Source organism: Medicago sativa, chromosome 6, assembly GCF_051527215.1.
Source record: "Medicago sativa cultivar Bolivia chromosome 6, Bolivia_mono, whole genome shotgun sequence".
NCBI classification, from domain to species: Eukaryota; Viridiplantae; Streptophyta; class Magnoliopsida; order Fabales; family Fabaceae; genus Medicago; species Medicago sativa.
This window is the reverse complement of record NC_140754.1, coordinates 64,701,025-64,772,620: the sequence shown is the minus strand read 5'-3', so window position 1 is coordinate 64,772,620 and position 71,596 is coordinate 64,701,025. Positions and strand designations below refer to the sequence as shown.

Sequence of the window (71,596 nt, the reverse complement as noted above, 5' to 3'; positions counted from 1 at the left end):
CAGTGGATAAGCATCCAACACCTTCAAATTCCTTTGAATTAGCCGTTATTCCATGCTTCTATTCCTTCTGCAATGACGTCAGCTTCTGGTGATCTTCAAAACCTCTTTTCTTCATATGCTTTCTTGCAACTCAAGCTTCCATTTTGTAGATTCACTTTCTCTCATTTTCTTCAGTACCTATGCTTTATTTAAAGACACTCAAAAATTTTGTCTATGGACATGCACACTTGAACAAATATTAGCATATCCAATTGATATTTTTAATACCTTGTTATCATCAAAAGTCAAAGGGTAATGTTAAACACATTTTGTTCCAACAATCCCCCCCCCCCCCCCCCCGTTTTGATGATGACAAACACTAGTATTAAAATGTTCAATTGTTGTTAATTTAATTGACAAGTTGGCTTTTAGGGTCTGATGTTTGTAAGCTCCCCCTAAGTCCAATAGTCCTATAAGGTGAGGTTTGTAAGCTGACCCTAAGTCCTATACAAGTTAATTAAATTTAGTTTTAAAAGCGTAATAGCACTCAGAATAATCTCACATGAAATTAAAGACTAACAGATGAGAAGCAGGTTCTCCTATTTTAATTTTAAGTTAAAATTAAAATTAGTGGGCCTCAGTGCCTTTAATACTATATCTACTCCCCGTTTTGTCATCAATAAAAAATATATAAAACAATAAAGACAAATTAAGAGACTTGAGAAAAACATCATGAGATAATTCTAGTGAAAATGACGAAGTAATTAGAGCAAACACCAAAAAAAATTGTCAGAATGACATGGAATATCAAAGCAACACAAGGTAGAAACAGTTATCAGAAGCTAAACATCATACAATAGAAATTATAAAAACAAGATAAATTGTGTGCAATCTATGGTTTGACTTGTTTCTTCATCATCTCCATCATCTCAGTCATCATATTAGTCATGGTTTCTGACTGTTTCTGCATGGCTTCTTTAAGCTCATTATATCCCGTATCTTGAGCTTCTTCTCTGGCTTGAAATTCTTCCTTCTGAAGAGCCATGTTCCTCTTGAGTTCTTCATACATGAGCTTCTGTTCAAATAGTTCTTTCTCTAGCTTCTTGATCTTTTGCTCTTGTTCAGAATCACTTTGCAACTTGGCAAGAATTGGAGCATTAGTATGAACTTTGAGCTTTGTTAACCAATTAAGGCTTAAGTCTTCATGAACATTGGCAGTGATTATTGATGAAGCATCCAGATAGAAAGGAGAGTCTGAGATGTAAAGCTTTTGCTTCTCTTGTTCTCTGTTGATTTCTACTTCCTTCATGCTAGATACAACATTCTTGAGCCATATGCTGAGAATGTTGATAGACTCCTTATGAGCTTCTAGATAGAGCTTCTGATGTTCACACATAACAATATCAACTCTTTCTCTTAAGGCAGTTCACTTCTCTTCATAATTCTCAGCATGAACAAAGTTGTTTCTGGTCTTCACCAGCTTGTTCAGGTCTTCAAAGACGTTCTCACATACCTCTTTTAATATAATAGAGTCTAGTAAAAGGGTAGGTGGGGGTGAGACATTTGTATTTATGATTTGAGGACAAATTTGGTTTGAAGAGCTAGGTATATTTGTGGATATGGTTTCAGTAACAACAATTTGGTTTGCTAGATATGGTGGATCATGAAAAGACTCTAAGACAAAAGGAGAAGATGAATTTAAGGGTTGATTGATTTGAACGGATTGCTCATCTTCAACATCAGAATCTGATGTGATCATATATTCAGGTCCAGTAGAGTTATCATGGGTAGGTTGAGGAGTAAGAGTAGCTTCTGAAGGTAAGGCTACACTTATGGGTTGCACAACAAATGTTGATTCTTCTAATAAGGAAGGATTATTATCAGAATCAGATTGTTCAGTAAAGAATGATATTTTGTTGGATATGTTTCTAAATGCAATGCTAAAGGAAATGTTAGAGTGTGTTGCATTGAGGTGGTATGGTTTGTGTTCAGGGTGAAAGATGAGTTCAGAACATGTATTGAAGGCCATTTCTGAGTTTGGTTGATATTGTTGGGGGCTGTCTGAAATAGATATATCATGAACTGTTTCAGAGGCTTTTTCTAAGTTTGGCTTAAATCCTGGTAATTCACCTTTGTAGTGATTTGCCAGTTCCTCAAGAACATATGGGTCACTTGTTTGGGATGTTGGTTTAGATTGAGATGATGTAGTTGTTACAGGGATGTCAGAATCTGGCCCTGGTTGCTCACTTTCAAACTTTGCATCAGCAAGAATAGTTTGAAGTGGCTGAATGAATGGTGGTTGAAAAAGATGATTACCAGGAAGTCTTTGACATACATCAATTCTCATTTGAGCCATCTCACCTATACTCCTTAAGATAGAGGGATATACAAGTACAACAGTAGGCTTTATCTGGTTCTTGGTAGTTGGTGATGGGGGTGAGGTTTTATCTGAGCTAGAAGAGGGTGGGGAAGTATCTAAATCTGTTATATCATTAGAGATAATGTGAGAAGAAATGTTACCTCTAGTAGCTTATGAAGCTTAAGCATCTGAAGTGCCAACTTCTTCCCTCTGAACTTCTTTAAGCAGTTCACCTGATTGCTCAGTCACCAAATCTTTTATCTCCTCTGGAAGTTCAACTACCTTCTGAGCATCTTCAGCAGTTGATTCCTTCAGCAATGACTCAGCAGGTACATCAATTTCACTTGCAATGACAAGTTCCTTGTTCAATAGTGATGCATCTGCAGTAGCCTTCTTATTTCTCTCCATCCTTGTAATCAGATCATTACTAGCCTTAATTTCAACATCTTCTTGTAGCACATACTTAGAGACCTTCATCTTCCTGACATTCTTCTTATTCTTCTTCTTCTGAATCTTAGGTTGAGCAGGTATAGCTCCAGAAGATCCAGTTGAAGTTCCTCCTCTGGTTCTTTTGTCTAGAACCATTATTGGCACTAAGTCCTCAACTTCTTCTTGAATAGTTTGAAGATCATGACCAACTATGTTCACTTGGGGAACATCTTTTTCCTTCTTAGCCTTCTTAGGTTTTGGTTCAGAAGCTTCAACTTCAACAGCTTCTGAAGAAGCTTTCTTGGACTTTCTTTTCTTGGTAGCAATTTTCAGAGGAGTGTGATACATAGTATCTTCTATGGAGTTGTAGCTTATGATTTCTCCAGTCTTCTGAAAGTGGTCATAAACATAAGCAGCACGTAGCGCAGGAGGATCTTCATTTGAGATTGGAGGAAAATCAACCATAAGGTCAGATAAGATCATAGACTCCTTCAAATCAGTTGGTAGCTTTGTAACCTCTTCTACCAAATACATGTTCTTCAAAGTGGTTGCATTGATGTATTTGCCAACCACTGTGCCCAAGTGCTCATCAATAATAAGATTAGACAACCTGATAGCTTCTACAATTCCTCCTTGATGGAAGATTTCAAACAACAGCCTTCCATAAGGAACAAATTTTCTTTCCTTCTCCTGGCTTTCTTTTAATGCCCAAAGCATATGATGGAAAATGTACCTTGGTAGGTTTACTTTCTCAAATTTAACAAAGAAGTGTAGGAATACCTTGTGTTCCAGAGACAATTGATTTACCCCTCCACCCTTGGGTAAGAAACATTCTTGAAGCAACTTTTGAAGAACCTTGTGTAACGCCCTATTTATCTATGTAATTATTTTATTGGGTTTAAAGTCCAATTATATGATTTAATTTATTATGTGGTATATGTTGTTATTTTGTTAAATGGCTTTATTTTATTATTTAGTAGAATATGATTAAAAATAGAATAATTAGACTTGAAGGGCTGAATTAGAATTTAGAGGAGTTTAGTGGAATTAAGTACATTTAAGATAATTGGTTAAGGAAATAAGAATACGAAAATTGAGAGTCAGAGAGTTTTTCACGTAAAACAAGTTTTTAGGAGAAAAGTGAGAAACCAAGATAAGAGAAGAGCCAGAGAAGAGAAAGCTTGTAGAACCTTATAATCAACCAATCTAAGGTAAGGGTGAGATTAACTTTCTCTAATTTTAGGTTGTATCATTCTGAAATTGAGTTTAGCATGTTGTTGTTTGTGAATTTGTGAATTTGGGAATTAGGTTTTGAAGTCGTAATTGGTTGTTAATAGAGTAGAAAATCCATTGAATTTGTGTATAATCGATGTTCAGGTTGCAGAATAATCATAGGTTAAGTTTCCTATCAAATTTGGGATTTGGGTAGATGAAATTTGGGTTTTTGGGTGAAAAATGGAGTTTTCCCGAGAGCTACCTCTGACAGCATAGCATGTTTCATGTTTTTGCATCTTTTTGACATGCTTCTGTTTTGAATTGGCTTTTAGTGTAAACATGAAAGTTTTAGATAATTTTGTTCGCTTTCCAGTGGCTTTGGTTTGACGTGAAAATGATTTTTGGTTTTTGAGTTATGATGAAAATACTCCAAGGAGGTCTTAGTGAAATTGCACAGTGACAACATTCTCTGTTTCATGTTTTTGCGTCTTTTTCACACGTTTCTGTTTTGAATTAGCCTTTGGTGTACACATAAAGTTTTAGATAATTCATGTGTTAGCTTTCCAGTGGCTTTGGTTTGACTTGAAAATGAGTTTTGGTTTTTGAGTTATGATAAAAATACTCCAAGGAGGTCTTAGTGAAATTTTATGAAAATTCCGCATAACTATTTCTAAGTCAACCAACACTTATGGTTTGTCTCCAAACTTCAAAGCTTGTGTACTATGAGTTCAATTAAGGTGTTAGGAGTATTTAACCTATGTTGTGATGAATCTAACTTGGTTTGACGTGAATATCTTTGATTGATGAATTATTATATGAATGTATATGTTGATGAATATGATGCTACATGATGTTAATCATAATTGATGAATTATGAAATTATGATGCGAAGTCGTTGTTGTTGTCGTTGTCGCCAATGTCGTTAAAGTTGTAAGTTGTTGTCGATATCGTTGAAGTTGTTGGTTGTTGTTGCATTTGTTGCTGATGTCCATGCATAATCATTCATATAAAGTTGGGGGCTTGTGTTTTATCTTGGTTTTCGGGTGTCAAACATTGATTACGTTTGAACCTTTTAACCTTTGATATCTCATTTTTTCTTGGGAAGGGAAAAAATAAGCAAAACCCTTGAGAATCGAGGTCCGAGAGTTGTTTTCGCTACGGGAAGGTGTTAGGCACCCATAACGACTATAGTATCCTATAGGAACCGTCTTTACTTTCTACGCGCGCACTTTATTTTTAAATGCTATTTTGAAAGTGTTTATTTAAGCCTAAGAGTTTTCTAAGTGAAGAATTGGAGGGAGAAGAATGTGTTTGAATTTTTATTTTAATTGAATTGAAGGAATTTTGATTCCTTGCCTACGTATGAAGGGATTTTAAGAGGGGTTTTTCAAAATATTTTAATCCTCTTTGCGGAAGAAATCCCATTGAAACGGATCTTGATTAAATCATTAATCACAAATCAAACACATACTTAAACAATTTAAGGATTCATGTGTTTACCTCTTGAAGAGCAGAACCTTTGTAGTAGAATTGTTTCTAATCACGAGCAAAGCAAAGCAGCGATGCCTCTAGTTAGTCCACACGAACAGTGCTCCTCCAAAACTCGGTGCTAGCCAAGGAATCAGAAGTGCAGAGAAAAAGGGTTGCTCCAAAAACCTGTGTCCAAAAACTTCAGCACTAGAGTTCTATTTATAGAACTTCTAGTGTGCTCTGCAAGTCATAAGTCACTATTGGGCTTCAGTAAGCCCAACAACGAGTTTAGTAATTTTGCTAACTAATTAGCGCTATTTACTAAATGCACCCCTTATATAAGTCATACTTATATATTTCTCTTTTGACTGTTCTTTGTGTGTGACCCTATATGTTCTAGTCACGTTGGCAATAATATTAAATCTAATATTTAATATTATAAACAATGAGCGGTATCTAGCAACACATCATTGCTACCCAAGTGACAAGAATGTCAAGTGATCTAACGAAACATTTCCATGATAATACTCATGTGTACAATTACTCCTTTGTCTCGATATCTTTATTGATCTCAAGGCATAGATATTGTCACCCTTGTATAGATCAATGTTTATATTTCTTGATTCCGAAATATACTAAATAACGAATAAGTCCAATATCTTATATTGACTTAGTTCGGCATGGCCATGCAGTTTTACAGTCATATTTCATCAAGAGGCCTAAAGATATATCTCCTGTTTATGAGGAGGGACAAATCCCATCTAGGACACTCATGTCCCTCAGCATGCTTCATCAATATAGATTGGCTATTAGGGCTTACCCCAATAATCTCCCACTAGCACTAAAATCCAATCAAATATTAACTCAATATCTATTGGTCAAGTGTTAGCATCAAGCACACTATGGACAAGATACTCTACTAGCAGATAAGGAACTCTTTCCTATGTTGGTAGGTCATACTTCTTTCAATTTCCACTTTCGATCTTCTATCGAAAAGAAATTGAAGTGTCAAAGTATACATTTGGATCATTGGTGAGATCAAGTTTTCATTGCTGACAAGATTTAAACCAATTTTACCTCAGACGAGATCAATGGAATCCGCAACGCAAGAAACACATGCTCTCACTCAATTATGAGCTAAACAATCCAAATCATATATATTTGACATCTGTAATAGAAACAACAACTATCTGAAGCTTGTACTTTTACAAATTTCATAGGTTATATCCTAGCATATACTGTACACTGATATGAAAGTCAACATCATTGTAACTCATTTACAAAGTTTCTTTCATCCGTTTTCAAGAAACAATTCATAGTCCTTTAAGACATCAAAGGATATTCTTGAAGGTATTCTAGTGTCGAACACTATAATCAATTTTGGTACATATTGAAAATAATTTTCTAACCATGTCTTACATGTGTAGATAAATTATTTTGGTGGCTAGTACGTCATCCACATACTCCACTAAACTAATATCAATGCTCCCACTAATCTCCTTATGTGCACAAGATTTCTTTATTAATAAAAGTTTTCATAAAACTTCATCAATAAAATAAAAAATTCAACTTTGAGAAGTTTTTCTCTAATTTTATAATACATCTACCTTTGTAGTATCCTTTGGATTAACGAAATCCTACATATATCAAATACATGTATATGTTATTCCAATTAAGGAATACAACCTCGTTATCCATCTTCTAGAACATGTATTATACAACAATGGGAATTAGGATCGTTAGATTTAAGCATTATGATGATGGAATGGTTTCGTCATGATATGCATCATGAATTGCATGAAATCTTCTACAATCAATCATATCTTAAAGGTATTCATAATATCATCCATGTCAGTTTTCTATAAGAAAACTCACATTCATCTTATGAGTCATACTAATTTGGATGATATAACCAATATCCATATATGGTTTGTGTACATGGATTCTTTATAAGATCCAATGGCATCTAGCCACTTCTCAAAAATCAGGTCATTTGCGACCTTCTAGTAAGTCAGGTGCTCATCTTCCATGAGGATCATATCACCTTGTTGAGTCATGACAAAATCATGTTTCTCATCCTAGTGTTATGACATATCAGACTCATCTAGATCATGTGCTACTCGAACTACCGATTTACCAACAACCCTTTGTTGATTCAGTTCATGTTCCATTCTTAGAGAAACATGTATTTTGTGGCACTTGACTTAATTCAAGTTCTACATCACTCCCACTAGTTCTTGCAGAGCTATACTCCTTGAAAAGGAATACTCCAGTTCTAGCGACAAACAACTTTTGTCAAAAGGAAGAAGATGTAGATATAGTATCCTCTAGTTTCCTAATGGAACCTCCACAAGTATACATTCATTTAATTTGAAGTTTAGTTTATCTAATAAACCTTATAACCCAAATTATCATAAAGTCAAACTAGGTACTTTACCTCCATATCAAATATGGTGTCTTTATGATTACCTCAATTGGAACTTGTTGTGGGTAAAGAATAACTGTAAATAAGGAAATTACAAGAGTCACGGAGTTATAATCTTATTTTATATCGAGTCATGTCAAACATGATGACATATAAATAACCATTATACTCCTTAATTAAGTATTTACCATCACGCTTACTTGTATGGTCTTTATACTTTTTAAACTTATTCCTTTTACTTCATTGTTAAACTCTTTGAACAATTTCAAAGATTTCTTGCATCGTGTCAAATACACTTTGCTCATCTACTATTAATTAGTAATGTTAGATGAAGTAAGAGAAACAAAATATCTAACAAATATGTTTAGTGCTTCATATACATCTGATATGTATATCAACTCAAATAGATTATGTGTCCTTTCACCTTTGTTGGTGATCGGTATACTAATATATTTTGAAAGGTGGGACTCACATCCTTCAAATGATATAAAATCAAATGAGTCCAATAGTTTATATCCACGGATTTTGGAAATGTGAATCACACCTGTTTGTACTAAACAGTAATGCCAATGATATACAAAAGGTTCAAATATCATTTGATCCTTTTCAATATGTTATAGATCAGCTTATCAAGATCATGGAACTCAATTCCATTACTTGATTAACACACTTGTATAGAAAACATTTTTTGGATAATAGGACAACATTTGTCTTTTATTCAACTACACAATCCTTCTCTTATCAATACAAGATTTAGGACATAATGCTTCTATATTATATGGAATTTAATAACAATTATTTGGTTCCATATCAAGTTAAGTTTAAGTCCAATCATAAGCTCTTATAGTCAATGAAACTCTTTGTTCCATTCTAGACGTAGGTGGACTTCACTTATAGTTAATGTTCTACTTCTTTAAAACTCTATATTTCAACAAATATAAGATTAATCATCAAGTATCATATACTTATGATGCAGAAGTAGAAATTTAACTTTATATAACTATATGGGTAAATAAGAAGTCATACTTCTTTCTTATTTTGACTCTTTCAAAACTACGAGCAATGTTTTGTTTTTCAACTTTTGAAATAACTGCTTCCCTATTTAGCAACCATGTTTAACCTTCCAAGGTAGAGAAACAAAGTTTGAATTTTATTCTTATCCGTTTACATCTACTTGATAGGCTAAAACTCTTTATCTTATCTCGCAGTTATAACATTGAGGTTAATGATCATATCACTATCCATTGTCGTTACCACTATGAGATATCTTATATCCACTCAATCGACCTGATGCTTCTGAAAAGCATTCTTTTCGAATTTAGATATAGAAAGTTGCTAGGAAATGGGTGCTCGAAATTATACAATTTTTCTTATTCTTAAGAACAATTCTTAATTTTGTAACAATTCAGAAACTCCTTTCTGAAGATTTTGTTCTTCATAAGAACATTTAACAGTATAATAAAAATGTATATGCCGAAGAAATTCTAAATACAGAAAATAAATAAAATAAATGTATCATGATTGAAAAACATATTTAATTAGGTCTTTAATTAAATATGCTCCCACCATTTTACTCAAAACAAATGACCTTCAACATTTGAATCTGAAAATCTCATTGGAAGATTTTCTAGTGGGTTGAAATCCATATTTCACCTTGCTTTAAGTCAACGGGGGGTGAACTCAAAACTCAGTTATTTAGGTAGGAACTCCTTCCAATTGTATCTCATACAACTTTCAAATCATTTGAGTGAATAACTCCTTATTCTAATCTATCATATAGATGTTCCCAAACATTGCTTCTAAATTTATTTTAATCTCATTAAAATTAATTTAGTTAAGTTAAACCCAACAAGAAGGCATTGATTACACTGAAACGTTTGCTCCAGTTGCAAGATTGGAAGCAATCAGGTTACTTCTTTCCTATGCAGTTAATCATGGCATAATATTATATCAAATGGATGTCAAGAGTGCATTTCTAAATGGTGTCATAGAAGAAGAAGTGTATGTCAAGCAACCTCCTGGATTTGAGGATATTAAATATCCTGACCATGTTTTTAAACTGAAGAAATCACTATATGGCTTGAAACAAGCTCCCAGAGCTTGGTATGATAGACTAAGTAATTTCTTAATCAAAAATGATTTTAAAAGAGGACAGGTTGATACTACACTCTTCAGAAGGACCCTTGAGAAAGATATTCTTGTTGTGCAAATATATGTTGATGATATAATATTTGGTTCTACTAATGCATCTCTTTGCAAGGAATTTTCTGAGTTAATGCAGGATGAATTTGAAATGAGCATGATGGGAGAGCTGAAGTTCTTCCTGGGCATTCAAATCAATCAATGCAAAGATGGAGTCTATGTTCATCAATCAAAGTACACAAAGGAGCTTCTGAAGAAGTTCAAACTTGAAGATTGTAAAGTGATGAACACTCCAATGCACCCTACGTGCACCTTAAGCAAAGAAGATGAAGGAGCTAAAGTAGATCAGAAGCTGTATAGAGGTATGATTGGTTCTTTGTTATACCTCACTGCATCTAGGCCAGATATTTTATTCAGTGTATGCTTGTGTGCAAGATTCCAATCAGATCCTAGAGAATCTCATATGACTGCTGTCAAGAGAATCTTCAGGTATTTGAAAGGAACAACTAATCTTGGACTCCTTTATAGGAAATCCTTAGATTATAAGCTAATTGGATTATGTGATGCTGATTATGCTGGTGATAGGATTGAAAGAAAGTCAACCAGTGGCAATTGTCAATTTCTGGGTGATAATCTTATATCCTGGGCTAGCAAAAGACAAACAACTATTGCTATGTCTACAGCAGAAGCAGAATACATTTCAGCTGCAAGTTGTTGTACACAACTACTTTGGATGAAACATCAGTTGGAAGATTATCAGATAACTGCTAACAGTATTCCCATTTATTGTGATAATACTGCTGCTATTTGTTTGTCTAAAAATCCAATTTTGCATTCAAGAGCTAAGCACATTGAAATCAAACACCATTTTATCAGAGATTATGTTCAAAAAGGAATTTTAGATATACAATTCATTGATACTGAAAATCAATGGGCTGATATATTTACTAAGCCTTTAACTGTTGAAAGATTTGATTTTATAAAGAAAAATTTGAACATGCACTTAGTATCTAATTAAATGCTTGCTTGCTCCTGAATAGGATTTTAGGTTCTGAAGTCAGTTCAGAAGCGGTAGTCCATCAGAAGCTCTTTATTGAGGTTCTGAGGAAAACTCGCTTCTGATGATGACGTCAGCATCTGAAGTCCAGAAGCTGGATTTGTTGCTTCTGAATAGTTGAATTAGTGGAAACGTTGGAAGTTACCTTTTAAAAAGTAACTTCTGGTCCACTAACTTGGTAGTTACTCTGTGAACTTCTTACGTGGCCTGTATGTGTTGGTGTATAACTAAAAGGGCAATGATGATTTAATAGCTTTGAAAGTACTTTTCACGCGCCCCCAATTTTGTCATTAATGTTATGTTTGTTTGTCTCTTTTGAATTGCAATCGTTTTACTTTTAACACTTTGACAATTCACACACTACTCACTCACAACAAACACATTTGCTCTCAAACCTCTTGCGAAGTAAGCGCATTCTCTCAAACTTTAAACCCTAAAATCTTCATCTTCTTCAAATCTTCGTCAATCTTCAAATGGCATCATCAAGCTCAAAAGTTTCAGAATCTACTTCACGGATGGTCCCTGAATTTGACTACAAAGGAAGAAGCATGAAATTGGAAGAATGGGAACTACAGGTTCAAATAGAAAATCCGGTGGATTTTGAATCACTCGCCTTCCATGAGTGTTGGATCAGAAGCTACTATGAAGAGCAGGAACTTATGCATTACTTCAAGATGTTGAATGGACCAACATACGAAGCATTGGTAAGACACTTCTGGGTAAGGGCTAAGGTTTATGACAAAGCTGCGTCTATAACTGAAGAAAGTCAAATGGTGTTGATTTATCCCGAACTGGAAGGGAAGACCAGAGAAGAAATGGGACTTGAGCCATTTACAGGTATTGAAATCAGGTCAAGTATTTGTGGTATTCCAGTGAGAATTGTGGAATGGCAGATAGAAGCTGTACTCTGTAGAGAGGCCTCTGGAAAATACTCTGGAATTGATCTCTCAAATACAGCTGAAGAACGCCTCTGGAAGGAAAAAGTAAACTTGACCCTGTACAACTCAACGCAAGCAGGAAAGTATGCCGATCTAAGCATGGATAAGAAGCTGCTTCTGAAGATTCAGAATGAGGACTTACTTCCATGTGGTGGTAGTGAGAAACCCAATTTGGCACAAAAGGTCTTTCTTCAACACTTCATTAAGAAGGAGAAAGTGAACGTGCCAAAATATATGTTCAAATACTTGATAGAGTGTCTGAAACAGAGTCAGCTGCAGAATAGAACCTGGGTACCTTATGGAAGACTCTTGTCAGAAATATTCTATCAAGGAGGAGTCTTGGACAAGCTAAGCAGTGCTGAAGCCTTCACAGATGAGCTGCTTGATACTAAAACTGGAAAGTTCATTAATGCACAAACCCTCAAGAATATGAAGTTGATCCCTGCTGTCACCAAGCTTCATACAGATTTGAGTGAATCACTTGTTAAGTCTGATCTTATGAAGGACTTTCCACCCATCTGCAAGAAGGATCCCATTGAAGTGCAGATGTACTATATCAAGGAACATTTTGAGGCAACCAATGAGAGAATCAGATTGGAAGATATTCCAGAGGAAATGTATGGTGGTGCTCTGCCACGAGCCAGAGGCAGAAAGTCAAAAAGGAAGATGACTGCAGAGCAATATCTAGAGGTTGAACAATCTGCTAAAAAGGCAAAAGTTGCTACTGACAAGCTCAAAATTGGTAGTTCATCAGTACCTTCTATTGAAGAAGCCATTGAAGACATGGATTCCAGGATGATCATGGATGTTGGCATTACTCTTGATCAACCTGCAATACCAAAGAAGAAAAGGAAGCAAGCAGTAAGGAGGACCAAGAACTTCCCTCATGTTTCTAAGAAGACTGAAGCTGCTACTATTGTGTCAGAAGCTATTGGAAAAGCTATGGAGATTGCTGCTGAGCTACAAGAGTCTGTAGTTTCAGAAGCCAAGCAACTGTTGCTGATGACCAGTGAGTCTGTTAAAGAGGATTCTGTTCCTGAACCAGAGAAGGTAATTAATATATCATCAGATTCCGCATCCACACCATTATCAGATTCTGATGATTCTGATGATGATATACCCTTAGCCCAACTCTTTCAAAAACCAGTAAAAAGCAAGTCAACATCAACCAAAACCAACAAAAAGCCCTCTCAGTCAACTACTTATGAGCCAGTTGGTCACATAATTAATGAGAAGTTGGCTGAAATGGCTGTGCAGAGAGAAAAAGTCATTGAGACTATCTTTCGCCTTAACCCTCAACCCCTTAACATTCAACCTCTCAACATGATTCCTCCAGAAAATGTTGAATCTACTTCAGAAAAGGCCTCTGAAGCAACTCCAGAAGCAGCTGCTTCTGAAAATGTTGTTTCAGAAAACCCCCATCAACAAACACCTGAACCACATAAACCCACAACACCCCCACAATCACCAACAGCTACCATTGACCCCCAACTCAACACTCAAACATCAACTTCACCACAACAACCATCAACTGAAACTGACTTTCAACCTTTACCTGAACACTCCCCAGAACCTACTCCCATGGATGTTGACATCTCTCTATTCAATGTTCAAGCCTCAACCTCTACCACTCACATTGCCTCTGACCAGCCTTCATCTTCAAACACACAAACACACTTTACCATTCCAGTTCCTAACCCTGTTCAAGATTTGGAAATCAGTGATTCTGATCTTGAAATCCTTGAACAACCACCCTCAAACATCCTGGAATCTGGATATATTAATTCTGAGCTTCTCACAATCCTGAGTCAGATGCATAATCTTATGGATCAACGAAGGACAATTGATCTCACAAGTGCATATGAAGACTCCTGGGCATCTCTTCAGAACCGGGCAACTGAGCTAATTGAAAGCATAAGGGCTAAGTGCATCAGAAGCAAGGAAGCTTCTGTCAGGAAGTTAATGGAGCATCTGAATCAGAGTCTCAGAGTAAGAAGTTCTACACTGCTCCTAGCAAACCAGCCTTTCTTCTCAGAAACGGCCTACTTGACCAGAGAAGCAAGGTTGTGTAAGCTTCTGAAGAAACAGATGGCACAGCAGCAGCAAGAAGCTAGAGAAAGGGAACAGGCTCTTCTCCAGAGGCAACAACAGCTTGAAGAACTGTTGCAGAAGAAGATTGAAGAAATGGAGAAGATGAAGAAACAACAACAAACCAACCCTTAGTTGCACACATTTTGTGTTATTTTTTGTTGTTTGTTTTAAATTCTTAGTCCTTGTTTCTAAAACCATCTTGTTTTATTTCTCTATGCTTCTGAATGCTTACTGCTTCTGACTGCTTACTGCTTCTGACTGCTTACTGCTTCTGATAATTGGATATTTCTGCTCACATTTTTTTTTTATCTGATTTATTTAATTAATTTCTTGTATACTCTCTTTTGTTTGAGTTTTTCTCAAATCTTTTTGTCTTTTATGCTTATTTGTTTATTTCATTTTGTTTGATAATGACAAAAGGGGGAGTATATGTGACAAGTATTTAAAGGCTCTGAGCCCCATTAATGGCATTTGAATTTTTGAAAAACTTCTATCATTGTGACCTTATTGGTATAAGCTATGAACGAACTAAGAAGTATCAAAATTCAAGTAAAATTAATTGAACCATTCTTCTTTTCTATAAGTTAATTCTTTCATTGATTCAATTTTTTTTAAAGCTCTGATATTTTTATTATGCGAAAAATGAATTTAATTAACCTGGATAGAACTTAGGGGGAGCTTACAAACCTCACCTTAAAGACTATCAGACTCAGGGGGAGTTTTGAGCTTACAAACCTCAGATTCTGAGCTTACAAACCTCAGAACCCCAAAGTCAACTTGTTAATTAGATTAACAACAATTGATCAATTTTAAATACTTTTGTTTGTCATCATCAAAAAGGGGGAGATTGTTGGAACAAAATGTGTTTAACAATGAACCTTAAAGAGTTTTGATGATAACAAGGTATTAAAAATTGTAAATTGGACTAGCTAATATTTGTTCAAGTGTACAGGACCATAATTATAAAGTTACATCATCATTGGTTCTGAATGAGCAAATAAAGAGCAAAGGGAACAACAAAAATTTGAAGCTTGGACGCTCCTGAAGGCAACTTGTTACTGAAGAGAAAAAGCGCTCCTGAAGTTAAAATCGCTTCTGAAGTAAGGATAGTGCTCCTGAAGACAAGAAGTCCAGAAGTCATATCATCAGAAGCTGTATCATCAGAAGCTGCATCATCAGAAGCTGCATCATCAGAAGCTGCCTCATCAGAAGCTATTTCACCAGAAGCTGAATCTCAACTGGATTTGCAAAAGATTCAAGAATTGAAGAATTATCAATGCAAAAGCTGTCTATTGGATTCGAAAACACAAACAAAGGATTAGTGGAATTTTGCAACGGTCATTTCAAAGGTGTTTGAAGGCTTGTGCTTGCATTTTGGACGAAAGCGTTGACATTGTACTTTGTACGAATTGTACAACCACGTTCTCCACTACTCTGTTTTGTGTCCACGCTTCAAGACAAGAAAACAGCTCCAGAATACGGTCTCGCCTGCATATATGTTCCTTTGGATAAGGAATGGATTTCAAATTGGTTCTTCGTAGGACAACAGCCAAATCAGGCAAAAGATCATTGGTGAAAGATCAAGCTTCAACAAACGACTCTTTGGTGTGCTGGCAATTTCACAACGTCTCTTTCACACCTCTATATAAAGGAGTGAAGACCTAGAGTTTTGGTAATGCAAGAACGCTGAACGAAAGACTCACGAGATTTTCACAAGTACCAAACCTCTGCTGAAATTGTTCTGCATTCACTTAGAATTTCTGTGTCTCAAAGTCTTATCTTAGAAATTCTTAAGTCCATTGAGTCTGTATCTGATTTGTATTGTGAGCACCTCTGATTGTATATCAAGTGTTCAACCTTAAACAATTTTCTGTGTAATTTTGTTTAGTTAGGAAGTCTCTTGCAATTGTGCTTGAGCAGGAAGTCTCTTGATTGTGTTCTTGAGCAAAGGAAGTCTCTTGCTTGTGTGCTTGAGCATTGGAAGTCTCTTGCTTGTGTGCTTGAGCATTTGTAATCAGATATTACTCATAGTGAAATCTCCTTGGAAGTGCAAGGGGGACTGGACTACTTCCGGATTGTGGAAGGAACCAGTATAATTGCTTTGTGTCGTTCTTCTTCTCTCTCTCTGTTTTATTCCGCTGCATTTAGATTCTGATTATCACTTCAGAAGCTGTCTCACCTAGCTTCTGATCAGTGTGTTCAGTTTTTAGGAGAAACGAAGAATTTTTCAAAACACAATTCAACCCCCCTTCTTGTGTTTTTCTCACCTTCATCAAGTATGATTAATTTTCATTGAAATTTTGTTTAAGGGAAAAAAAGGGAAAAATACAATGGGATTTTGATCCCAAGGTTTATTTAGAAAATGATTTGAGTGATATTGTTCATGTTTGTTTGAAAAATGATTTTTCTAAGTGTAAATCCTAGGCATTCATCTAAACATACAATCCTAAACATACATCTAAACATGCATATCCTAGCCATACATCTAAAAATATCTATGTGATGTGTGTGCATGTGTCGGTGCTTGTGTCGGTGTACATCATTAGAGTCCATTGTCCTTTACATCATTGGCCTAGATACATTCTATGGTCTTGCAAGAATTTAAAATTGCATAAAAGTAAAATACAACAATCCCTAAGTTTTTACATTCTAATTTTGCATGAACTTTAAAGTGTAAGAAAGATGAAAACCAAGGATATAAGATGATGAGATGAAGATGATGAAAGATGCTCATGCAACATGAAACAAAATGGTTAGTAGCACAAATGTCATAATAGCAAAAGATGAAGCAAGTAAAGTAAGCAAGAAAAAACACCTTGAAACTTGACACTTTTTAGACATTTTGGAGAGGGTAAAGATCATAGGAAAAAAAAATAATAAGGCAATGACATGGAGGTAACTAAGGGGTTATGAGCATATATTTTGACACATCTTGAAGTCAAGAATTTACCAAGAGCAATAAAAAAGATTAAAGTGCAAGAAATCAACATAAAGAATATGCTTAAAATAAATCATTATGAATTTTATAAGATATGAATCCAATGATTTAATACCATAGCCAAATTTTCAGCCATGACACAAGAATCAAAGGATTAATATCTCACGAAATGCACAATGATTCCTATAAGCATAGTTATCACATTTATTTCCACGTTTTTTTATCAAGATTCAAGTACACACTTAATAAGCGAACAAGAATGAAACTCACATACATTTCTTATGCTTTAGAGATAAAATCCAGCATGCACAAATTCAAGAAACACACACAAGGAGGATTATGCAAGAAATACATGATTAATTTGGAGTTTTTTCACGATACTTTGACAAAATGAACATTATTGGGTTAACAAAGGGATCAATACATTTTTCACATTTTTTAGGTCCAAATTAATCATGTACCAATGCAAAATAACTAGAATTAACAAGGAAAAGCATTGCAAAAATCTTCTAAAGAATCTTGGTAAAAGGATCAAACAGGGGGGTGTGAGCAGTCAAGAAATAATTAAACAGCACAGAAAGAAGGGGTGTGCGTAGCAAGTAGCATGCAGCCATGGAAACTGGGCTTGAACAAGCCTGCTGGGCCGGGGCAAAAGGGGCTGGACAGGTTGGATCCATGGGTTGCGGGTTAGGATCATGGATCATGGGTTAATCACAAGCTAAAACGTGAAAAGCTTCTCCTTCTTCTCCATCGTTCCATTCCTTCTCTTCCAATCTCAAACAAAACAAATTTCTCCCCTTAACCATAACACACAAACAGCCTCACATGATGCTTAATCCTTCGTCAAATCACCTATCTCTAAAATTCCAACAACCGGTCTTTACAATCTCACGCACACAACGCTGAAAACGAATTCAACCAAGAACCGACGTGAGCATAAAAGCAACAACAAATTTTCACATGAACAGCAACGAATTGGACTTTAAAGCACGAATACTAGCGTATAAGCATGAATACCGGTGATACCTGAGTTAAAATCGGAGGAACAATGGGCTTTCGACGGGAATCAGCAACAAGAATTCCGATTTAGCAAGCTTTTTCGTCGATCTGGATGTATGCGAATTCGAACTGGCTTGATCAGGATGATTCTTCTTCTTTTTCTATTTCACTTCTTTTCTGTCGTTTGATGATTGAGTATATCCGGTTCCGTTTGATGTAAAGCCTTGGCGTTGAAGGATTGAGGTTGTTTGAGAACGAATTTGTTGATGATGATGAATTCGGCCCAAGATCTTGCTCAGATTCAATTCGAACTTGTTAGAAACGAATTTGTTCTTGAATTGTGAAAATGAATCTGTCGATTTGGCTTGTTGTTGTTGAACGAAGGTGGAGAAAAAAAAACGGATTGGATTGTGGATGTGTCGATATTGTGATGAAGGAGGTGGTTATGGTGGAGATGTGGTGGTTATGGAGGTTGAAGGTGGTGGTTGGAGAAGTTTGTTAGGGTGGTGGAAGAAGAGAAGAAGTTAGTTACGGTGGAGGAAGAAGGAGGAAAAAAAGGAAAATTGATTTTTGTTATTTTTTGTGGATTTGTGAGAAAAAATGATTGAATGAATTTTTGTTGACTCTTTGACCCATTTATAGGCTAGCTCATTGGCCTTGGACCAATAGGATAGAGGCATGTGGCACCTGAAAAGTTAGTTGGACTAGAAAATGGACCAAAAATGACTAAAGAACTAAAACAAAAGGACTAAAACGTAATTAAACTAAAAATGAGTAAAAAAATGTAAATTGAAAATACCATAGAATGAAACTAAAATAAAATCAACCAAACGACTAAAATGAAACAATTACAAAATGAAGTATTTTAAAAGACTTTTCTGCCAAAATATTATGTGAAATGACCAAAATGCCCTTGGGGACCAAAATGACTCAAAATGACTAAGATGCAAATTCTTGAAATGGATTTTGACATGGCATTAAACAAAAACTCATTCAAACCAATTGAAATGACCCAGGGACAATTTTGCAAAGATTGAAAGAAATTTTAACATAGGAAATTACTGAAATGCTGATAGGGCCAAACCGCAAGTGCACGGCCTATCGAAGTAATAGTAGTAAGTAGAGTTATCGTTCCGCTAGGGAGTTGGTCAATCCAATTAACTTTTAGAAATTGATTAGAAGAGAAAGAAATAAGAAGTTGGAGAGTGCAGTTTTTGAAAGTAAATAACAATAATATTAAAAAGCCTTGGGATCATTGGTTCATCATAATAACGAATCTTTTCACAAGCAAGCCTTAAACTTATAATTCAACATTAATCCTAATTACTAAGGACAAGTCTCTCTTTAGCATATCACAGCTCCTCTCGAAGTCAGTGAGTGTATCCCTCCAACAACCACACCTATTCTCATGGGTGATTGCCTTTGGGACCCTTGAAGATCGAAACTTTATGTGTCCCAAGGTTTGCTAGACTATTCTCATGTTTCGCAAACCTTGTCTAAATTCACTTGTTCGGATATCAAAGCTCCGCGTTCGCTTTATGAATTGATATCTGTGATGATGAATTAACCATTATCAAACCCTCCGCGTTCGCTTCCACAGTTTGATAATAATTAATTCATGTTAAAACGGTGAATTTAGATTAGGAATTAGGGTAACAATTAATTAGGGTTTAAGAGTTGGCTTGATCCGGATTACGTCATTAGACTTATCCAACGATCCTAAGACAAAGAAGTTTACTCACTCATGTTCATCGTAGACATGGGGGAAGAAGAGAGAAAATAACAGTAAAGTAAATTGCAAAGAAAGTAAAAGGGAAAATAAAGACTTTTATTAAAATAGCAATTGAAATAAACAAAGTAAAGGATGATTGTTTATGGTGGAGAGCTACTCTATTTATAGCTTTACATTTGACTTAGAAACTAAGCAACTAAAAGGATAAAACGGTAAAGCTGCAACAGGGTAACTTGGGCTTGAAGAAAAGCAGCAAAACAGGTCCTGGAGACGGGCACGGCCGTGCCACATATTGGCACGGGCCGTGGCAAGCTTCTGACTCTGGGGGAACATATTTTTGTCCCGTATCTTCGTATTCTTGCGCTGTATTTGTTCCAGTCCTCTTTCTTTTGCTCCAAGGCACCTTCCACCATATATTTATTCCTAAAATAAAATAAAACACAATTTGAAGTAAAATATTCTAAACTAAAATAAAATGCAATAAAATAAAATCAAATCTAAAATAAAACTAAACTAAATAAGGCAATAAATAAGACTATCTATGACTCATCAAATGCCGCTAGGGGCTAAACTGACCTAAAATGACTTTAAACGTAATTTTTGAAATGGATTTTGACATAGAATTGAAATAAAGGCTTATTCAAACCTATTGAAAAGACTCAAACAATTTTAAAGGACTAAAATGAGTTTGAATGCAGGAAATGACTAAAATACCATTCTTCATGAATTTTGCAAATAACATTGAAATAAGATGCAGAGAAAGATGCAATTGATCAGAGACAAATTCAAATGACTTAAAATGCAAGAAAAGAAGAATTGAGGTAGTATTTTTGGGTCCAAAATTAGGGTATAACAGCTTGATACCCTGTTGAATGTATAATCATTCATATAAAGTTGGAGGCTTGATGCCCTATTGAATGCTTGATCATTCATACCACGTTGAGAGCCTATGCTCTATAAGTTGAGAGCCTATGCTCTATAAGTTGAGCCTATGCTCTATAAGTTGGGTGCTTGATGCCCTGATTGGTACCACATGCATAGTGCATTGTCAAGTTGATGTTGTTGTCGTTGCATTGTCGTTGGTGTCGCGTCGTCGGTGTTGTCGTCGTGTTGTCAAGTTGTTGAAATAATTAATGAGTTGTTATTGAGAAACTATGTGAAGCATTAACATTGTTTAATTGTTGTTGTTTACGTTGTTAAATTATGTTGATGAATTATACACTTATTATTATTGAATGTGAATCTCACCCCTTCTGTTTGAATGTTCTCTTTACGTGGGTAACGTGCAGATAACCAGGATTAGCTGCTAATGTGAGTTGACTCTCTCACGCATCGTCTTAGGGTAGCTCTGATACGTTACAGGATGGGGATATTCGCATTGGTTTCAATATGTTACGTATTACTATGAATTATGTTGATGAACGATTTGAAATTGAATTTTTAAGAAGTTGTTCATGTTGAGGCCGTAGTGTCATTTTGTTGGATAATGAAATGTTTTTCCGCTGAGATGTAATTTGAATTATTGATAACAGATGTTTAAATAAATAGTAATTTTACTGTATTTATCTTTTAAAGAAGTGTGACATCCTGTTTAAGTTGAATACTCTGATTTTTAAGTATTATTTTACATGTTGGGAAAACGGGGTGTTACAATTGGTATCAGAGCAGGTCGGTCCGTACGGCCAAGTAGTTCAGTCGTTTATGTCGTGTGACTGTTGAATACTATCGTTGTGTTTTCCTAATCAATGGTTGTCGAAACCCCGGCTAAGGGTTCGGTGACTACTTCTCTAGTATGCTTGAAGTGTCCTTTGTCGAGGTTTGGTAGAGATTTTGCAGTGGACTTAGTCTGTTTGCCGTTGAGTGGGATGGATGTGATACTAGGTATGAACTGGTTGGAGTTTAACCATGTTGTTCTGGACCTGCCAAAAGGATTCTTGACCCATCCGCTTAGGCCCAATATCACTCCAAGCCCAAACCCTACGTTTGGCATTATTGCTCACAACATACCCCCTCTCCTGAAGGGGGGGTGCACGAAGCAAAGAGACCGGTTCAACGAACCCCAACGTCTCTCTTGCACGTTGTGCACGTTCCCGCAATAAAATCTCTGGCGGTTACACTTCCCATGATTTCGTAACTACCAGAGCCAGGTGTGCCTCCTCAACGGCTCTGCAGCTCTCCACCTCTATAAATAGGGGACTCATTGCAGTCCCCAAGGTAGAACTCTTTTCTTCCTCTAAACCATCACTCTCTGATCTCTACTGACTTGAGCGTCGGAGTGCCTGCAGGTACACACCCCCCATCCGCTCCAAGAAGCATTCTGACGCATTCCACCACCGTCACAACCACCGCATTCAAAGCACCAGCAGTCTCCTTCTGATCAGGTACGATCAGTGGCGCCGTCTGTGGGAAATCTATAAGCTTCCCCGTTTTTATCCCTAAAAACCAAAGCTTTTCACAAAAAAACTACAATGGCTGCCAACGGTGCCAAATCCCAGTTACGAAGTGAAGTGCGCATTCCTCAACGGGATGGCATGACATCCTCACCTTCACCTATGGATACACCCAGGGAGGAACCAACTCAAATAGTTCCTCTCCAACATAGGCCTCTGCAAGGTCCCAATCAACCTACAGAGACACCTGAAGATGCATCAACCGACGTGCTCATTGGTAACCTGATCCGCACAGTTCAACGATAGACGTCGTTAATCAAGGAACAGAACCGCCGACTGATGGATCTGGAGCAAGCACGTCCAACCGTCCAAACCCGACGATCTCTCTCCCCAACACGTAACAGAAGAGGAGAGACCCCCAGCCGGTCACGATCCAGATCCCCCCGGCACTCGGTGAGCATCGGATCTCCTTCATTCACCAGGAGGTCAACAAGGAGATCCCCCCGGCGGTCTCCACCTAGAAGATCTCCTCCAAGACGGTCTTCACCAAGGAGATCCCCTCCTAGAGGGGCCCCATCGCGAAGATCCCCTTTGCGTCGAACTCCACACAGGAGGTCTCCGCCCAGATGCAACGAGCGTTCACGGTCACCTTCCAGTTCATTGGACACTCGCGATACCCGAACAGATCGTAACGCTTACGGTCCGTTCACACGGCGTATCCGGGAAGCTCCTATCCCTCGCGGACTGGAAAAGCCGCCGCAAATGGACTCATACGACGGGACTACCGATCGGTATGAGCACATCGAGAACATCGAAGTAGTTCTCACTTACCGGTCGGTGCGGGGCGCCGTCAAATGCAAGCTCTTCGTCACTACTCTGAGACGAGGAGCCGTTACGTGGTTCATGAACTTGAGGAGAAACTCCATCGACTCTTGGAGTGACCTCTGCAACGAGTTCACCACCCATTTCACCGCGTCAAGGACGCAACCAAAAACGGTGGCTTCCCTCGAAGCCATCGTCCAAGGAAGAAGCGAGCCTCTCCGAGACTACATCGAGAAGTTCAACAAAGAAGCCGTCCAGGTCCGGGGCGCCAATGAGACAATGAAGCTGTACCTCATTGCCAAGGGCCTACGCGACGAGACGGGCGTGAAGAAAGTTGTCCTTCTGGATCGCCCAAGGACTCTCAACGAGTTCATAATGATCGCTAAGATCTACATCGCCTACGAAGAGGCCTTGTACGCGGACAGCCTCAACAAGGTCAGGAAGGAGGAACATGCTGCTGAATCCTCCAAAAAGCCCTTCCATGAGAAAAAGAAGGAAGGCAAAGCTACTCGGGAGAGCAAGAGGCCCAGCGGTCACTTCACCGAGTACACTCCTTTGGCCATGTCAAGGGAGAAGATCCTCGCCGAGATCGCAGTAGCCGATCTAGCAGAAGTTGGCATCAAGCCACCAAAGGCTCCATCTCAGGAGAGGAAAGGGATCGACAAGACAAAGTATTGTCGGTTCCACAAGTGCCACGGACACACCACCGACGACTGCATCCATCTGAAGGACGCCATCGAACTCCTCATCCAAAGGGGTCGGCTCAAGCAGTACGTGAAAAATCCGGAAGCAGAACGGAAAGTCGTCGAGCTCATAGGCGACGGGTCTGAGCCCGGAAGGACCATCGCCATGTTCGTGGGACATCTCGGTGATTTCCCTGACAACGTGGAAATCACCTCCTACTCATACACCAAGGAACAGTTCCCGACCGCCAACATCATCACCGAAGGAACGCTGAACATTTCCATGGGCAGCATGAAGAGGAAATTTCAGGAGCTCGTCAATGCCATGGCCCCCTCCACTCGAGGAGGAAGGCCACCTTTGGCATTTTACGACTCCGAACTGCCTGGTGGAGCTTCAAATTCTGCCATCCCGTTGCTCGTGTGAGCATCGATGGCCAACGCAGATGTCAGACGAGTCCTGATAGAAACAGGGGCCTCATACGACATCATATACACCAGCCTGTTCAGAACGCTCCAACTGACGGAGAAAAACCTTTCTCCCTACGTTGGGGATGAACTTTATGGCTTCAACGGCTCATCTACTCAACCGTGGGGGTACGTAGAGCTACTGGTCACCTTCGGCGTAGAGGAGGCCAAAAAGACAATAAAGGTCCCATTCTTGGTGATCGACTGCCCTTCTCTCTATAATTGCATTATAGGGAGGACCAGGTTAGCCCAGCTGGGGGCCGCATGTTCAACCGCTCATCTGAAGGTGAAATATCATGCGAAGGACGACATCATCGCCTCTCTCAGCGGAGACATCGAAGCTGCAAGAAGATGTTTCCTCCAAGCTAATAAAACCCAGAACTCGGTTTCCCAACCCAGCAAACCTGCTGAGGACAAAGGGAAAGCTGCTGCGAGTACCCTGGACGCCAACTTGGTCGAACTTGACCCCAGGTTCACCAAGGAAGACCTGAAGGTGAAAAACAGGAGAAGAAGGATCCGCTCAACGCGAAACTTCTTCGACCTATTCCCGATGGTGAGTTCGAGCTGGTCCCTTTCGGGTACGACCCCTCGAAGAATTTCAAGATCGGCAAGGATCTCCCAGAGCTCGTCAAGAACCAGCTGATCGCTTGCCTAAGGGAGAACGCTGACCTGTTCGCCTGGAGCGCAGCTGACATGCCCGAAATCGACCCTAGCATCGCCTGTCACCAACTGACAGTGGATCCCGGAGTTAGCGCTGTAGCCCAGCGTCGTAGGAAGTAGTCTCCTGAAAAGTCAGAGGCTGCAGAAAAAGCTGTAAAAGACCTCCTAGAGGCAAAGTTTATTTCCGAGGCCAAATACACTATCTGGCTTAACAATGTTGTACTTGTCAAGAAATCTAATGGAAAATGGCGTATATGTGTTGACTATACCGATCTTAATAGGGCCTGCCCTGAAGACGCATATCCTCTTCCTAACATCGATAAACTCGTTGATAATTCCTCCAGCTATAAACTTTTATCCTTCATGGACGCCTATTCTGGGTACAATCAGATACCCATGGCTGAAGAAGATAAAATGAAAACAGCCTTCATGACCGAATCAGGGAACTATTACTACAACGTAATGCCCTTCGGTCTACGAAACACGGGGGCTACTTATCAACATATGATGAACAGAGTCTATGACAAGGCACTTCTTGGCGACATTCTCGAGGTCTACATGGACGACATGATCGTAAAATCCCAACAAGAGGTGGATCATGCCTCCCATCTCAAAAGAGTGTTCGAGCAAACTCGGAAGTACAACATGCGCCTCAACCCAGAAAAATGCACCTTTAGAGTTCAAGCGGGTAAATTCCTCGGTTTCTATCTGACAGAAAGAGGAATTGAAGCGAATCCAGATAAATGCCGAGCATTTACTGAGCTTCCAACACCCCACTCCAAGAAGTGCATCCAAACGCTCAATGGAATGCTAACCGCCCTCTCAAGGTTCATGGCTAAGTCCGCTCAACACGCACTTCCTTTCTGCAAGCTCTTGAGGAAAGAAACGAAGTTCGAATGGACGGACGAGTGCGAGACCGCTCTAAAACACCTCAAAGAGACGCTCTCTACGCCACCAGTGCTTTCGCGACCAGATCAAGGTGATACACTATACCTCTACCTCTCTGTCTCCTCTGACGCGGTAAGCACCGTCCTCATCAGAGAAACGACGGAGGAACAGAAACCGGTATAATTCACCAGAAAAGCATTGTTGGGGCCTGAAACAAGGTACCAGATAATCGAAAAGGTAGCCCTCGCACTCCTCACTGCAGCCAGAAGACTAAGGCAGTATTTCCTAGCTCACACGGTGGTAGTCCGTACGGACCAACCCATCAGGAAGATCCTGGGTCGCCCAGACGTGGCCGGTCGGATGATGAAATGGTCACTTGAGCTATCCGAGTTCAATGGGCTGAAGAGTTACACGCAGTACTATGGGCCTATAGAACTATTCCCCATTCCACAACTGGCGAGTCACCTTTTCGACTCACGTACAAGACAGAAGCGGTCTTACCCATTGAGTTAACTGAACTCACATGGCGTACGGACGCCATCACTGACTTCCCGGCCAACACGGCAAACCTACGTGAAGAGCTCGAATTCGTCGACGAAGTCAGGATATGGGCAACCTTGCGAGAAGCAGCGCTAAAACAGAAAATAGCCGCTCGCCACAGCAAGAAAGTCATCAAAAGAGAATTCGAACTGGGCGATCTCGTCCTCCGGCGAAACCAGAAGTATTCCGAAGAAGGGAAGCTCGCCGCCAACTGGGACGGCCCCTTCAGGATCCGGATGAAGACCGAGACAGGAGCTTACGGACTCGAAGACCTCCATCAAAATGCAATTCCAAGGACTTGCAATGCAGAAAAACTCAAAAAGTACTACAGTTAGATGGCAAAGCAACGCCAACTCACTCTAATGTACGTACTTAGTTCGATACCACGAACTCATCGCTCCCCATCGAGCAAATAAACAAAAGAGAAAAGTCGTGCCACTCCGAATCCAAAAAGAAAAAGGATGAGAGGATTTTACATAACAAATTCTCTTACTCCTCAGTATGTACGCTTACCGCTGCGACATCACTGCTCGGCATGTTAGGTAGAACCCCAGCTCGCGATGGGTGTTTCACGCCTCAGTGGAGTGAACTTAGAAAAAAATTCTCTCGTTCATCCGCTGTTACACGTCCATAACTTTGGACACACATTCAGATAAATAATCTCTTGGATCTGCAATACTTCTAACTAATACTCCGCGTAAACAGTTAGAAAACTTCTTGCCTGAGCTCTTCCTTGCAAAACTACGCAAAGGTAAAAACTTTCCAAGCAAAGTCAATTATTACCTGGAAAGCAAAAGGCACAACTTTGATTTCATCAAGTCAAAGCTACAAAACGTTGGGCGGGCATGCAAAACTCTCCAGTCATTAAGTCACTTCGTCGAAATAATGACTGCGGGGGGTAGCCCGTCCCGCTACACTCAACTTAAAGAGCTTTGCAATCCGAAAGCAGACAAGTTCGCAAGTTGAACAACTAAGAGCACACGAATTATTGCAATTTGTCAAAAACATAAGGCAGATAGATAATTCGCTCTCGACAGCGGGCATACGAATTATCGCAGTTTATCAAACATACAAGATAGATAGATAATTTGCTCTCGAACAAATACTTCAAACAGTATCAAAAAGCCTCACACAACGAGCATGCAAAATCAAGACATTATACTTGAAAGTAAATCAAACACTTCAGAAACAAGTATAATTGAGAATAAAGCAATCATATTATAAAGGTGCTAAAACCACTAAGGGCGCGCAATGTCATTACAAGTTGGTTGTTGAACAAGAGATTAATTACAAGGCCTCGTCAGGCCTGGGCTTCATCAACATGCCCGTCTTCTTCCTCAGGATCAGGAGGCGGAACGATCACCCCGTCTTTCACCTCGCTAAGTGGATGAATTCCTTCGACATTCAGCTCAACGCCAGGGTTCGCCACCTTCAACTGGGCCACCGCCCGATCAAAGCCAAGTTGGAGGGCCTCCACCAAGCTTCTTTCCAGCTCACCAATCCTGTCCACAAGGCCGGCGCGCCGCAGGACAGCGAGGTCTTCCGCCTCATCCTCTCCAGGGAGGTCCGCCTTCTTCAGAGCCTCCTCCAAAGACACCTTCTCCTCCGCTAGCTTTCGGGACGAGTCGGTTGCTTGCTCAAGAGCAGTCTGAGCTCCAGACAACTGCTCCTTCAAAGAAGCGAGCTGACGGTCACGCTCCTCCGCGACATACCTCTTGCTCCTTTGATCCTCCTCAAGAGCAGCAACCTTGGCGGTCAAAGTGTCCCTCTCCCGCACCAGAGCATCGACCCGAACCTCACTGTCCAGAGAAGCATTGTTCAGGGCAGCAGTAACCTCCAAAGCCTTCATGGTGGCAATAACCCCATCAGTTATCGCCTTGCTCCGGCCAGCTGGACCCAGATCCTGGATGATCTTCAGCTCAGGATCATCTAAGAAAAGGGTCGATTGAGGGCCACACGGCTCCAGCTCGAACCACACCCTCGGCAACTGGAGGAAGTCTCCCCTCTCAGAACGGACATGAACGGCCTTGATCGGAGTGATCGGGTCCTCGGAGGGCACTCTCACCCTCTGCCTCTTAGCAGAGTCCTGCACCAGCTCGTCAGATGGCTCCTCCCCGTCCAAGTCCACCACAGTACCAGGGGTTGAGCTGGGGCCAGATCCAGAAATCAGATGCTCCAGGGACTGGACATTTTTGCGCTTTTTCTTGGCCGAGATCTTCTTGCTCGCCGCGTTCACAAGGGCTCCTAAGTTCTTCTTGCTCACTGCGTTCACAAAGGAAACTGCGTCAGTTAGGAGAAACAAATAAGAAGGCAACAAAAGAGACAAGAGAAAAAAGAAAACAATAAACTACCTAGACAGGTATCAGAATCATTAGAGGTCAACAACTCATAAGTGTTGATGAGGCCGGGCTCTGTAACTGGGGTCCCGTCCGCACTCATCACAGGGTTCCCCCGTCGGTCAGTTTTCACCCTCTGAGGGAGGGACTCAATGAAAGACCAGAGTTGTTGACGAAGGCCTTTCTCCTCGTCACTCAGAGTGGCGACGGTTCGACCGACGTCCTTCGGTTCGTAAGCAAAATGGTCCTGAGACCAGCACAAGTTGAAGAAAGGATGACGCTCCTGCTCACCATCCTTGGCGGCTTCCAAGAGGTTGTCTAAAGCAGCCGCACTTGACGGCCGTATCAAGACGAAACGCTCTTTAAAGTTCCGGACCTTGCCGGCAAAGATCTCGAACATCTTCTGGGTCTGGCGAAAAGAAACCCAGTCCGTACCCCACTGTACGGTAAAGAAAGAGAATAAGACATTTTTGGAGGCAGGGATGCGAAGATAATCGCACAACAACTCAAAAGCCCTCATGAAGGCATAAGAGTTTGGATGAATCTGGGTAGGTGACAACTTGATCCAGCGAAGCACCTCCCGCGGGAAGTTAGAAAAAGGGAGCCGAAAACCCATGTCCTTGAAAACCACTTCATACATGGGAAATATGTAATTTCCGTACTCCAAACACACCCTGTCGGATGTGCTCGGCAGAATTAACTCCCAATCTATCCCTTCTCCAATGATGTCGAAAGGAGCTTCGTTCACACCCTAGTTGGCGAACACAGATTTAGTCTCCAGAGCCTCTTCTCCATGCCGTAAGACAACGACGCGGCGACTCCCTCGTTTGCCATAGTAGACCTGAAAAAGTAAGGGAAAAAGTGAATCCAATGTTCAGATCCAGCCTTCCTTCACCCATCAGGTCGGCCACGGCAAGGAAGGGATCAAATCGCTACCATAAGAAAGCTAAGAGATCTAGAGATTCAACTCACGCATCGAGGGGATCCACCCTCATCGAACAGACCTGAAGCTTATGGAAGAAACTCCAATGTTTTTCTAAACAGAAAACAGACAGCGTATCAACAGAATCTTTTGATGCACGGTGGAAACCGCCACAACCAACTGCGGAAACCACCGAGTCAAACCTACACCTACCCTAGAAGCATGCAGTCCTACAGTTTCTAAAAAAGAAAAGAAACTAAGCATACGGAAGTAAAGAAACCAGTCATCAGAACATTACCTGTAAAAAGGAAGAGATTGAAGTTGCGACTGGAAGGCGAAAACTCGGAAGAACTTTGCTTTTGGAAACGGTGGAAAATCTCTAAGTCTCTGAGAAATCTGAAATGCAGTGACGTTCCAAACAACAGTTAAACTATTTATACTCGTTTCACAAACCACCCAAAAGTCACGAAGTCGATCCGGTGCATCCCTTCATTAGCAGCTCTTCCACTAAAACAATGCTTCTACGGTCCAGATTCAATCATACCTGTTCATCCAATGCTTCACTACGTTTCTCCAAACGTCAGGATCCAATCAACGGTGATGATGACACCTCGGAAATACAACCTGAGAACACGCTGGAAACTATAGGTACTCAAGTGCTACCAACAGCTCTCACACGTGTCACTCAGAAACCAAAGGTCATGTCCCCTCAACTTCTTCCTCGAGACGTTGGCATTAATTACGGAATGACATCCGACCAAACTTCCTAGCGAGGGAATCTTTCCATCCGATCTCGTACTGCCGGACATACCCATGCCGGAGTTCGCCACACAGCTAGGCGAACTTACATCGGTAGAGGGAGAACAAACGCTTCGAGATAGGCGAGCCTAGCCGGCCCAAATTCTCAGCATTCTCAGTCCACCTCGCAAACGATTCTCCAAGTCAAGGCATACATAAGTCCGCTAATGAGATCCATCTCTTCCTCTAGCACGAGGATACATAACTGAATCCCCCTCTGAGGTCGGCCTCCAACGAGCAAAACGCCCACACTTAAGTCATCACTCTTCATTAAGAGCAACGACTTGGGGGGCTACTGTTCTGGACCTGCCAAAAGGATTCTTGGCCCATCCGCTTAGGCCCAATATCACTCCAAGCCCAAACCCTACTTTTGGCATTATTGCTCACAACATACCCCCTCTCCTGAAGGGGGGTGCACGAAGCAAAGAGACCGGTTCAACGAACCCCAACGTCTCTCTTGCACGTTGTGCACGTTCCCGCAATAAAATCTCTGGCGGTTACACTTCCCATGATTTCGTAACTGCCTGAGCCAGGTGTGCCTCCTCAACGGCTCTGCAGCTCTCCACCTCTATAAATAGGGGACTCATTGCAGTCCCCAAGGTAGAACTCTTTTCTTCCTCTAAACCCTCACTCTCTGATCTCTACTGACTTGAGCGTCGGAGTGCCTGCAGGTACACACCCCCCATCCGCTCCAAGAAGCATTCTGACGCATTGCACCACCGTCACAACCACCGCATTCAAAGCATAGGCAGTCTCCTTCTGATCAGGTACGATCACATGTTCATATTAATTGTTTTAGAAAGACGGTGCGTTTTTCTTCTGCCAAAGAAGGAGAAACTGAGTTCTTGACTACTAAGCAGTTGAAAAAGTTAATGCGTGATGGAATCCAAATGCTTTCTTTGATGACGTCCCTGTCTATTGAGAATCAAGCGGTGATTGATAAGTTGCAAGTGGTATGCGAGTTGCCAGAAGTTTTTCCTGATGAAATTCCTGATGTGCCGCCAGAGAGGGAACTAGAATTTTCTATTGATCTTATTCCCGGTATGAAACCTATTTCTATGGCACCTTACCGTATGTCAGCTTCCGAATTAGCTGAGTTGAAAAAGCAGTTAGAATATTTGCTTGATAAGAAGTTTGTAAGGCCGAGTGTGTCGCCTTGGGGATCGTCGGTGTTATTGGTTAAGAAGAAAGATGGTAGCATGAGGTTGTGTATAGATTACTGGCAGTTGAATAAAGTGACAATAAAGAATAGGTATCCACTTCCGAGGTTCGACGATTACATGGATCAATTAGTGGGTGCACGTGTGTTCAGTAAGATTGACTTAAGATCGGGCTATCATTAGATCAAAGTGAAAGATGAGGATATTCAGAAGACGACCTTTAGGACACTTTACAGACATTAGGAATATTCGGTGATGCCTTTCAGTGTTACTAACACGCCGGGAGTGTTTGTGAAATATATAATTCGTATTTTTCATACTTATCTAGATCATTTTGTTGTTGTGTATATAGATGATATTCTGATATACTCTAAGTCCGAGGAGGAACATGCCAAGCATTTGAGAATTGTTTTGCAAGTGCTGAAAGAGAAGAAGTTATATGCCAAGATGTCAAAGTGTGAATTCTGGTTGAAAGAGGTGAGTTTTCTTGGTCATATTATTTCTGGTAGTGGTATTGTTGTAGACCCATCTAAAGTTGATGCAGTATCACAATGGAAGACTCCTAAGTCAGTTACCAAAGTTAGGAGCTTTTTGGGATTGGCAGGTTATTACCGTAGGTTTATAGAAGGATTTTCAAAGTTAGCACTTCCGTTAACTCAGTTGACCTGTAAGGGTAGAACTTTTGTGTGGGATGTTCAGTGTGAGAACAGCTTTAATGAATTGAAGCAGCGGGTGACGACGGCTCGAGTTTTAATTTCACCAAAGTCCGATGAACCTTTTGTTGTGTATTGTGATGCGTCCAAGTTGGGTTTAGGTGGTGTGCTTATGCAGAATAACAAGGTAGTGGCTTATGCATCGAGGCAGTTGAGGATTCATGAACCAAATTATCCTACTCATGATCTTGAGTTAGCTGCAATAGTCTTTATGCTTAATATTTGGAGACATTATTTTTATGGTTCTAGATTTGAAGTGTTCAGTGATCATAAAAGTCTGAAGTATTTGTTTGATCAGAAGGAATTGAATATGAGGCAGCGAAAATGGCTTCAATTGTTGAAAGATTATGATTTTGGGTTGAATTATCATCCATGTAAAGCTAATGTTGTTGCAGATGCTTTAAGTAGGAAAACTTTACATATGTCTGCTATAATGGTTAAAGAGTTGGAGCTGCTCGAACAGTTTAGAGACTGGGTTTAGTTTGTGAATTGTCACCTCAGAGTGTGAAGTTGGGAATGTTGAAGATTAATAGAGAATTTTTGAATAGTATTAAAGAAGCGCAGAAAGTGGATGTAAAGTTGGTAGATTTATTGATTGGTAGAAATCAGACTGAAGATAGTGACTTTAAAGTTTATGATCAAGGAGTGTTGCGATTTCGAGGCAGAATTTGTATTCCTGACAATGATGAGATGAAGAAGATGATTCCAGAAGAAAGTCACAGAAGTAGCTTGAGTATTCATCCGAGAGCCACAAAGATGTATCATGATTTGAAGAAGTTGTTTTGGTGGTCTGGGTTGAAACGTGATGTTGCACAGTTTGTGTATTCGTGTTTGATTTGTCAGAAGTCAAATGTTGAGTATCAGAATCCTGTTGGGCTGTTGACACCGTTAGATATTCCAGAGTGGAAATGGGATAGTATATCCATGGATTTTGTGACGAGTTTGCCAAATACTCCAAGAGGACATGATGCGATTTGGGTAATTGTGGATAGACTGATGAAGTCGGCCCATTTTATTCTGATTAACATCAGTTTTCCTGTATCTCAGTTGGCGGAGATTTATATTCGTGATTTTTTAAAGCTACATGGTGTTCCGTCGAGCATTGTGTCAGATAGAGATCCAAGGTTTACTTCTAGATTTTGGAAGAGTTTTCAAGAGGCTTTGGGTTCTATGTTGAGGTTGAGTTCGGCGTATCATCCGCAGACAGATGGTCAGTCGGAAAGAACAATTTAGTCGTTGGAGGACTTGTTAAGAGTTTGTGTACTTGAGCAAGGTGGAACTTGGGATAGTCATCTACCGTTGATGGAGTTCACGTACAATAACGGTTATCATTCTAGTATTGGAATGACACCATTCGAAGCTTTGTATGGTCGGTGGTGCAGAACTTCGTTGTGTTGGTTCGAGTCAGAAGAAAGTGTAGTTTTGGTACCAGATATCATTCAGCAAACTACTGAGAAGGTTAAGTTGATCCAAGATAAGATGAAAGCGTCGTAGAGTCGACAAAAGAGTTATCATGATAAGCGTAGGAAAGACCTTGAGTTTCAGGAAGGAGACCATGTATTTTTGAGAGTCACTCCTGTGACTGGTGTTGGACGTGCATTGAAGTCAAAGAAACTGACTCCGAGGTTTATTGGTCCGTACCAGATATCAGAAAGAATTGGAACAGTGGCGTATCGAGTGGGTTTACCACCGCATCTTTCGAATTTGCATGATGTGTTTCATGTGTCACAACTTCGGAAGTATGTTTCGGATCCATCTCATGTGATTCGTTGGGATGATATGCAAGTTAGAAATAACCTCACGGTTGAGACCTTACCAGTGAGAATTGAAGGTCGTGAAGTGAAGAAGTTCAGAGGCAAGGAGATACCTCTTGTGAAGGTCATTTGGGGAGGAGCGACTGGTGAAAGTTTAAAGTGGGAGTTGGAAACTAAGATGCTGGAGTCTTATCCAGAGTTGTTTGCATGAGGTACATTTTCGAGGACGAAAATTTTATATGTTGGGGAGAGTTGTAACGCCCTATTTATCTATGTAATTATTTTATTGGGTTTAGAGTCCAATTATATGATTTAATTGATTATGTGGTATGTTGTTATTTTGTTAAATGGCTTTATTTTATTATTTAGTAGAATATGATTAAAAATAGAATAATTAGACTTGAAGGGCTGAATTAGAATTTAGAGGAGTTTAGTGGAATTAACTAGAATTAAGAGAATTGGTTAAGGAAATAAGAATGGGAAAACTGAGAGTCAGAGAGTTTTTCACGTAAAACAAGTTTTTGGGAGAAAAGGGAGAAACCAAGGGAAGAGAAGAGCCAGAGAAGAGAAAGTTTGTAGAACCTTGTAATCAACCAATCTAAGGTAAGGGTGGGATTAACTTTCTCTAATTTTAGGTTGTATAATTCTAAAATTGAGTTTAGCATGTTGTTGTTTGTGAATTTATGAATTTGGGAATTAGGTTTTGAAGTCATGATTGGTTGTTAATAGAGTAAAAAATCCATTGAATTTGTGTATAATCGATGTTCAGGTTGTAGAATAATCATAGGTTAAGTTTCCTATCAAATTTGGGATTTGGGTAGATGAAATTTGGGTTTTTGGGTGAAAAATGGAGTTTTCCCGAGAGCTACCTCTGACAGCATACCCTGTTTCATGTTTTCGCGTCTTTTTCACATGCTTCTGTTTTGAATTGGCTTTTGGTGTAAGCATGAAAGTTTTAGATAATTTTGTTAGCTTTCCAGTGGCTTTGGTTTGATGTGAAAATGATTTTTGGTTTTTGAGTTATGATGAAAATACTCCATGGAGGTCTTAGCGAAATTGCAAAGTGCCAGCATTCTCTGTTTCATGTTTTTGCGTCTTTTTCACACATTTCTGTTTTGAATTTGTAACATCGCAGACTACTTTCAGGATTGCCGACTGACCCCACAAACCAACACGAGTCTTTTCAGCGTGCTTTGTCCTCACTCGCATGCTTACCGGGAAACTTCCCCGTAGGTCACCCATCCCAAAATTGCTCCAAGTCAAGCATGCTTAACAGTGGAGTTCTTATGGAATGAGATACCGAAAAGAAGATGCATCTTGTTGATATAGGTAGTACCAAACAATTCTTATAAGCCTTCCTTCAGCCATGTAGTCTCATACCTACACGACCTTACGATCCCTTTTATTCCGATGTGATTCGGTTCCTCTAGAAGCTGTCGGGAGCCGCTCATTGTCGTGCCTTGTGCACCGGCGACCACTCCCTGCCCTCGTCAACCTTGGGTACTACAGAATTAGCCTTTGGTGTAAACATGAAAGTTTTAGATAATTGTGTTAGCTTTCCAGTGGCTTTGGTTTTACTTGAAAATGATTTTTGGTTTTTGAGTTATGATGAAAATACTCCAAGGAAGTCTTAGTGAAATTTTATGAAAATTCTGGATAACTATTTCTAAGTCAACCAAAACTTATTGATTGTCTCCAAACTTCAAAGCTTGTGTACTATGAGTTCAATTAAGGTGTTAAGAGTATTTAACCTATGTTGTGATGAATCTAGCTTGGTTTGACGTGAATATCTTTGATTGATGAATTATTATATGAATGTATATGTTGATGAATATGATGTTACATGACGTTGTTCATAATTGTTGAATTATGAAATTATGATGCGACGTTGTTGTTGTTGTCGTTTCCGCTGTTGTCGCCAATGTCGTTAAAGTTGTAAGTTGTTGTCGATGTCGTTGAAGTTGTTGGTTGTTGTTGCATTTGCTGTTGATGTCCATGCATAATCATTCATATAAATTTGGGGGCTTGATGCCCTGTTGAATGTATAATCATTCATATAAAGTTGGGGGTTTGATGCCCTGTTGAATGCTTGATCATTCATACCACGTTGAGAGCCTATGCTCTATAAGTTGAGAGCTTATGCTCTATAAGTTGAGAGCCTATGCTCTAAAAGTAGGGGGATTGATGCCCTGATTGGTACCACATATATAGTGCATTGTGTAACAGCCCGATTTTTCGCTAGATTTATTTTATTTATTTATTCATGTGTGTTATATGTGCTCTTATGTGATTATTGCCTCTGTGTGTGTTTTTGGTTGGGAATCGTAGAATTCGGTATTAGAGGGGTATTTTAGTCATTTTGGACTTTTGGGCATTTTGGTCATTTTGAGAATATGAGTAATTTTGTAATTTGCTGAAGGTTATTTTTAGTGCTTAGTGAGAGTTATTATTTTACCAAGTTACTAGAGGGTGTAGTAATTATTTTATTTACCGTTAAGTAACCGTTAGTGTTATATTTTACCGTTAAGTGAGTAGTAACATTTTTTAGGTTGAAATAGAAATGGGTTAGGCCCATTAAGGTTTGTGAGATAAGCCCAATTAAGTGAGCCTATATAAACTAATGTTAGTAGAGGAATAGGGTTCTTTCACAAACATTTTTCATTTGAGAAGAGAAGAGATAGAGGCTAGAGGGAAGAACAAGAACAAGGGTTAGAGGCAAGAGGGGATTCATCATCTAGGAGCTAAATTGAAGCTTGGGTTAGAGATTCTTGGTGCTAGAGGTAAGAGGGTTAGGTTTAAACCATAATTCCTAACTTTTCATGTCTACCCATTTTGTGAAATTGATGAATTGAACCTAATTAATTGTAAATTCGTGCTCATGTTTTGATGCAATATTTGAGTATGTAAATTGAATGTTAATTGAGTCGTTGATGATGAAATTACATGCTTAAATTGTGGTTATATGTATGCTTTGCATTTTTGTCCAAAAATGATGAAATGAGATGTTGTTGTGATGAATTATTGATGAATTCATGATGATTAGTTGCTGTTGTTGTTGAGAGATGTTGTTGTTGATGATTAAAACCTTGGGTAATCATAATTGTGAAGTTTGTTATGACTTTGTGTGGTTTTTGAAGTTTTGATGAAAAATGGGTCAAATGATGATTTTTGTTAAGAGAATGTTTTGGGGCAAATTTTATATGGATTTGTGTGTCTTTTCATGTTTAGAAATGTTTGGATAGACCTTGGAATCAAATTTGGGCATTGGGGAGTCAAAATTGGGGTTTTGGGGTGAAAATGGCTCTTTTTCCCGAAACTACTGTCATAACTCGCAACCGTACTCGCAATGGCGAGTTGGATGCGAGCAACAGGGGCTCCCTGGAGCCAAGTCGCAATGGCGAGTGAAGTTACTCGTAGTTGCGAGTTGTACAGGGCAGAACCCCCTGTTTCGCATTCTTGCATCTTTTTCCCTCGTTTCTGTCGTGAACTGGTTTTTGGTACAAACATGATTTTTGGTTTGACTTGAATATGATTTTTGGTTTTCAAGTTATGGGGAAAATACTCTTGAAAAGTTTTGTCGAAAAATCCCGCATAACTAGTTCTAAGTCGACCCAATCCTCGTGGAATGTTTTTAATCTTTGAAACTTGATTTTTATGAGTTCAACTAAGGTAGTTAAACTGTGATGTAGTGAACCTACTTGTTTTTATTTGAAAATGGGAATTTTTGTGAAAAGTGATCAAGTGAGACGAACTTCAGAATTTTTGATAATCCTCCATATGTGGCCGATGAAATGTTTATGTAACCTTTACTGCACATATAAGTGACTTGTGAGGGTACATGGCATAGGCAATTGAGCTTGTAGAATTGGTTTTGGTCCATAACCTCTAATTATTTTATGTTGTGACTTTGAGAGACGAACTTGTTGAATATGACTTTGAGAGCTAATTGTATTGTGAATCCTTTATGGATAGTTGTTATATCTTATGTGAAGATGATTGGTGGTGTATATATGTGACAACTATATGTTGCTTGAATTATGGATGTTGTTGATGATTGTATATATGTTAAGTGGTGGTGAATGGTTGTTGATTGCATATATACAAGTATTGGTGATGTTGAAGTGATTAGTTTGTGTGAACATATGCATTGTAGTTGAGTCATATGTTCATGCATTCATGACTGATGGTGGTGAATTTTATATCCAATTGAGGTGATTACGATGTTTTTGTTGCATCAAAGGTGACGACCTTGAGGTGATTGGTACCACATGCATCTAGATGAGTCTAGAGCCATTGCATACTTTGTTGGTGAATTGAAATGCATTTGAGTTGTGAATGATGATTGAATTTGTTAATTGTTGATTAACATGGTTGATTTTGTGATGTGTGTATGATACACTTGTGGATATGAACTTGAGATGATGATATTGAATGATGTGAATGTTAAGAATACTTGTGAGTATGCGTATAGTTGTTATTCATCGTTCTTAAATGTATCTTTCATTCTTAAAGTTTCTTGTTAACTTTAATTGGATTATGATGATGTAATGATAACCCTCAGTGGTTTACCACCTACCTTTCCGTATGGACGGGTAGATGGAGTGCAGGATGCTTAGACTTGTGTTGATGTTGCCGAGGAGCGGAGTTCCTCTTTTTATGTGCAAGTGTCTAGATTAGGGCTCTGATCTAGGGTAGTTCTTGCACGTTGGATTTCTATTTGATTATGTAGTTTTGGTGTCGAGACATTATTATGTTGAGATTGAGATATTATTGTATCTGAGATTGGAGGATGTTATTTTTGTATCTTTATTCTGAGATTTGTAGTTGTTATGGATTATATATGTGTTCAGCTGCTATGTGATGTAACATGATCTTTATGCATGTATGTTTTAATTTGGAAGACGTAACATCTATTTCTTGAATATATTTGTATATTCGCGCGTTTTACCGCTTATTAGAAGTAGGGTGTTACAAGTTGGTATCAGAGCCGTGGTCAGTCTTGTCCGGACTATTGGACTAGTAGATTAGCATTCGTTGATTTTTTTCCTGTTAGTATGCGAATGGTAATGAGTTACTTTCGATACTTGGTTGTTGTGTTATTGTTCTTATCCGTTGGTTGGTTTTGTGTAGTCTTGAGATGGCTGGTCTTAGAGATGATGCGGCGATTGCACAGGCTTTGGCTTCGATGGCTCAGGTGTTGGCTCAGGCTAACGAGCAGGCGGCGGTTGGTCATCGTGATCCTGGTGAGGCTGAAGAGCGGAGGCTTGATCGTTTCTTGAGAAACAGTCCGCCGACGTTCAAGGGTAATTATGATCCGGATGGAGCTCAAGCATGGGTGCAAGCCATGGAGAGGATCTTTCGTGCTATGGTGACTAGTGAGGATCAGAAGGTCAGATTGGCTACTCACATGCTTGCTGAGGAGGCTGAGTATTGGTGGACCAATGCTAAGGGAAGGCTTGAGGCTGGTGGAGCTGTGACTTGGGCTAGGTTCAAGACTGAGTTTTTGAGGAAGTACTTTCCTGAGGATTTGAGGACTAAGAAGGAAGTGGAGTTCTTGAACTTGAAGCTAGAGAACCGTTCGGTGGCTGAGTATGCGGCAAAGTTTGAGGAGCTTTCGTTTTGTCCGTACATCAATGCTGAGGATGCTATGGTTTCCAAGTGTGTGAAGTTTGAAAGTGGTTTGAGGCCCGACATCTACCAGTATATGTGTATTCAGGAGACCCGTGATTTTGATACTTTGGTGCATAAGTGTCGTATGTTTGATGAAGCTGGAAAAGTCAAGGTGAACCATTACAAGGCGATGAATGAGAAGAAGGGAAAGAGTCATGGATTTAGGAAGCCGTACAACAAGGACAAAGGAAAGAAGAAGGAATCAAGTGGAGGCTCTAAGTTAAATGTTGCTGAGGTGAGGTGCTACAAGTGTGGCACGATGTGTCATTTTGCTAATGATTGCAAGAGTGGTGAGAAATGCTACAAGTGTGGGGAAGCAGGTCATAAGGCGTTTGAGTGCAAGAAGGAGATCACTTGCTACAATTGTGGTGAGAAGGGGCATATCAGTACTAAGTGTACCAAGCCGAAGAAGGCGGCGGGAAAGGTGTTTGCATTGAATGCGAAAGAGGTGGAGCATCCGGAGAATCTCATCCGAGGTATGTGTTTTATCAATAGTACTCCTTTGATTGCAATTATTGATACTGGTGTTACTCATTCTTTTATCGCGGTTAGTTGTGTTGAGCGTTTGGGTTTGGTTGTGACTCCGTTGTCTCGAGGGATGGTTATCAACACCCCGGCTAGTGGTTCGGTGACTACTTCCTTAGTGTGTGCTAAATGTCCTGTTGAATGCTTGATCATTCATACCAAGTTGAGAGCCTATGCTCTATAAGTTGAGAGCTTATGCTCTATAAGTTGAGAGCCTATGCCCTAAAAGTTGGGGGATTGATGCCCTGATTGGTACCACATGTATTGTGCATTGTGTAACAGCCCGATTTTTTGCTAGATTTATTTTTTTTTATTTATTCATGTGTGTTATATGTGCTCTTATGTGATTATTGCGTCTGTGTGTATTTTTGGTTGGGAATCGTAGAATTCGGTATTAGAGGGGTATTTTAGTCATTTTGGACTTAGGGGCATTTTGGTCATTTTGAGAATATGGGTAATTTTGTAATTTGCTGAAGGTTATTTTTAGTGCTTAGTGAGAGTTATTATTTTACCAAGTTACTAGAGGGTGTAGTAATTATTTTATTTACCGTTAAGTAACCGTTAGTGTTATATTTTACCGTTAAGTGAGTAGTAACATTTTTGAGGATGAAATAGAAATGGGTTAGGCCCATTAAGGTTTGTGAGATAAGCCCAATTAAGTGAGTCTATATAAACTAATGTTAGTAGAGGAATAGGGTTCTTTCACAAACATTTTTCATTTGAAAAGAGAAGAGATAGAGGCTAGAGGGAAGAACAAGAACAAGGGTTAGAGGCAAGAGGGGATTCATCATCTAGGAGCTAAATTGAAGCTTGGGTTAGAGATTCTTGGTGCTAGAGGTAAGAGGGTTAGGTTTCAACCATAATTCCTAACTTTTCATTTCTACCCATTTTCTGAAATTGATGAATTGAACCTAATTAATTGTAAATTCGTGCTCATGTTTTGATGCAATGTTTGAGTATATAAATTGAATGTTAATTGAGTTGTTGATGATGAAATTACATGCTTAAATTGTGGTTATATGTATGTCTTGCATTTTTGTCCAAAAATGATGAAATGAGATGTTGTTGTGATGAATTATTGATGAATTCAAGATGATTAGTTGCTGTTGTTGTTGAGAGATGTTGTTGTTGATGATTAAAACCTTGGGTAATCATAATTGTGGAGTTTTCTATGACTTTGTGTGGTTTTTGAAGTTTTGATGAAAAATGGGTCAAATGACGATTTTTGTTAAGAGAATGTTTTGGGGCAAATTTTATATGGATTTGTGTGTCTTTTCATGTATAGAAATGTTTGGATAGACCTTGGAATCAAATTTGGGCATTGGGGAGTCAAAATTGGGGTTTTGGGGTGAAAATGGCTCTTTTTCCCGAAACTACTGTCATAACTCGCAACCGTACTCGCAATGGCTAGTTGGATGCGAGCAACAGGGGCTCCCTGGAGCCAAGTCGCAATGGCGAGTGAAGTTACTCGCAGTTGCGAGTTGTACAGGGCAGAACCCCCTGTTTCGCATTCTTGCATCTTTTTCCCTCGTTTCTGCATGAACTGGTTTTTGGTACAAACATGAAAATTGTAGATAATATTCTTAGCTTTCTAAAGGCGTTGTTAGACTTGAATATGATTTTTGGTTTTCAAGTTATGGGGAAAATACTCTTGAAAAGTTTTGTCGAAAAATCCCGCATAACTAGTTCTAAGTCGACCCAATCCTCGTGGAATGTTTTTAATCTTTGAAACTTGATTTTTATGAGTTCAACTAAGGTAGTTAAACTGTGATGTAGTGAACCTACTTGTTTTTCTTTGAAAATGGGAATTTTTGTGAAAAGTAATCATGTGAGACGAACTTCGGAATTTTTGATAATTCTCCATATGTGGCCGATGAAATGTTTATGTAACCTCTACTGCACGTATAAGTGACTTGTGAGGGTACATGGCATAGGCAATTGAGCTTGTAGAATTGGTTTTGGTCCATAACCTCTAATTATTTTATGTTGTGACTTTGGGAGATGAACTTGTTGAATATGACTTTGAGATCTAATTGTATTGTGAATCCTTTATGGATAGTTGTTATATCTTATGTGAAGATGATTGGTGGTGTATATATGTGACAACTATATGTTGCTTGAATTATGGATGTTGTTGGTGATTGTATATATGTTAAGTGGTGGTGAATGGTTGTTGATTGCATATATACAAGTATTGGTGATGTTGAGGTGATTAGTTTGTGTGAACATATGCATTGTAGTTGAGTCATATGTTCATGCATTCATGACTGATAGTGGTGGATTTTATATCCAATTGAGGTGATTACGATGTTTTTGTTGCATCGGAGGTGACGACCTTGAGGTGATTGGTACCACATGCATCTAGATGAGTCTAGAGCCATTACATACTTTGTTGGTGAATTGAAATGCATTTGATTTGTGAATGATGATTGAATTTGTTAATTGTTGATTAACATGGTTGATTTTGTGATGTGTGTATGATACACTTGTGGATATGAACTTGAGATGATGATATTGAATGATGTGAATGTTAAGAATACTTGTGAGTACGCGTATAGTTGTTATTCATCGTTCTTAAATGTATCTTTCATTCTTAAAGTTTCTTGTTAACTTTAATTGGATTATGATGATGTAATGCTAACCCTCAGTGGTTTACCACCTACCTTTCCGTATGGACGGGTAGATGGAGTGCAGGATGCTTAGACTTGTGTTGATGTTGCCGAGGAGCGGAGTTCCTCTTTTTATGTGCAAGTGTCTAGATTAGGGCTTTGATCTAGGGTAGTTCTTGCACGTTGGATTTCTATTTGATTATGTAGTTTTGGTGTCGAGACATTATTATGTTGAGATTGAGATATTATTGTATCTGAGATTGGAGGATGTTATTTTTGTATCTTTATTCTGAGATTTGTAGTTGTTATGGATTATATATGTGTTCCGCTGCTATGTGATGTAACATGATCTTTATGCATGTATATTTTAATTTGGAAGACGTAGCATCTATTTCTAGAATATATTTGTATATTCGCGCGTTTTACCACTTATTAGAAGTAGGGTGTTACAAGTTGGTATCAGATCCGTGGTCAGTCTTGTCCGGACTATTGGACTAGTAGATTAGCATTCGTTGATTTTTTTCCTGTTAGTATGCGAATGGTAATGAGTTACTTTCGATACTTGGTTGTTGTGTTGTTGTTCTTATCCGTTGGTTGGTTTTGTGTAGTCTTGAGATGGCTGGTCTTAGAGATGATGCGGCGATTGCACAGGCTTTGGCTTCGATGGCTCAGGTGTTGGCTCAGGCTAACGAGCAGGCGGCTGTTGGTCATCGTGATCCTGGTGAGGCTGAAGAGCGGAGGCTTGATCGTTTCTTCAAGGGTAGTTATGATCCGGATGGAGCTCAGGCATGGGTGCAAGCCATGGAGAGGATCTTTCGTGCTATGGTGACTAGTGAGGATCAGAAGGTCAGATTGGCTACTCACATGCTTGCTGAGGAGGCTGAGTATTGGTGGACCAATGCTAAGGGAAGGCTTGAGGCTGGTGGAGCTGTGACTTGGGCTAGGTTCAAGACTGAGTTTCTGAGGAAGTACTTTCCTGAGGATTTGAGGACTAAGAAGGAAGTGGAGTTCTTGAACTTGAAGCTAGAGAACCGTTCGGTGGCTGAGTATGCGGCAAAGTTTGAGGAGCTTTCGTTTTGTCCGTACATCAATGCTGAGGATGCTATGGTTTCCAAGAGTGTGAGGTTTGAAAGCGGTTTGAGGCCCGACATCTACCAGTATATGTGTATTCAGGAGACCCGTGATTTTGATACTTTGGTGCATAAGTGTTGTATGTTTGATGAAGCTGGAAAAGTCAAGGTGAACCATTACAAGGCGATGAATGAGAAGAAGGGAAAGAGTCATGGATTTGGGAAGTCGTACAACAAGGACAAAGGAAAGAAGAAGGAATCAAGTGGAGGCTCTAAGTTAAATGTTCCTGAGGTGAGGTGCTACAAGTGTGGCACGATGTGTCATTTTGCTAATGATTGCAAGAGTGGTGAGAAATGCTACAAGTGTGGGGAAGCAGGTCATAAGGCGTTTGAGTGCAGGAAGGAGATCACTTGCTACAATTGTGGTGAGAAGGGGCATATCAGTACTAAGTGTACCAAGCCGAAGAAGGCGGCGGGAAAGGTGTTTGCATTGAATGCGAAAGAGGTGGAGCATCCGGATAATCTCATCCGAGGTATGTGTTTTATCAATAGTACTCCTTTGATTGCAATTATTGATACTGGTGCTACTCATTCTTTTATCGCGGTTAGTTGTGTTGAGCGTTTGGGTTTGGTTGTGACTCCTTTGTCTCGAGGGATGGTTATCAACACCCCGGCTAGTGGTTCGGTGACTACTTCCTTAGTGTGTGCTAAATGTCCTGTTGAATGCTTGATCATTCATACCAAGTTGAAAGCCTATGCTCTATAAGTTGAGAGCTTATGCTCTATAAGTTGAGAGCCTATGCCCTAAAAGTTGGAGGATTGATGCCCTGATTTGTACCACATGTATAGTGCGTTGTGTAACAGCCCGATTTTTTGCTAGATTTATTTTATTTATTTATTCATGTGTGTTATATGTGCTCTTATGTGATTATTGCCTATGTGTGTATTTTTGGTTGGGAATCGTAGAATTCGGTATTAGAGGGGTATTTTAGTCATTTTGGACTTAGGGGCATTTTGGTCATTTTGAGAATATGGGTAATTTTGTAATTTGCTGAAGGTTATTTTTAGTGCTTAGTGAGAGTTATTATTTTACCAAGTTACTAGAGGGTGTAGTAATTATTTTATTTACCGTTAAGTAACCGTTAGTGTTATATTTTACCGTTAAGTGAGTAGTAACATTTTTGAGGATGAAATAGAAATGGGTTAGGCCCATTAAGGTTTGTGAGATAAGCCCAATTAAGTGAGTCTATATAAACTAATGTTAGTAGAGGAATAGGGTTCTTTCACAAACATTTTTCATTTGAGAAGAGAATAGATAGAGGCTAGAGGGAAGAACAAGAACAAGGGTTAGAGGCAAGAGGGGATTCATCATCTAGGAGCTAAATGGAAGCTTGGGTTAGAGATTCTTGGTGCTAGAGGTAAGAGGGTTAGGTTTCAACCATAATTCCTAACTTTTCATTTCTACCCATTTTCTGAAATTGATGAATTGAACCTAATTAATTGTAAATTCGTGCTCATGTTTTGATGCAATGTTTGAGTATGTAAATTGAATGTTAATTGAGTTGTCGATGATGAAATTACATGCTTAAATTGTGGTTATATGTATGTCTTGCATTTTTGTCCAAAAATGATGAAATGAGATGTTGTGATGAATTATTGATGAATTCATGATGATTAGTTGCTGTTGTTGTTGAGAGATGTTGTTGTTGATGATTAAAACCTTGGGTAATCATAATTGTGGAGTTTTCTATGACTTTGTGTGGTTTTTGAAGTTTTGATGAAAAATGGGTCAAATGATGATTTTTGTTAAGAGAATGTTTTGGGGCAAATTTTATATGGATCTGTGTGTCTTTTCATGTATAGAAATGTTTAGATAGACCTTGGAATCAAATTTGAGCATTGGGGAGTCAAAATTAGAGTTTTGGGTGAAAATGGCTCTTTTTCCCGAAACTACTGTCATAACTCGCAACCGTACTCGCAATGGCGAGTTGGATGCGAGCAACAGGGGCTCCCTGGAGCCAAGTCGCAATGGCGAGTGAAGTTACTCGTAGTTGCGAGTTGTACAGGGTAGAACCCCCTGTTTCGCATTCTTGCATCTTTTTCCCTCGTTTCTGCGTGAACTGGTTTTTGGTACAAACATGAAAATTGTAGATAATATTTTTAGCTTTCTAAAGGCATTGGTTAGACTTGAATATGATTTTTGGTTTTCAAGTTATGGGGAAAATACTCTTGAAAAGTTTTGTCGAAAAATCCCGCATAACTAGTTCTAAGTCGACCCAATCCTCGTGGAATGTTTTTAATCTTTGAAACTTGATTTTTATGAGTTCAACTAAGGTAGTTAAACTGTGATGTAGTGAACCTACTTGTTTTTCTTTGAAAATGGGAATTTTTGTGAAAAGTGATCAAGTGAGACGAACTTCGGAATTTTTGATAATTCTCCATATGTGGCCGATGAAATGTTTACGTAACCTCTAGTGCACGTATAAGTGACTTGTGAGGGTACATGGCATAGGCAATTGAGCTTGTAGAATTGGTTTTGGTCCATAACCTCTAATTATTTTATGTTGTGACTTTGAGAGACGAACTTGTTGAATATGACTTTGAGAGCTAATTGTATTGTGAATCCTTTATGGATAGTTGTTATATCTTATGTGAAGATGATTGGTGGTGTATATATGTGACAACTATATGTTGCTTGAATTATGGATGTTGTTGGTGATTGTATATATGTTAAGTGGTGGTGAATGGTTGTTGATTGCATATATACAAGTATTGGTGATGTTGAGGTGATTAGTTTGTGTGAACATATGCATTGTAGTTGAGTCATATGTTCATGCATTCATGACTAATGGTGGTGGATTTTATATCCAATTGAGGTGATTACGATGTTTTTGTTGAATCGGAGGTGACGACCTTGAGGTGATTGGTACGACATGCATCTAGATGAGTCTAGAGCCATTGCATACTTTGTTGCTGAATTGAAATGCATTTGAGTTGTGAATGATGATTGAATTTGTTAATTGTTGATTAACATGGTTGATTTTGTGATGTGTGTATGATACACTTGTGGATATGAACTTGAGATGATGATATTGAATGATGTGAATGTTAAGAATACTTGTGAGTACGTGTATGGTTGTTATTCATCGTTCTTAAATGTATCTTTCATTCTTAAAGTTTCTTGTTAACTTTAATTGGATTATGATGATGTAATGCTAACCCTCAGTGGTTTACCACCTACCTTTCCGTATGGACGGGTAGATGAAGTGTCGGATGCTTAGACTTGTGTTGATGTTGCCGAGGAGCGGAGTTCCTCTTTTTATGTGCAAGTGTCTAGATTAGGGCTCTGATCTAGGGTAGTTCTTGCACGTTGGATTTCTATTTGATTATGTAGTTTTGGTGTTGAGACTAGTTGGTATCAGAGCCATGGTCAGTCTTGTCCGGACTATTGGACTAGTAGATTAGCATTCGTTGATTTTTTTCCTGTTAGTATGCGAATGGTAATGAGTTACCTTCGATACTTGGTTGTTGTGCTATTGTTCTTATCCGTTGGTTGGTTTTGTGTAGTCTTGAGATGGCTGGTGTTAGAGATGATGCGGCGATTGCACAGGCTTTGGCTTCGATGGCTCAGGTGTTGGCTCAGGCTAACGAGCAGACGGCGGTTGGTCATCGTGATCCTGGTGAAGGCTGAAGAGCGGAGGCTTAATCGTTTCTTGAGAAACAATCCGCCGATGTTCAAGGGTAGTTATGATCCGGATGGAGCTCAGGCATGGGTGCAAGCCATGGAGAGGATCTTTCGTGCTATGGTGACTAGTTAGGATTAGAAGGTCAGATTGGCTACTCACATGCTTGCTGAGGAGGCTGAGTATTGGTGGACCAATGTTAAGGGAAGGCTTGAGGCTGGTGGAGCTTTAACTTGGGCTAGGTTCAAGACTGAGTTTTTGAGGAAGTACTTTCCTGAGGATTTGAGGACTAAGAAGGAAGTGGAGTTCTTGAACTTGAAGCAAGAGAACCGTTCGGTGGCTGAGTATGCGGCAAAGTTTGAGGAGCTTTCGAGGTTTTGTCCGTACATCAATGCTGAGGATGCTATGGTTTCCAAGTGTGTGAAGTTTGAAAGCGGTTTGAGGCCCGACATCTACCAGTATATGTGTATTCAGGAGACCCGTGATTTTGAAACTTTGGTGCATAAGTGTCGTATGTTTGATGAAGCTGGAAAGGTCAAGGTGAACCATTACAAGGCGATGAATGAGAAGAAGGGAAAGAGTCATGGATTTGGGAAGCCGTACAACAAGGACAAAGGAAAGAAGAAGGAATCTAGTGGAGGCTCTAAGTTAAATGTTGCTGAGGTGAGGTGCTACAAGTGTGGCACGATGTGTCATTTTGCTAATGATTGCAAGAGTGGTGAGAAATGCTACAAGTGTGGGGAAGCAGGTCATAAGGCGTTTGAGTGCAAGAAGGAGATCACTTGCTACAATTGTGGTGAGAAGGGGCATATCAGTACTAAGTGTACCAAGCCGAAGAAGGCGGCGGGAAAGGTGTTTGCATTGAATGCGGAAGAGGTGGAGCATCCGGATAATATCATCCGAGGTATGTGTTTTATCAATAGTACTCCTTTGATTGCAATTATTGATACTGGTGCTACTCATTCTTTTATCGCGGTTAGTTGTGTTGAGCGTTTGGGTTTGGTGGTGACTCTGTTGTCTCGTGGGATGGTTATCGATACCCCGGCTAGTGGTTCAGTGACTACTTCTTTAGTATGTGCTAAGTGTCCCGTTAGTTTTGGCAATGTTGATTTTGAGTTGGATCTTGTGTGTCTTCCGTTGAAGCATATGGATGTGATTTTTGGTATGGATTGGATGTTGACTTTTGGTGTTAACATTAATTGTTTGACCAAGAGTGTAACGTTTTCTAAGTCGGTAGCTGAGGAAGGTGGGAAGTTCTCGACCGCGGAGCAAGTGAAGAAGTCTTTGGACGGTGAAGCTAGCGTGTTTATGATGTTTGCTTCTTTGAAGGAAAGTGGAGAGAAAGGAGTTGGTGATTTTCCGGTAGTGCAAGAGTTTCCAGAAGTCTTTCCGGATGACACTACCGAATTACCGCCAGAGATGGAAGTTGAGTTTGCAATTGATTTGGTACCAGGAACAAGTCCTATTTCGATTGCGCCGTATCGGATGTCTGCATCAGAGTTGGGTGAATTGAAGAAGCAGTTGGAAGAGTTGCTCGAGAAGCAGTTTATCAGGCCGAGTGTTTCTCCGTGGGTTACTCCTGTGTTGCTAGTTAAGAAGAAGGATGGAAGCATGAGGTTGTGTGTGGATTATCGGCAGTTGAATAAAGTGACGATTAAGAATCGGTATCCACTTCTGAGGATTGATGATTTGATGGATCAGTTGGTTGGTGCGGAAGTGTTCAGTAAGATTGATTTGAGGTTGGGATATCATCAAATTAGAGTAAAGGCGGAAGATATATCCAAAACTGCGTTCAGAACGAGGTATGGACACTATGAGTATTCTGTGATGCCATTTGGAGTATCTAATGCGCCAGGTGTCTTCATGGAATATATGAATAGAATATTTCATCCTTTTGTGGTGGTGTTTATAGATGATATTTTGGTGTATTTGAAGTCTGAAGAAGAGCATGCCGAGCATTTGAGGATTGTGTTAGGAGTTTTGCAAGTGCTGAAAGAGAAAAAGTTATATGCCAAGTTGTCAAAGTGTGAATTCGGGTTGAACGAGATGAGTTTTCTTGGTCATATTATTTTTGGTAGTGGTATTGATGTAGACCCATCTAAAGTTGATGCAGTATCACAATGGGAGACTCCTAAGTCGGTTACCGAAGTTAGGAGCTTTTGGGGTTTGGCAGGTTATTATGTTCAGTGTGAGAACAACTTTAATGAATTGAAGCAGCGGTTGACGACTGCTCCAGTTTTGATTTTACCAAAGTCCGATGAACATTTTGTTGTGTATTGTGATGCGTCCAAGTTGGGTTTGGGTGGTGTGCTTATGCAGAATAACAAGGTAGTGGCTTATGCATCGAGGCAGTTGAGGATTCATGAACGAAATTATCCTACTCATGATCTTGAGTTAGATGCAGTAGTCTTTGTGCTTAAGATTTGGAGACATTATTTGTATGGTTCTAGATTTGAAGTGTTCAGTGATCATAAAAGTCTGAAGTATTTGTTTGATCAGAAGGAATTGAATATGAGGCAGCGAAGGTGGCTTGAATTGTTGAAAGATTATGATTTTGGGTTGAATTATCTTCCAGGTAAAGCTAATGTTGTTGCATATGCTTTAAGTAGGAAAACTTTACATATGTCTTCTATGATGGTTAAAGAGTTGGAGCTGCTCGAATAGTTTAGAGACCTGAGTTTAGTTTGTGAATTGTCACCTCAGAGTGTGAAGTTGGGAATGTTGAAGATTAATAGAGAATTTTTGAATAGTATTAAAGAAGCGCAGAAAGTGGATGTAAAGTTGGTAGATTTATTGATTGATAGAAATCAGACTGAAGATAGTGGCTTTAAAGTTGATGATCAAGGAGTGTTGCGATTTTGAGGAAAAATTTGTATTCTTGACAATGATGAGATGAAAAAGATGATTGTTGACGAAAGTCACAGAAGTAGCTTGAGTATTCATCCGGGAGCTACAAAGATGTATCATGATTTGAAGAAGTTGTTTTGGTGGTCTGGGTTGAAACGTGATGTGACACAGTTTGTGTATTCGTGTTTGATTTGTCAGAAGTCAAAAGTTGAGCATCAGAAACCTGCTGGGCTGTTGACACCTTTAGATATTCCAGAGTGGAAGTGGGATAGTATATCCATGGATTTTGTGACGAGTTTGCCAAATACTCCAAGAGGACATGATACGATTTGGGTAATTATTGATAGACTGACGAAGTCGGCCCATTTTATGCCGATTAACATCAGTTTTCCTCTATCTCAGTTGGCGGAGATTTATATTCCTGAGGTTGTGAAGCTACATGGTGTTCCGTCGAGCATTGTTCCAGATAGAGATCCAAGGTTTACTTCTAGATTTTGGAAGAGTTTGCAAGAGGCTTTGGGTTCTAAGTTGAGGTTGAGTTCGACGTATCATCCGCATACAGATGGTCAGTCGGAAAGAACAATTCAGTCGTTGGAGTACTTGTTGATAGTTTGTGTACTTGAGCAAGGTGTAACTTGGGATAGTCATCTACCGTTGATAGAGTTCACGTACAATAACGGTTATCATTCTAGTATAGGAATGGCACCATTCGAAGCTTTGTATGGTCGGAGGTGCAGAACTCCGTTGTGTTGGTTCAAGTCGTTGGTGTTGTCGTCGTGTTGTCAAGTTGTTGAAATAATTAATGAGTTGTTATTGAGAAATTATGTGAAGCATTAACATTGTTTAATTGTTGTTGTTTATGTTGTTAAATTCTGTTGATGAATTATATGCTTATTATTATTGAATGTGAATCTCACCCCTTCTGTTTGAATGTTGGCTCTACGTGGGTAACGTGCAGATAACCAGGATTAGCTGCTGATGTGAGTTGACTCTCTCACGCGTCGTCTTAGGGTCGCTCTGATATGTAACGGGACGGGGATATTCACATTGTTTTCCATTTTTTACGTATTACTATAAATTATATTGATGAACCATTTGAAATGGAATTTTTAAGAAGTTGTTTATGTTGAGGTCGTAGTGTCATTTTGTTGAATAATGAAATGTTTTTCCGCTGCGATGTAATTTGAATTATTGATAACAGATGTTTAAATAAATAGTAATTTTATCTATTTATCATTTAAAGAAGTGTGACATCCTGTTTAAGTTGAATACTCTGATTTTTAAGTATTATTTTACATGTTGGAAAAACGGGGTGTTACACCTTGTGTTCTATCTGCATGTCTTTGTACTTCCCACGAACATTATTATTGAACAGGGTCTCACACACAATTCCTTTCCAGGAGCTTGTCTTCTTGTCCAGATTCCATTGGAAAGCTCTATCAACATGTCTTCTACAGGCCTATCCAATAACTTCTTCTGTAATGGTGATAGGAATCTGTTTTATCTTGGTTTTCGGGTGTCAAACATTGATTAGGTTTGAACCTTTTTAACCGGTGATATCTCATTTTTTCTTGGGAAGGGAAAAAACAAGCAAAACCCTCGAGAATCGAGGTCCGGGAGTTGTTTTCGCTACGGGAAGGTGTTAGACACCCATAACGACTATAGTATCCTATAGGAACCGTCTTTATTTTCTATGTGCACGCTTTATTTTTAAATGCTATTTGAAGAGTGATATTTACACCTAAGGGTTTACTAAGTGAAGAATTGGAGGGAGAAGAAAGCGTTTGAATTTTTATTTTATTTGAATTGAAGGAATATTGGTTCCTTGCCTACGTACCCGTTTAAGGGATCAAATCCACCGTAGTTCTCTTCCAAAAATGTTTTTGTTTTTGTTGGTTGATTTTAAGTTTGAAAATTGTAGTTTTGAAGAATGAGAGGGAGAGGCCTCAAGGGCATATGATTGTGAAATTGTGGGGTTTGATTAGTTATTTTGAAAAAGAAGTCAAGTATGATTAATTTTCATTGAAACCTTGATTAAGAAAATGAAAAAGGAAAATACAATGGAATTTTGATCCCAAGGTTTATTTAGAAAATGATTTGGAGTGATATTGTTCAAGTTTTTTGGAAAATTGATTTTTCTAAGTGAAAATCCTAAGCATTCATCTAAACATACAATCCTAAACATACATCTAAACATGCATATCCTAGCCATACATCTAAAAATATCTATGTGATGTGTGTGCATGTGTCGGTGCTTGTGTCGATGTACATTATTAGAGTCCATTGTCTTTTACATCATACCCTAGTTACATGCTATGGTCTTGCAAGAATTTAAAATTGCATGAAGTAAAATACAAAATTCCTAAGTCTTTCCACATGCTACATCTTGGCAAGAATTAAATTGCAAGAAAAATAGAGATGAATATGAGATGAGAGGAGCTTATTGTAAGTTCAGATTATAACCTAAGAGGGGGGTGAATTAGGTTTCTAGGAATATTGGTCAATTTTTAAGAGTTTCGTGTTGTTGGTTATTTTTCCGGTAAATAATGATGAAGGTATGAATCCAGAAAAATAAAAGAGTAAGGGAAGAAGAAAAGACACAAGAGAATTTATAGTGGTTCCCCTCTAAACCTTAGGGTCAGTCCACTCCCTTCACACCCCGCGAAGGAATTCACTATGTTAGAATCTTTGTTACAAGCAATCTCACCCCAAGACCCCCTAACAATCTTTCTAACATAAACACAAGAAAGAAACCCTCTCTCTTGATTACAACTCAAACACCAAACACTTTTGATGGACTTTGAATCTTCCCGAATCAAATAACCTTTTACAACAATCACAAGATAGCACCCCACTATCTTTAACAATAATTCTCACCAACAATGGCAAGAAACTTTACAACAAAGTAATTGAAGAATAACAAATGTATGGTTGTATATCTTTATCAGTATCACTCTAACAAATGAACTTAGTGCTCAGAAAACTTTTTAATAAATGTTAAAGTGTAGGTAAAGTTTTCCAAACAATTTGAATGAAAGTTTGAAAGCAAGTGATATTGTGTCATACCCCAATTTTTGACCTAAGGATCCTACATTCATACACCGACACGCGCCCTTTGACCCTGATTAAGTCTTTGACTTTTCGGTGAAAAATCCGACAGGGAGGTATTTTAAAATACCTCATGTTTGGTTCCGAGGTGGGCCCTCTTCTCTCAATTTTTATTTCAATTTAATTTCCATCTTTTATTTAAATTCTTTTAATTAATTAATTAATTTCACTTTTTAAATCTTTATTCATTATTATTATTATTATTATTATTATTATTATTATTATTAATTTATTTTTTTACTTTATCTCTTTTTTTTTTGTTGTTTTAATAATTTTGAGTCGTTCTTTTTTTGTATATATTCATTTTATTATTTTTAAATGTCCATGAAAATCCAAAAATGGTCTCGTTCCAAGAATATGTACAGTATGTCATCCAAGTACGCGTTTTCTTCCATCCCAATCCGAGACCAGCGAGCTGTACTCGGCCTTATCAACCCAGCAACAATATTTGCTTGTTCCACTCCCCAAGCTACCAATTTCTGGCTTCATCTCAACAAACTCTAAGTCTAAAATCCAGCAATATAAAACAGGTACCTGCACACACACAGAAGGGGATCCGAAATTCAATCACAAGAAATGCCAAAAATTCATCAATAAACTGCAAAATCCAGTAACACACATAGCCACAATTTCCAGCCAGCACAATTCATCAGCCTCATTCAAACAATACATAAAACCATATCAAAAACCAAAACCTGCAATACACGAAGCTTTCGAACCAATACCCACAACAGAAGCTCCACCCAAAATCAATTCATCCGTAAACTATAACAACTAAACCACGATACATTCATAGGACACAAATCCACAACCCTCACACACAAACTCAGCCGATTCCAAACTCACACAAACAGCAATCGCAAAAGCTTCCAAACCGCACAACAATGACGAATCAAATCCAATCGGCCAGGGCACACCAACCTGCAGCAGAGACCAATCCAGACACAGAGACGCTACACATCTGTACAGAACTGACACCATCGAAATCATCAACCAGTCCAGGACCAAATCAAATCGGCTTCAACACCAATCAACTCAAACAATCCAAACCAAAGGTAATTCTCTTGATTTTTATATACACTTGTTTGCTTGAATTCATGAAATGAATTTAGAGAATAAAAAAAAATTAATTAAAGAAGAAGAAGAAGCATGGAGTGTGAACGGGAAGAAGAAGAGTGAAAGGAGAAGAAAATTAAGAGAAAGAATAAAAGGACATGTGAAAGGAAAGAAAAGGAGAGAGAAACGATTTGAGAGAATGAAGAGAGTCTGTGCAAAAATCCACTTTATAAGGCTGTAACGTTCCTGTGTGCGTGGGTGTATGGGTTACCGTGTACCCTCGCCTCCTTGATTGTCCTGATTTTGATCCTGTGGTCAGAGTTACCTTGGTTAATTTCTGTGATTGAATCAAGGCCGTCTGATCAATCAGACGGCCAGACCTGTCTCCTTTAAGCCCGTTAACTGTTTGTTTCACTTACTGCACCCCCATTTTAATCTCTACACCCCCCGCATTCATTTTTTGATTGTATCTTGTTTAAATTTTCTCATGCATTTTTTTCTTATTATTTTATATTCATTTATGCATCATCTTTTAATTGTTTGTCTTTTAATTATCTATAAAGAATTTAGATTGTATAGTAGGCTTTGATGTAATTCATTCATGCATTACTTAGTTCTACCATTCATGCATCTTTAGTTATTTATTTTAGAATGTAAAATAGGCTTCAATGTAATTTATTTATTTTTCGCAGACCATAGCATGGATAATAGGTTTTGTTTGTAATAGATTAGGTGCATGTGTGCGTGCGTGTGTGTATGCCTCTTATTTTTGTTTCGAGATTAGGTTAGAGGTTTTCGTGGTGATCCAATGTCACCACGAAATACCTACGCATTTTTCTTTTATGCTCCGTTAGTGTATATTTTAGTTAGCTGTTATTCATAAATAACAAAAAACATGCAAATAACAAAACCACAAAAATATTTTCTTAAACAAACCTTGATCCTAAATCACGTGACGCCTTTTTTTCATTTTATTTTCTTAATCAAATATCAATCAACTTAACTTTATTTTGAGTCCACTTTCTTTAATATTAAAAAACACAAACAAAAACTCTTTTGCCACTTTGGCTTTCTTCCTTTTAAAACCTTTTTCAAAACTAATAAAAAACACACCACCAATCAAACGTCAATTTCTACCCCGAACTACGAGGTTTTGATCCCTCACGGGTACGTAGGCAGAGGACACTTGTCCTTCCAAATCAATAAAAAATGTAGATAAATAGGTCCCCTTTTTCTTTTAATCATTACTCTTAAATTCCTTCTTTTTAATAAAAAGCAAGTTTATAGCACATTAATTAAATGAAATCAAGAGGTTCCCGTAGAATACTACGGACATAAAGGGTGCTAACACCTTCCCTTTATGTAACTAACCCCCGAACCCTAAATCTTTTCAAAATGGGGTAGTTTGAACTTTTTCCCCTTTTCTTAAAAAAATAAAAAATGTTCAGTCGTGAAATAAATTTAGTGAGTCAAAAGCTAATCAAATAGCCTTGATCTCCGAAAAATGACGCGACAGAAATGGCGACTTCACTGGGGACACCCCTAAGAGGGTTGAGCCTAACTTGGTCTTATTTAAATTTTTGTGCTATAACTTGCTTAAAAAATAAAAATAAAAGATGGAAATACCTGTATATATGTTCTTCCTTCTTCTTTCTCCTTTCTTTCTTAAACGTGAGTGGTGAGATAAGTCCTACACCCGGAATTGAGGGAAACATAAGATAGGATGGTGGTATAATCAAAGTCCCATACCGAGAGTAAGTTTCGGGATATGGCACATGTGATAACCCCACTCAACGGAGGTCTCTTGGAAGTAATTTATGTCGACATGAGTAGTCGTGATTGGCATTGCTATTTTCAAGTGACTGTTAATGTTGAGGACCTTTAGTTACCTTTAACCCATCTTGGCCTTTTAGGACGTAGTGCGGTGGCTAATCATGAGTAGTCTTGAGTTGGTTGATACGCGATACTACACTCAGACGAGACTTTCTTACGAACGTTGTTGGACCGGAAGTAGTTCCGCAACCCGATAATGTTCGGAAGTGGTTGACAACTCTGGGAACTTGGTAGAACCCTTGTTACAAGTGCAAATAAAACCATAGTCCTTACCAAATGGCGTTGTTACCCTTGACTCCATCATCATGGACCTTAAACCTCACCATGTTTTCACCGTTTGTGTAGCATAATCATGCATGCATGCATTCATTCATCAATTTTTTCTCATTAAACATCGAAGGACTTAAAACAAGCTTTTTGTAAATGTTGTAGATATGAATCCTATAATAAGGAGCACTAAGAAGTACACTTTCAAGAAACCCGATTTATTGAAGCTAAGGGAGCTAGGATCGAGAGTAACCAGTCCGGAGGACTTTCAAGCTCATCATGGAAGACTACTTAGCATCCTCCAAACAAAAGTTGAAGAAGGGGTCCTCAATACGTTGGTCCAATTCTATGACCCACTCTATCATTGCTTCCTGTTCCCCGACTTCATATTGGTTCCCACTCTTGAAGAATACTCTGACTTGGTTGGCTTACCTGTGTCCGATGAAGTACCCTTCCATGGCCTTGAACCCAATCCTGAAGCCTCAACCATTGCTAAAGCTCTTCACCTTGAAGCCTCCGAATTGAAATCTCAACTTACCATCAAAGGAAAACTCCAACTCCAATGCTTGCCTACACATTTCCTGTTCCAAAAAGCCTCTCTTTTCGCCAGACTACCCGACAATAAAGCCTTTCACTCCATCTTAGCCTTACTCATATATGGGCTCCTACTTTTCCCAAATATTGACAATTTTGTTGATATCAACGCCATCAAAATCTTCCTCACCAAAAACCCTATCCCCACATTACTTGCAGACACTTACCATTCCATTCATGATCGTAATCTAGCTGGTCGTGGGGTTATCCTTTGCTGTGCACCTTTACTTTACAAATGGTTTACCTCCCATCTACCACGAACTCAGCCCTTCATCAAAAACCCTGAAAAGCTCTCATGGTCCCAAAGAATCATGTCCCTTACCCCCGCGGACATAGTTTGGTACAACCCAGCCAGTGATACCAAAACCGTCATAATCCACTGTGGTGACTTCCCTAATGTACCTCTTATCGGAATATGTGGAGGAATTAGCTACAACCCTATCCTTGCCCAACAACAGCTCGGATACCCGGTCAAAGCCAAACCTTTATACCTCGACTTGTCCAGCGTATTCTACCATAACCATGATGATTACACAAATGAGAGGGAAAAATTCATACAAGCTTGACATGCCATCCATAGAAAAGAGAGGAGCAAGATGGGAAAAAGATCAAGTTTCGTCCATAGCTCTTACACGGAATGGGTCATTGATAGAGCTACAACGTACAAGATGCCTTACACTTTATCCAGAGTCCCATCTTCAACTACTCCGGCTCCCCCACTGCCCATACTCCCTGAAAATGTGGAAGAATTCCAGTACCAGTTGGCCGAGATGACACGTGAAAGGAACAATTGGAAGAGGAAGTATGAGATGGTTATGGCTCAGAAGGAGACAAAGGATGGACTGATAGAGCAAAAGGATCGTGAAATTCTCAAGCTAGGCCAACTAATTGTTAAGTAGAATGATCTCCTCCAGCAGAAGGATGATATACTCAGGCGGGATTCTAAAAGGAAGAAGGAGTACATGGATATGTTCGCCGGCGCCCATCCAGATTTCGAAGAGTAGTCTACTATAGGAGTTCAAGAGTATCATAGTTGTTTCACCACTTTATGTTATTTTCTAGCTCTTTGTGATGTACTTTGGAGTCTATCCCTTGGCTCAATTTTGTTAAAAGGGAATTATCTTGTAGTACTTTAATTAGTCAATGAAATTTTCAATTATGATGTTTACAAATTTGCTTTTATAAGTCCTTCGATAAAAAAAAAGTGTCTATTTTTGCATAAGCATCATGCATCATTTTGCATTTCATAGTCTCAATTCTGAGTCTCACAAAATTTCTTTTCCAAAGAGGTCAATCTGTTTCAAAAGTGGTTCGACTGTCCTCGCCCAAGGCCAACTCGCACCTACGACACTCGGGCCAACAAAAAGGAGAAGTGTGGACAAGAGATCACAACGCTCCAGGGCGAGTCAAAGAAGCCGCAGTTCCAGCAGGGGCACGAACGCCAACATCAACAACAGCCTCGACAACAGGCTCCAAAGATGCAGTTTGACCCAATCCCAATGACGTATGCGGAGCTGCTTACCATCTTGCTCATGAAGAACCTTGTCAAAACTAGAAAGCCTCCTCGAGTGCCTATCAAGTTGCCGGTTGGGTATCAACCTGACCTCTCATGTGCCTTTCATCAAGGAGCACCCGGCCATGACATCGAGCACTGTTTATCTTTGAAGATTGAAGTCCAGAAGCTGATTGAAGCCAATATGTTGCTCTTTGAGATTGAATTCGGATTTGCAAGCCACATTCGGGTCGTTTTTGATGTTCCTTCTACTACTTATCTGTTCAAATAATGCATTGGTTTGTTGTTTGCTGCTTTTCAAAAAAAAACCTTTCGTTCTGCCCGAGACGAAAGTGAACTGGTGTAGGGCTTTTTGCTTTAAGCATTTTCATCATTAATAAAAAAGTCGCTTTGTTCCCGACTTTGTTTTTATTTTGTGCTTTTTTTTTTCTGGAAAAATGGCAATACAAAAAACCAAAAAATATAATCATTCTCAAAATATCTGCATAATCATAACTTACACTTGTCAAAATCAATAATCAAATCATGCATTAATAAACCCGTTGAACACGTTAACCATGTACTCTCTTCCAACTTTGAGTTCCCTGTGTCCGAAGCTGAAGAAGGAAAATGAAGAGATTCCCGACGAGATCTCTCACATATTGGGGCATCTTAGCCATTGAAGCTGCAAACAAAATATCAAGGAGATTGTCCAGAAGATGACATTCAATTACAAAGACTGGCTCGGCGTGCTACCATTCGCTTTGCTCAAATATCGTACTTCAGCACACACTTCAACAGGGGCAACCCCCCCTCCTTCCCCAATATGCAACATGGAGGTCATGCTTCCTGTGGAGGTCGAAGTCCCGTCAATAGGAGTTCTGCTAAAGTCCAAACTGAATCGAATTTAAACACATGACGACCTTGTACAAAATATATCAAAAGAGGTTTGAAACAAACTTCCAACAAAAAGGTTCGTCCCCATGAAATTCAAGAAGAAGACTTTGTGCCCAAAAAGGTACTATCCTTTCAACCCGACTCCAGGGGCAAAGGTGGATGCTTAACTATGAAGGCCCATATACAATGACTTTTGCAACTACAGATGGTGACAAACTCACGCGTCCCATGAATGCCGGGGCAGTCAAGAAATACTCTGTCAAAAAATAAAAGCTCGATAAGTCGCAAATCATAAAAAGCGGCTTAGGCAAAAATGAGCGTCTCGGTGGACTGAAAACCCGAAAGGGCGGTCCAGGAAAAAATTAGAGACAAAAATGATGATTATCCTGATAGGTTGAAACCCGAAAAGGGCGATCTATGCAAAAAGTTAAGGATTATGACAAAGTAACTGCATCAGACAAGCACAGTCCACTTGGGGCATCCAGTCGTCAAAAAAACCTCCAATTCGAAGCATCTGTAGATCAAAGACTCGGAACTGGGGCATTCAAAGTTGTCAGTGAGTATAACGGTTATTGTGTTCAATGTACCTTCCAATATATTTACCATTTTCCAAATTTTTCAAAGATCCGTGGAGCCATGCCATTGGTAGGTCCCCACTCAATTCATCAAATTTGAGCATGTGCCCAATTATTTGGAACTCTCATTTATTCTATTTGCAAAAATTCTTCTATTTTTGATGGCAATACTTGAAGCAAAATTTTCAAAATACAAAACTTTTTTTACATCTTTTGAAAAATGTGAACAACAAACACACTCTCTTTGAACTCATGACTAGTTGAAGTGTACATCAACATCCGCCTCGAGAACGGTTACATTCCAAAAGAGAAACATGGCTAAGCACAATAAAGAGGACCTCTGCTTCGAGCAAAATGCTTTCACAGTCAAAAAAATATATACAAAAATAAAAGCTCGCTAAGTTGAAAACCTGAAAGGGCGGCTTAGGCAATAGAGAGCGTCCCGGTGGACTGAAAACCCGAAAGGGCGGTCCAGGCAAAAATTAGGGGCACAAAAAAGGAATATACTCCCGGTGGACTGAAAACCCGAAAGGGCGGTCCAGGAAAAAGTTAGGGATTTTCAAAGAAAATACAAAAATGGCTGTCGAAGCATGACAAAGGAAGAACACTCTGCGTCAATTTGCAAATGGCGACTTCTTACAGACTCTTGCTCAACAATGGGCTTTATCCCCAAGAGGCATCAGTTGCTACCTTGTGCCGGGTTTTACGCCATCAACGACTCGATTTGTTCACAATAGTATCATCTCCAAGGAAGTTTGCCGAGTGTTTGTACTGCGATGTCAGTCCACCTCCCATCTTACCTATCTTGTCTCGTTTCATCAAGTCACCTGTCATATACAGTTTATACAGTCATGCAAGTTGCACAATCACATATTCACACATTCATACATTCATATATTCATACCTTAATACTTTCACATATTCATACACAGCATATGCATAATATCAATTCATACATGGTTGCATCAGTCACCCAGAGTTTTGTTTGGCCACACCCCTTCGGTTCGGTCCTTACTTATCATTGTGCCAAACGGCGAGTTCTACAAACGAGCAGTTGGCAATCATCTTATTATCATCAAGAGTTCATCCCCAGTGTGTCTGGTCAAGAGATGTCACCCGGCAAGTCCTAAACAACGGACAGCTTGAGTTTACCTTTATCTTGTTTCAAGTGGCAAGTCCTAAATAACGGACAGCTTGAGTCTACTTTTTATCTTGTTTCAAGTGGCAAGTCCTAAACAACGGACAGCTTGAGTCTATCTTTATCTTCTTTCAAGTGGCAAGTCCTAAACAACGGACAGCTTGAGTCTACATTTTATCTTGTTTCAAGTGGCGAGTCCTAAACAACGGAAAGCTTGAGTTTACCTTTATCTTGTTTCAAGTGGCGAGTCCTAAACAACGAACAGCTTGAGTCTATCTTTATCTTCTTTCAAGTGGCGAGTCCTAAACAACGGACAGCTTGAGTCTATCTTTATCTTGTTTCAAGTCGCGAGTCCTGAACAACGGACAGCTTGAGTTTACCTTTATCTTGTTTCAAGTCGCAAGTCCTGAACAACGGACAGCTTGAGTCTACCTTTATCTTGTTTCAAGTGGCGAGTCCTGAACAACGGACAGCTTGAGTCTACCTTTATCTTGTTTCAAGTGGCGAGTCCTGAACAACGGACAGCTTGAGTCTACCTTTATCTTGTTTCAAGTGGCGAGTCCTAAACAACGGACAACTTGAGTCTACCTTTATCTTGTTTCAAGTGGCGAGTCCTAAACAACGGACAGCTTGACTTTACCTTTATCTTTTTTCGAGTGGCAAGTCCTAAACAACGGACAGCTTGAGTCTACATTTTATCTTGTTTCAAGTGGCAAGTCCTAAACAACGGACCGTTTGGGTTTACTATTTGTCTTGTTTTAAGCTGCAGTCCCAAACAACGGACCGCTTGAGTTCCTCTTGTTTCAAGCTGCCAATCCTAAACAACGGACCGCTTGAGTCTACTTTTTGCCTTGTTTCAAGCTGCCAGTCCTAAACAACGGACCGCTTGAGTTTTTATTTTTCATCATATTTCAAACGGTCATCTCCCACCAATGAACAGTTTGAAATCACATTTTATTTACTCAATGGTGTCGTCCCCAGCGTAGCTGTTCCAGTGATGTCACTAATCAACTTCAATTTCAATTTCAATTCCAATTTCAACGGTGTCATCCCCAGCATTAGTCGGTCCAGTGATGTCACTAATCAATTTCAATTTCAATTCCAATTTCAATAGTGTCATCCCCAGCATAAGCTGTTCTAGAGATGTCGCTAAGAGTACTGTCTTCATTAAGCTATCGTCCCAGACCAATACGGTAGTAGACAATCTTTTCCCCAGTGAAACTACATTCCCTAGCGGAGTCGGATCCATTCTTCAACGAATTTGGGTATCCCGTCGTTGTTTCTCGTCTCAGTCGAGTCAACTTTGTCATCCTGCATTCATACAAGCATTTCACGAGCATTCATAACATCTTAGGTCCAAAATTGGTATACTTTGTATTTAAGTCTCTTCGCTCCGATCGAATTAAAGATTCCATCTTCAAATCTCCGGATGAAGAAACTTAAATAGGGGCATCTGTCATACCCCAATTTTTGACCTAAGGATCCTACATTCATACACTGACACGCGCCCTTTGACCCTGATTAAGTCCTTGACTTTTCGGTGAAAAATCCGACAGGGAGGTATTTTAAAATACCTCATGTTTGGTTCCGAGGTGGGCCCTCTTCTCTCAATTTTTATTTCAATTTAATTTCCATCTTTTATTTAAATTCTTTTAATTAATTAATTAATTTCACTTTTTAAATCTTTATTTATTATTATTATTATTATTATTATTATTATTATTATTATTATTTTATTTTTTTACTTTATCTTTTTTTTTTGTTGTTTTAATAATTTTGAGTCGTTCTTTTTTTGTATATATTCATTTTATTATTTTTAAATGTCCATGAAAATCCAAAAATGGTCTCATTCCAAGAACATGTACAGTATGTCATCCAAGTACGCGTTTTCTTCCATCCCAATTCGAGACCAGCGAGCTGTACTCGACCTTATCAACCCAGCAACAATATTTGCTTGTTCCACTCCCCAAGCTACCAATTTCTGGCTTCATCTCAACAAACTCTAAGTCTAAAATCCAGCAATATAAAACAGGTACCTGCACACACACAGAAGGGGAGCCGAAATTCAATCACAAGAAATGCCAAAAATTCATCAATAAACTGCAAAATCCAGTAACGCACATAGCCACAATTTCCAGCCAGCACAATTCATCAGCCTCATTCAAACAATACATAAAACCATATCAAAAACCAAAACCTGCAATACACGAAGCTTTTGAACCAATACCCACAACAGAAGCTCAACCCAAAATCAATTCATCCGTAAACTATAACAACTAAACCACGATACATTCATAGGACACAAATCCACAACCCTCACACACAAACTCAGCCGATTCCAAACTCACACAAACAGCAATCGCACAAGCTTCTAAACCGCACAACAACGACGAATCAAATCCAATCGGCCAGGGCACACCAACCTGCAGCAGAGACCAATCCAGACACAGAGACGCTACACATCTGTACAGAACTGACACCATCGAAATCATCAACCACTCCAGGACCAAATCAAATCGGCTTCAACACCAATCAACTCAAACAATCCAAACCAAAGGTAATTCTCTTGATTTTTATATACACTTGTTTGCTTGAATTCATGAAAAGAATTTAGAGAATAAAAAAAAATTAATTAAAGAAGAAGAAGAAGCAAGGAGTGTGAACGGGAAGAAGAAGAGTGAAAGGAGAAGAAAATTAAGAGAAAGAATAAAAGGACATGTGAAAGGAAAGAAAAGGAGAGAGAAACGATTTGAGAGAATGAAGAGAGTCTGTGCAAAAATCCACTTTATAAGGCTGTAACGTTCCTGTGTGCGTGGGTGTATGGGTTACCGTGTACCCTCGCCTCCTTGATTGTCCTGATTTTGATCCTGTGGTCAGAGTTACCTTGGTTAATTTCTGTGATTGAATCAAGGCCGTCTGATCAATCAGACGGCCAGACCTGTCTCCTTTAAGCCCGTTAACTGTTTGTTTCACTTACTGCACCCCCATTTTAATCTCTACACCCACGCATTCATTTTTCTATTGTATCTTGTTTAAATTTTCTCATGCATTTTTTTTCTTATTATTTTATATTCATTTCTGCATCATCTTTTAATTGTTTGTCTTTTAATTATCTATAAAGAATTTAGATTGTATAGTAGGCTTTGATGTAATTCATTCATGCATTACTTAGTTCTACCATTCATGCATCTTTAGTTATTTATTTTAGAATGTAAAATAGGCTTCAATGTAATTTATTTATTTTTCGCAGACCATAGCATGGATAATAGGTTTTTTTTGTAATAGATTAGGTGCATGTGTGCGTGCGTGTGTGTATGCCTCTTATTTTTGTTTCGAGATTAGGTTAGAGGTTTTCGTGGTGATCCAATGTCACCACGAAATACCTACGCATTTTTCTTTTATGCTCCGTTAGTGTATATTTTAGTTAGCTGTTATTCATAAATAACAAAAAACATGCAAATAACAAAACCACAAAAATATTTTCTTAAACAAACCTTGATCCTAAATCAAGTGACGCCTTTTTTTCATTTTATTTTCTTAATCAAATATCAATCAACTTAACTTTATTTTGAGTCCACTTTCTTTAATATTAAAAAACACAAACAAAAACTCTTTTGCCACTTTGGCTTTCTTCCTTTTAAAACCTTTTTCAAAACTAATAAAAAACACACCACCAATCAAACGTCAATTTCTACCCCGAACTACGAGGTTTTGATCCCTCACGGGTACGTAGGCAGAGGACACTTGTCCTTCCAAATCAATAAAAAATGTAGATAAATAGGTCCCCTTTTTCTTTTAATCATTATTCTTAAATTCCTTCTTTTTAATAAAAAGCAAGTTTATAGCACATTAATTAAATGAAATCAAGAGGTTCCCGTAGAATACTACGGACATAAAGGGTGCTAACACCTTCCCTTTATGTAACTAACCCCCGAACCCTAAATCTTTTCAAAATTGGGTAGTTTGAACTTTTTCCCCTTTTCTTAAAAAAATAAAAAATGTTCAGTCGTGAAATAAATTTAGTGAGTCAAAAGCTAATCAAATAGCCTTGATCTCCGAAAAATGACGCGACATATTGAAAATGTCAATTGAGATAATGAAATTTGTTGTTTTTTTTTAAACTAGTTTTGATTCTCAATTGAATTTATAGAGGTTAAAAAGATGTTTATGAAACAATGCTATTTTTCAAAAAGTTTTACCAATGAATAGACACATATTTCAAATAGCACCTATTCATAAAAATGTATTTAAGAAAAAATTAGCCGTTGACATTTTTAATATAAAAAATTGCCGTTAGTTCAATAACAAGTTTTGCATTCAATAATATAATTAGATGCAAACAAATATGTTACGGCAACTCATTATTAATAATAGATAAATATTAGTATGATATTATTCAACAAGTAAATCAACTCATTGCATGCTAAAATTATTTCAAAAGCCAAAATAATAATTATCGAATTTTCGAAAATCAATTATGGTTTTTCATGCAAAAACATTTTAATGCAAAATCACATTTATATGAAAATCATTATGAGTGTGTGATTTATTTTCTGAGCATTCTAAGTTGTTCCATAACTTAAGAATGATAAATCAAAGATAAGAACCATACTTACAAAAATATAACTTTGAAGTCTAAGTCTTATTATCTTCATTCTTCAATTTGAGCCTCCATAGTTTTTCTTCTTTTGTGATGCTAGTTTGTTATCATCAAAACCCAGTCAAGTCTAAGAAGGAAATCTTCTTCACACTTATGGAATGCATGAAACATGAAATGAAAGTGGTTAGTGGCATAAGGTGTAATAGCATGAAAATTATAAGCAAAAGAAATACTAAAACTTGACAAAAAAAGTAATGAAACTCTTAACCTAAAAGTGGCAAAATACACTTAAAATTTACCATGACATCAAGACAAAAATATGACCTATAATCCTCATGTCATGACAATTTTCTAAAGGTTTTATTACAATTAATGATATGGGAATTATAAGAACACATTCAAGTCAAGATTCATGATATATCTAGGCATATTTGCATCATTTATTCACAAACATAACTTGCAATCCAAGCAATTAGACCCAATTCACACACATGCAGCAAAAAACACATACAAACAGTAGCTAGAACTTCACAAAATCATATTGTATAGGTCACAAACTTTCATTAAAAAATTGGAACTAGAATCAAGCAATTTTCACAAAAATTGTAATACAAAATATCACAAAATAACAAGGAAATTATCACATTATCTTTTATCAATTTTTAATATGCAAAATCATCACAAAGATACCACAAAATTATCAAGATATGTGTGTGCAAATTTTTAGAAGTTTTAAGAATTTTTTAGACACAAAAAACATATGAAACTTTCACAAATTTTAACAAATATAGTAAAGAATTAACAAGAAAATACTACATATATTTTTTTCAGTTTCAACACATAACATCATCACAAAAACATCAAGAAAGTGATCAAGAACCCATAGGAATTTTTTAGGAATTTTTATGAAGGGTTTTGGACAGGTAAGGGTGCAAATAGCAAGAAACAGCATGCAAAATAGCAACAAGTCAAACAAAACGAAAATAAAGACCTAGGCCCAAAGGGAAAACGGATCCTGGACTATCCAAACGTATCAGGGACGTTGGATTGATCCAGGATCTTAAACCCTAGATCAAACGGTGGCTAGCTAGTGGTCCAGGAGTGAACCAGACTGGTTCAGGTGAACCGGTCTGATTCACGTCCTTTTAAAAGCACCAGGACCGGTCCAGACTTCATTCCCCTCACTCGTTTCTCTCTCTAGGTTAAACCTTAGAGAGAGAAGCTCTCATCTCTCACTTGATGATCTTCATCTTCGTCCTTTCTCCGACGTGGTGGCCAGTGGTGGCGCCGCTGCGTCGGAGTTTCAATCTGCTCCGATCTAAAAGCCATATACATATTCTTAGAGCTCATTCTCTTCTCTTTATGATTTCGAAACTTTTTTCTTGAAAAGAGGCTCAGATCAGAGTAGATCTACACTTGAACTATACGTTCTAGGGTTTCAAAATTTTTCCTAATCTTCTTGAAACTAAACCCTAATCTACTCAATCTTTTATGCTGATGACGAATTCGAACTCTGATTTGAAAAATAATCGGTGAATCTTCATGATTTTACATGTTAGGGTTTCGGTTTCGATTTTTTTGTTGAATCTTTTCGAATTTTTCACTTCGATTCACCGTTTATTTTCAATTTTGAGCCTTCGATGATGATTTAAAGGGAAAAACGAGAAGGTTTTGTGAATTTACCTGGAGATTCGAATGAGAAGACGACGAAACCTTTGGTGAATCTTCTCTGAGTTTCTGGTGAATGATTTGTTGTTGTTGAACTGGTGACGTTCTTCTTCTTCTTCTTCACTGGTTTGATTCTGCTTCTTCAATTCCTCTTCTTCTCCACTGTGATCGTACAAGCTCTCCGAGCTTGTACTTGAATTGTAGTTTCTCAGTTCGATGATGAAGATTCGAATTCGAATCTCTGAGGACTTCGTGAATCTTGCTTCGATTTGGCTCAATTTGTGATTCTGGAAACAGTTAGGGTTCTATGAATGTTCATCTGTGTTCTTCATGTTCTTATTATTTCTGGCTTTTTGATCGTAACAGAATAGAGAGAGAAAATGATGATCTGTTTCTGATTTTTTGATGTGTTGGCGCAATCTGAATGGGATTGTGATGATTGGGACCTTTTATAGCTTGACATGTGTATCTGTGAGCCAATAAGGGTATGCCACGTGTTCTGGACCTTAACTGATTCTGGACTGGAATTTGGACTTGGGGCCTTTTTGCAATTTTGAGAATTTAAGGGACTGACCTGCAAAATAATAAAAAAAACTAGAAAAATAACCTGGACAAAAAAGGACCATTCTGCAATTGTTAAAATTTTTGGGGACTGAAATGCAATTGACCAAAAGAGGACTAAAAGATAAAAGTTTGACTTGGAGGACCAAAATGCAAATTAGAAAAAATTTTAAAGAAAAAATAGAAAAAGGACTAAAGTGGAAAAACTTAATAAAAAATTGAATTTAAAAAATGTAATTTGGAACAAACGTAAAGTGAAACCAATAAAAGACACAAAATGGACTAAAACGAACCAACTACTTAAATGAGGTACTTTAAAGTAACCTCTCGCTGCCAAAATTTCATGTGAAATGACCAAAATGCCCCTAGGGACTAAAACGACTCAAAATGACTCAGATGCAATTTTTAAAGTGGTTTTTAACAGAGAATCAAGGCAAGAGTTTATTCAAACCAAATGAAAAGACTCAGAGACAATTTTTAGAATTTAAACAGAGTTTTAATACATGAAAAGACTAAAATGCCTCTAGGGGCTAAATTGACTCAAAATGACTTCAAATGCGATTTTTGAAATGGACTTTGACATAGAATGGAAACAAAGGCTTATTCAAACTATTTGAAAGGACTCAAACAATTTTCAAGCACTAAAATGAGTTTGGATACAGGAAATGACTAAAATACCCTTTTTCATGAATTTTGCAAGTAATGTTGAAATAAAATGCAGAGAAAGATGTAATTGATCAGAGACAGTTCAAAATGCAAGAAAAGAAGAATGGAGCTAGTATTTTTAGGTCCAAAATTAGGGTATAACAGCTGCCCCTAGTTAAGTTTCTTTGTCCGGAGAGTCAAGAGACGAAGTCTTTGAGTTGACAGGACGAAGATACTTAAATATCAACATTTGCACTGTTTTTGGACATAAAAATACGCTCTCGGATTTTCAAAATCATGAATGTCATGCAATATTTTGATTATGAATGCAAGACAAACAACTGGAGTCTATGGAGCATGTCATGTCACTGGGGATTCAGGTGGACATTGACAGGGTAGACAAACCAGGGGATAGAAAATAAGGTACAAGTTGTTCTTTGGATCGAACTAGCCACTTGACCAAGAAATACAAAACAAGAGATAGGTACAAGCTGTTCTTGGGATCGAACTTGGCACTTGACCGGAAACATAGACATATAGGCAGATACAAGCTGTTCTTTGGATCGAACTTGACGCTTGATTGAAGATACAAACAGATAGACAGGTACAAACTGTTCTTTGGATCGAACTCGCCGCTGGATCATCACCACATCTTGTGGGTAGGTGCAAACTGTTCTTTGGATCGAACTTGTCGTTTGATTGATAACAAAGCATAAGCTGGGTACAAACTGTTCTTTGGATCGAACTTGTCGTTTGTCCGAAAGTATAGGTATATAAGCAGGTACAAGCTGTTCTTTGGATCGAACTAGCCACTTGACTAATAACAAGATACAAATTGGAAGTTGGATTCAAAAAGATACAAATTGAGAGTAAGTTGATATTGACTTGATTTGAAAATAGACATGACCATTTTGCTGGCCCAGAAGTAAACTGAGAGTGGATTATCATTGACAAAGACATTGAATTGAAGGTCTGAGGTTGAAAGAGAGATTGAAAATTGAGATTGATCAGAGACATAGACATAGACATTGAATTGAGAAAGTTGAAATTGAATCGAATTGGAGATTGGAATTGAATTGAGTTGGAAATTAACATTGAATTGGATTGAAAATTGAAAACTGAGTTAAGTTGATATTGAGATTGGATTGAAAGTTGAGATTGGATTGAATTTGACAGTTGAAACTGAATTGAATTGAAATTGAGATTGGATTGAAATTGACAGTTGAAACTGAACTTTGAAAGTGAAGATTGAGTTGAGTTGGAAATTGGAACTGAGTTGAATTGAAAGTGGAAACTAAGTTGGATTGAAAGTTGAAATTGGAAATGCAACATGTATGTATGGTATAACAAGATTATTAAACGTATGAGCACATAAAATGCATGGTTATGCATGTATGAATGCTTGAAATGCATGATTGGTTTGTAGTTTGACAGAGAAGTTTCACAGAGGCAGACGAAACATTGGATGATTGGGCACGTAGTGGCTCGTGCTGCAACATATTCACATAGAAATCCTCTTTGGAGAGACCGTCGTTGAAAGACGTATCAAAACCATAGCTGAGGGCAATAAAAACTTGTAGAGGAGGGACCCTTGGAAAATTCTTTGATACAGGTCGCCGTTGTTAGGCGTGTCAGTGCTGGGTGAACGTTGGATACTTGCATCTGTGGTCAATGCTTTTTATTTCATTTTCATTCTTTCATTTTCCTATCCCATTTTTGCCTGAACCGCCCTTTCGGGTTTTCGATTCACCGAGGAATAAGAATTCTTTTCATTGCCCCATTTTTGCCTGAATTGCCTTCATAGGTTGTCAATCAGCGGGGTGCTCATTTTTGCCTAAGCCGCCCTTTCGGGTTTTGAACTTAGCGAGCTTTTTATTTGCATTTTTTTCAATTTTTCATTCTGTTTTTTCATTCTTGCCATTGACCACAGATCATCTTGGGGAGTAACTTGCTTGTAACATGTATTGAAATAGACATTGACACTCATTTATTCATGCATGTTTCATTGAAATGTACCATATTGCTCAGGTTTGCTTTCAAAATAGACAGGGAAAGAGTTTTCAATTTTCAAAAATGTTTGTTTCAGACATTGACATCATCAAATAGAAAGGAAATATTTTGTATATAGTATTGAAAATAGAAAGAAAAGTAGAGTTCCAAACAATAGCACAGGCTCAAATTGATGTAGAAGAGTGAAAATCAGTCAAAGGCATAATTCCACGGATTTACAAAGCTTGGAAAATGGTAATTTTATTGGTTGGTGATACATTGAACACGATGACCGCTACATTTCATAGAAATTTTAAATTCACAAGTACAGAAGCTTCTGATGAAGACGATCATTGACAGCTGCAGATGCCCCAAGGGGTGATGGTGATTTGCCAGATATAGTTACTTGTCTTTTATTATCAACCTCATTTTTGCATGAACCACCCTTTCGGGTTTTCGGCTCATCGAGGCGCTCATTCTTGCCTGAGTTACGTACAATCTCAGCGAGCTTTTTCATATATTTTTTTGTCCCTAACTTTTGCCTGGATCGCCCTTTCGGGTTCTCGATCCACCGGGAAGCGCATTTTTGCCTAGGCCGCCCTTTCGGGTTTTCAACCTATCGCGCTGTTCTTTTCATTTTAGACAAAGTATTTCTTGACTATATCGGCATTGACAGGATTCGGAAGTTCAACACCATCCATGTGTGTAAGAATCAAAGCACCACCAGAGAAAGCCTTTTTGACAACATAAGGACCTTCGTAGTTAGGTGTCCACTTGCCCCTTGGGTTGGGTTGCTGACTTATCCTTCTTTTCAATACAAGTTCGCCTTCCTTGAATTCTCGAGGTCGGACTTTCTTGCCAAAA

General features: G+C 38.7%; 2 protein-coding genes and 1 long non-coding RNA gene across 3 annotated transcripts; 2 read left to right on the top strand and 1 right to left on the bottom strand.

The window, feature by feature from the left end:
• Positions 1-21,519: 21,519 nt before the first annotated feature.
• LOC146916314 (uncharacterized) lies at positions 21,520-34,116 on the top strand. The gene is made up of 6 exons (XM_085721596.1): positions 21,520-21,679; positions 31,056-31,374; positions 31,426-31,589; positions 31,791-31,855; positions 31,962-32,042; positions 33,757-34,116. Exons 1-6 carry the CDS (start codon positions 21,520-21,522, stop codon positions 34,114-34,116), a joined length of 1,149 nt encoding a protein of 382 aa, XP_085577722.1.
• Positions 34,117-52,917: 18,801 nt separating this feature from the next.
• LOC146916313 (uncharacterized) lies at positions 52,918-54,170 on the bottom strand. Its single transcript, XR_015014990.1, has 2 exons — positions 54,037-54,170; positions 52,918-53,951 (listed from the first exon to the last, which is right to left on the bottom strand). It is a non-coding gene; the product is annotated as an uncharacterized LOC146916313 (long non-coding RNA).
• Positions 54,171-54,339: 169 nt separating this feature from the next.
• Positions 54,340-58,339, top strand: LOC146916312 (uncharacterized). Its single transcript, XM_085718448.1, has 2 exons — positions 54,340-54,472; positions 56,739-58,339. Exon 2 carries the CDS (start codon positions 56,741-56,743, stop codon positions 57,731-57,733), a length of 993 nt encoding a protein of 330 aa, XP_085574574.1. The 5' UTR covers positions 54,340-54,472; positions 56,739-56,740; the 3' UTR covers positions 57,734-58,339.
• The last annotated feature ends 13,257 nt before the right edge of the window (positions 58,340-71,596 follow it).

Bases quoted from the DNA above. Each gene is read 5' to 3' on its own strand.
- LOC146916314 (XM_085721596.1), top strand. From the start codon at position 21,520: ATGGTTGTCGAAACCCCGGCTAAGGGTTCGGTGACTACTTCTCTAGTA. The intron at 31,375-31,425 runs GTTGAAAAAGCA...TGTAAGGCCGAG, and splicing joins TCAGCTTCCGAATTAGCTGA to TGTGTCGCCTTGGGGATCGT. The intron at 31,590-31,790 runs GTAAGATTGACT...TTGTGTATATAG, and splicing joins AGTGGGTGCACGTGTGTTCA to ATGATATTCTGATATACTCT.
- LOC146916312 (XM_085718448.1), top strand. From the start codon at position 56,741: ATGAATCCTATAATAAGGAGCACTAAGAAGTACACTTTCAAGAAACCC.